General features: G+C 46.5%; 1 protein-coding gene across 1 annotated transcript; it reads left to right on the forward strand.

Annotated features, from left to right (window-relative positions):
* Nucleotides 1–16,958: 16,958 nt before the first annotated feature.
* has2 (hyaluronan synthase 2) lies at nucleotides 16,959–47,314 on the forward strand. The gene is made up of 4 exons (XM_085993684.1): nucleotides 16,959–17,564; nucleotides 36,160–36,786; nucleotides 41,617–41,718; nucleotides 44,290–47,314. The coding sequence occupies exons 2-4, from the start codon at nucleotides 36,160–36,162 to the stop codon at nucleotides 45,217–45,219; spliced, it is 1,659 nt and encodes a 552-aa protein (XP_085849810.1). The 5' UTR covers nucleotides 16,959–17,564; the 3' UTR covers nucleotides 45,220–47,314.
* The last annotated feature ends 24,775 nt before the right edge of the window (nucleotides 47,315–72,089 follow it).

Raw genomic sequence — 72,089 nt, forward strand, 5'->3', positions numbered from 1 at the left:
TGTTATGTTGGTTGAGGGATTAATATTGGGCAGGACACCAGGGATAACTCCCCTGCTCTTCTTCAAAATAGTGCCATGGGATCTTTTACGTCCACCTGAGAGAGCAGAAGGGGCCTCGGTTTAACGTCTCATCTGAAAGACGGCACCTCCGACAGTGCAGCGCTCCCTCGAGTGTCAGCCTAGCTTTAAGTGCTCAAGTGAGACTATGAACCCACAACCTTCTGACTCAGAGGCGAGCGTGTTACCCACTGAGCCACAGCTAGATCTTGTTGTGCTCAAGTCTTGCTTTTCTCCTAAGGAATGTGTGATGGCTTTACCCAGTCAGATCATTACTCTAAAGCCAGTAATGATCTGCCAGGGTAAAACCATCTCCTTCCACGTTTATCATATGAAGGTTACAGTCAATAACTGCAATTACATTAATGACCACCACTTGTCAAAATATTGGCAGCAAACTGAGCTGTTAACGTTTAAGTGTGAAATGGCTACTTAACTGGGCAGGGTTCAGACCCCTTACTGATGAGTTTTATTTTGATTATATTGTCAGGGGCAGTTGTCCAGGGATTATGCAAGCCTTGTTTGATATACCATAAAATTCGATCTCACTGACCAAGTTACTACTGCCTTCTCAAGTTTCAAAAATACCTGATAACTGCTTTGGAGAGATTGTTAATAACCCTTTCTCATGAGATCCCAATGCTGTACTGCTTGCTGTCGATGTACCTGGAGACCTAGGTGTGCAGTTAAACAGAATTACAAATAGCTTCGAACTTCTAACAGTGCAATGCACAGACTGGAGTTAGACTGTTAGTTGTGTGTTGTCACACTCCTTATTGAGGTAAGTAAGGCATGCGTACCTAAGTTGCAATCTTGAGAAAATAGACAGGAGTGTCCATTCTCTCACAGCATTAAAAATATTTCACAGTTGGCTCAAAAGGTTTCAGCAGATTCCCTGGAAAGGTTTAAACCATGACTCCAGGGCGGATTTATACAATACATGGTACAAAGCCCAAAGCCTTCCCTGACCCCCATGATAGCCGACATTTTAAATGGTTAACTCTCCTCAGGCACTGCCCCCTCCCTTTCAAAACGGCCATTGTTAGCACCCCCCCATCTCAAAACCCACCCTCTACCTGTCTGTTCTCACTAACTAGCGCACCCTCTGTAATCTATCTTTCCTCTCCAAGGTCCTTGAATGTGCTGTCGCTTCTGAAATCTGTGCCCAGCCCTCCCACAGCTCCCTGTTTGAATCTCTTTAATCCGGTTGCCACTCCTCCCAATGTGATTGTGACACGGTGTATTGCCCCGCCTTATCCTCCCCATCCTTCAACATGGTTGGTCCCATCATCTTCCTCCACTGCCCAGCTCTGTGGGACCATCCTCGCTTGGTTCCACTCAAACCAACCTGATGGTAGCCAGAGCATATCTACCAATGGTTTCCCTTCTCACTCCTGCACCATTATATCAGGAGTTCCCCAAGGATTTGCCCTTGATTCCCCTCTTCTCCCTCAGCTGTGACTCAGTGGGTAGCACTCTCGCCTCTGACTCAGAAGGGTCTGGGTTCAAGTCCCACTCCAGAGACTTAAGCACATAATTCTCGGCTGTCACTCCAGTGCAGTGCTGAGGGAGAGCTGCACTGTCGGGGGTGCTGTCTTTCGGATCAGATGTTAAACAGGGGCACTATTTTGAAGAAGAGCAGGGGAGATCTCCCCAGTGTGCTGGGTCAATATTTATCCCTCAACCAATATTACGAAAACAGATTATCTGGTCATTATCACATTGCTGTTTGTGGGAGCTTGCTGTGCGTAAATTGGCTGCTGCGTTTCCCACATTACAACAGTGACTACACTTCAAAAACTGCTTCATTAGCTGTAAAGCGCTTTAGGATGTCCTGAGGTTGTGAAAAGCACAATATAAATGCAATGACATTCTTTTTATCTTTCAGCAACTGGGTGACCCAAGAAGAAAAGATTAAATCAAACTTGTTACTTTAGATGTGCTCATCTCATAGAGGTAAGTGATTACAAGGGCAGTAATCTAGCAGAGGAGTTCTGACGACATCATAAACTGTGAGAGCTGGGAATAACCATTACATTCACCAAAATGTGACTGCAGCCTTGCCGCCGCCCTGATATCTATCAGTTACAATAGACACTCTTTTTTATCTTTTGCAGGAGTCTCGTTCTGTGTTTGTGCCAGCTTCAATTATCGGTGTGGACCGTAACCATAATGTGCTCCCTGTTCTAAATGATTTTGACGCCATTACTGCAGCTTTATTGAGAAGTAACTTGCAGTTGTTAGCAGGAAATGAGATGCTGAGCATTTATTAAAAACGGTCAGTGATTCCCATAAAAAAAATTCCTGGTTCCCATCAGGTAAGTAGAACAGATTGGCATTGGCTTTTATTGTGTAGTTAAGTGATTGCATTGAATTAATGCTAGCAAATAGATACTGGAGCCGTGTTCTGCGCAGAAAGTCTTTGGGAGCTGGCGATTAAATGCAGCTTGGTATATTTTTCTACACTTGTAACTAGGTATATGCTGTAAAGTGGCACAATAACGCAGCACTATAAAAAGAAAGAAAAACTTGCATTTATATAGCGCCTTTCATGACCTTAGGATGTCCCAAAGCACTTTACAGCTAATTTTGAAGCGTAGTCACTGCTGTAATGTAGGAAATGCAGCAGCCAATTTGCACACAGCAAGCTCCCACAAACAGCAATGTGATAATGACCAGATAATCTGTTTTAGTGATGTTAGTTGAGGGATAAATATTGGCCCCAGGACACTGGGGAGAACTGCCCTGCTCTTCTATTGAATTAGTACCATGACATCTTTTACATCCAGCTGAGAGAGCAGACGGGGCCTTGGTTTAACATCTCATCTGAAAGACGGCACCACCGACAGTGCAGCACTCCCTCAGCACTGCGCTGGAGTATCAGCCTAGATTATTGCGCTCAAGTGTCTGGAGTGGGATTTGAACCCACAACCTTCATAACCCAGAGGTGAGTGTGCTACCTCACTGAACTACGGCTGACCCCGTCATTTTATTTTAGTAAGTAACTAACTTCAGTTATAATTGCTTACATCCAGTTAGCCAAGGAGCCCTTCTTATCATTGGGTGCTGTTTATTCTAAAGTTCCATATTACATTCATGCCAAGAATATTCCACTACTGCATGAACATATTCTCCCTGCTCTCCATTCATAATCTCATTGTTCTTTCATCGAGTTCCAGGGTTTTAGTTCATCACCCCCACTCCCCTTTCACTGACTCATATATAAGGCTCAGATATGCTTCATTCTAAAGTAGAAGTGCATAATTGCTTTTTTTAACGTTTTGAATCATATTCCCTGCCCAGTGTTACCTCATTTAACTGAAACTTTCTTCTGTCCTATTCTTATGATCCGTTGGGGATCAATACTACCTTGTAATCATTTCCATGTGCAGATGTCATGTTTCATGGTGGTGTGGCATTAAATGGTGATCAGATGTGGCTCAATTGGTAGCACTCTCGCCTGAGTCAGATAGTTGTTGGTTCAGTACTCCCCTCCAGAGACTGACTCTTCCCAGTGTCAGAACTGAGGGAATTGTTGCAACAGTTGAAATAATTGACTGTTGGATAATTTCCTAATTTGGACAACTTCCTAATTTCAAAATGATAAAAGATTTTGTTAGAGTAAATAAGCAAAAAACTGCTTCTGGTCGGTGACCAGCGGACACAGATTTAAGGTAATTGGCAAAAGAACCAGAGGGGGAGATGAGGAGAATATTTTTTTACGCAGCGAGTTGTTATGATCTGGAATGCGCTGCCTGAAAGGGCGGTGGAGGCAGATTTAATAGTCACTTTCAAAAGGGAATTGAATAATTACTTGAAAAGAAAACCATTTGCAGGGCTATGGGGAAAGAGCAGTGGGAGTGGGACTAATTGGAGAGCGCTTTCAAAGAGGTGGAACAGGCACGATGGGCCGAATGGCCTCCTGCTGTGCTGTATGGTTGAATGATTCCATGGGCTGTAATAAAAATGCTTGAAAGTATTAAAAAATAAAATATTGATGTATTAGTAGTGTTATCCAAATTTTAACTGGTTTTATTTAGTTGGTAACTTGGAGATAACATAATATAGTTGTCATGTTAATGAATATTGCAGCCTTGTCATTTGAGTTGTAAACAAGCACAAGTGGGTGCTGTTACTGTTTATGTAAAGCCAGGAAACAATCACTTAACCAGAATCAATAGCACAAGAAGAAGCATTTAATATTAGACAGTATTGTGCAATGACTTCAGAAACAAACGGTCTATTTTTTTTCCAAATGGTAGAAGACCATTTATTTAAAATAAAAGAGGACAGTCCTAGGTTTGACCCTCAAGTTGTGCCGAGTTAGCTCAGCTCTGCTGGATCAGCAGTAAGGACATTACAATTAGTCTCAGTGCCCCAGGATAGAGGAACAAAATACTGACAATAGTTTTCACTTCTGATTGTTATCCTGCAACCCCTTGTGGAAATGCACGTGCTTTGGTTGAAGAAAGAACGGAAACTCCCTTTCCCTTGTCGAAGAGTATGGATAGGTGAACTTCTTGAGAGTCCTGGTAAGAAAGAAAGAAAAAAAGATTTGCATTTATATAGCGCCTTTCGTGAGTTCAGGATGTCTCAAAGCGCTTTACAGTCAATGAAGCACTTTTTGAAGTGTAGCCACTGTTGTAATGTAGGAAACGTGGCAGCCAACTTGCGCTCAGCAAGCTCCCACAAACAACAATGTGATAATGACCAGATCATCTATTTTATTGACATTGGTTGAGGGATATATATTGGGCCAGACACCAGGGAGAACTCCCCCTGCTCGTCTTCAAAATAGTGCCATGAGCTCTTTTACGTCCACCTGAGAGGGCAGACGGGGTCTCGGTCTAACATCTCATCTGAAAGACGGCACCTCCGACAGTGCAGCACTCCCTCAGCACTGGGAGCGTCAGCCTAGCTTAAGTCCCTGGAGTGGGACATTACAATTAGTCTCAGTGTCCCAGGATAGAGAAACAAAATACTGACACAACTTTCTAGGAGTGGGGTAAGATTGGGATAGGCTGTAACGCATCCAGTGTTCAAACAGGTCATTCATGAATAGTGACTGTTTGAGCAAGTTACCAGAGATTGATTGATGGAACAAGGGAGTCAATGCCTTCAGGAGAGAAGAGGGAAAAAAATTGGCAAGGAAAGAAAAACCCTGAAGAGGTGCTGATGCAGAAACTGGAGCCCAGCCATGTCCTGTTTTCCCAGCCAAGAGTTGGTTCCTTGGGGGGCGGGATCCTGAGTGACACTTCCCTCCCTAACCTGTTAAGAGGTGAGAGGAGTGAGGAGTTTCTCATGTGTTTGTTAAAGGCCATTGATAAAGGCACAAGACTACAAAGAAAACATTGAAGAGCATGTCCAAAGGAGACGGAAGGCAATAAAAGACCACATACTGTGATGACGGGACAGTTTGACTGAAGGTTTGTATGTCAGAAGTCACGTACACCCGATCCCAACTCACCCAAATCCTAGCCCACTTGCTTTTAAATTATGCTTTTTTTATTACTTTTCTTAACCATACTTTGCATATTACCGTGGAAGTTTATTTTTCAAAAACCCTTGACATAATAAAAGAAATACACTGGCATAAGTACTGTGCAACTATAGAGCTCTTACTTCCATAGGCAATTAGTCAACCATGACATTATTTGTTATTTTGATTTAATGCAGTCGCTTCCTTGGGCCACAGTAAATGTTAATGTCAATGATGCTTGGCTTAATGTTAAATTGCACTTAAAACCTAACCCTGTGGGTGCTGTGATGGGTTTTGTTATCCTAGGCAGCGGTTAACATTACTCTTGCCTTGCAGTTCTGGTGTGTTGTTTTACTCTGGTCAGCTCCCTCTCTAGTTGCCTGCTTCGAGCTCATGTACTCCACTATAAAATGAGAGAAGATTTTGGCCAGGCTTTTATCTCAACGCAATTTTGTTTGGGAGCAGCCTTTGTTGTAAAGTTATTTATAACTAATTCTCGCCAGATGCATCAGCTTCCAGCCCAAGGGACAGCACTGTATTTAGGGGGGGAAAAAATTAATAATTTGGCGAGTCTGATATAATCTGCAACCTTCAAGTCAAACAATCAGTGTCAAACATGGCTCAGTGGATAACGCTCTCGCCTTTGAGTCAGAAACTGGAGCACCTAATCGAGGCTGACACTCCCAGTGCAATACTGAGAGAGTGCTGCACTGTCGGAGATGCCGTCTCTTGGATGAGACACTAAACTGAGGCTAAAATAACAACAGAAATTGCTGGAAAAACTCAGCAGGTCAGGCAACATCCGTGGAGAGAAATTTGAGCTGACGTTTCGGGTCGAAAGCCTTCTTCAAAACTGGAAAGAAAATAAAATAGATCGAAGGCAGGGCTGCGATCGAACAAAAGAAGTAAAAGAGACAATAAAAGGTATTCGAAACCAGACGAGATGGTAATAGGCCAGTGGAGACAAAAGACAGCTGAGATTAGGTGTGAAGTGTACTGGCAGGATAGGGGGCAGCTGCCAGGTGAGAGAGAGAAACAAAAGGAAAGAGGGGGGCGGGGGAAAGGAAGACCCAAAACAAAGGGGTGGAAAAAATTATAAGTAAAAAAGTCATAGGGGCCGAGGTTATGATCTGAAATTGTTGAACTCGATATTGGGCCAGTAATTCCTGTCCCAACGCGTGAGTGCAGTCGGGGTACTCACGCGTCTGGCCGGAGGAAATGCCGGTTTTCAGCATGCACAGCGCATGCGGGGAAAACCGGCATTTCCTGTCCTCTGAACGAATGGGTTCAGAGGCAGAACGCGTGCGCAGTAAAATTCCTTTTTTTTTCTCAAAGTTGCGCGCGTGTAAAGGCCTCCGGTCTTTACGCGTGGAAAAACAAGACGTAAGTATTTCGTTTTTCAGGTAAGTGGGCTTTTAGTACAATGTAGAAATGTTTTTTCCACAGGTTTGTTATTTTTAAGGAATTTACAGGATGGTAAGTTTAGTTTTAGACCCTATTTTTAAAAAATTTATTTTTTTCAAAAAATTGATTAATTGTTTAAAACATTTTTAAAAACTTATTTATAGTTATTATAATCAGTGGGATGTTTTTTAAAATTTTATTTAAAGTTAAAGTAGTGTTTTGGCAGCCCATACTTTTCATGAGTTTGACAGCTCTTACTGTCAAACTCATGAATGAGTTTCCCCTCCCCTGATTGGCTGCACAGTGCTCACCTGATCCCAGCCGGCACATCGCACTAACTACGCCGCTGGATCAGGTAAGCACATCGCGCCGACAGCTGAACCGGGCCTGTGACAGGAAATGCGAGCAGGCCCGGGCTTCAGATGTCGGCGCGCAGGGTGAGTGCAGATCGGGGGCTTGCACGCGCGGCATGCCCTCGATCTAATTTCAGGGCCATTGAGTCCGGAAGGCTGCAAAGTGCCTAATCGGAAGATGAGGTGCTGTTCCTCGAGTTTACGTTGAGCTTCTGTGGAACAATACAAGAGGCCAAGGATGGTGAGGTCCGAGTGGGAATGGAGCGGTGAATTAAAATGACAGGCGACCAGAAGCTCGGGGTCCCCTTACTGAACGGAGGTGTTCCGCAAAGCGGTCACTAAACTGAGGCTATTGTGGGAGGAATTGAAGCCAGCTGGTGCAGCTGTAGTGGGTGTTACGATTGGTTTTAATGTGCTAAGTTAGCGAGGGGAAGATTGGCCAGTGCTCCCACCCCTGATCACTGCTGGAACATTGGCTGAGGACCGATTAAGATTGGGTATAGAAACAAAAGTGCTGGAAAACTGCTGGAGCATCTTTGGAGAGAGAAGCAGCGTTAACGGTTCACGTCAATGGCTTTTCACCTGAAACATCGATGACCTGATGAAAACCATTGACCTGAAACATTAACTCTGTTTCTCTCTCCACAGATGCTGCCTGACCTGCTGAGTATCTCCAGCACTTTCTGTTTTTATTTCAGATTTCCAGCATCTGCAGTATTTTGCTTAAGATTGGCTATGTCACCCCTGGAATTGGAAGAGCTTTCCAACACTCACTGTTGGGCAAAGTACTAAGATTCCTACATTGCAACAGTGACTACATTTCAAAAGCATTTCGTTGGCTGTGAAATGCTTTGGAATGCCCCGAGGTCGTGAAAGGCTAATTCTTTCTTTTCCTTTAAGGGGAGCAGAAGGGGAGAAGCAAGACATGGGTAAAAACTGGCAGGAGAAGCAGAAAGGCAAAAGAATGGGCAATTGGGTGAGGTGTCAGGTAGAACCATACTCCAGAATGAGTCAGCGTCTTCGAGACAGGATGGAAGTTAAAAAAAAATCTATGTAGCATAAATCATACATACCAGAAGTGTTTCATTTCCTGCTTTTTTTTCTCAGTCCTGACGAAGAGTCTTTGACCTGAAACGTTGACTCTATTTCCCTCTCCACAGACGTTGCCTGGCCTGCTGAGTTTCTCCAGCGTTTTCTGTTGTTATTTCGGATTTCCAGCATCTGCAGTATTTTGCTATCATACCAGAAGGGCTGATGGTCACTGCTTGGTTTGTGCTGGGAGTGATCATGAAAATAAGAATAGATCAGGGAGGCCATTCAGCTCATCCTTCCAGGGAAATCGATGTCCCAGCCTTCACTGCAGCCAACAACCTCATTAATGATTCTAGACTTGACTCCCCCAAAAGACCATTCCAGGTATTAACCATATATATTATTAAAAATTCATTCATGGGATGTGGGTGTCACTGGCAATGCCAGCATTTATTGCCCATCCCTAGCTGCCCTTGAGAAGGTGGTGGTGAGCCGTCTTCTTGAACCGCTGCAGTCTGAGTGGTGAAGGTACTCCCACAGTGCTGTTAGGGAGGGAGTTCCAGGATTTTGATCCAGTGACGATGAAGGATCAGCGATATACTGTACCTGGAGGGGAACTTGGAGGTGGTGGTGTTCCCATGCGCCTTCTAGGTGGAAGAGGTCGCGGGTTTGGGAGGTGCTGCCGAAGAAGCCTTGGTGAGTTGCTGCAGTGCATCTTGTAGATGGTACACACTGCAGCCACGGTACACCGGCGGTGGAGAGAGTGAATGTTTAAGGTGGTGGATGGGGTGCCAATCAAGCGGGCTGCTTTATCCTGGTTGGTGTCGAGCTTCTTGAGTGTTGTTGGAGCTGCACTCATCCAGGCAAGTGGAGAGTATTCCATCACACTCCTTACTTGTGCCTTGTAGATGATGGAAAGGCTTTGGGGAGTCATATTTTGCAGGAACAAGTGTTTCCTGACACCAGTTCTCAACTTGCCTTTTAATAATTCTTTGACGTAGGAGTAACAGTTATCTTGAAATACTGCTCTGGATGAACTTTCTTTCTATTTCACTTAATATTGTTTCTACCTCTATTCCACCTCTGGTCAGTATTGAACAGTCTGAGACTTCCTCACCTTTCTTCATATGATCAGTCTTTTGGCACGAGGGAGGGGGAAAAAAATCTTAGCTGGAGCAGCTTTGAGGTGTTAAATTGGCCTTAGCACGTCTAAGTAAGGGAGGGGAGAATATCAGCCAGAGTTACTGGTCCAGATCATGGCCCAGTCGCATCCTGCTGAAACTGTGTGTGTCCATGTGAGCATTGGAGAAAAGAGAAAGAAAGACTTGCATTGATATAACACCTTACACGACCTCCCGCGCTTTACAGCCAATTAAATACTTTTGAAGTGTCGTCACTGTTGTAAGGTAGAAAACACAGCAGTCAATTCGCGCACAGCAAGCTCCCACAAACAGCAATGTGATAATGACCAGATCATCTGCTTTAGTGATGAATATTGTCCAGGACACCAGGGAGAACTCTCCTGCTCTTCTTTGAATGGAACCATGGGATCTTTTACATCCACCTGACAGGGCCTCGGTTTAACGTCTCATCTGAAAGGCAGCACCTCCGGCAGTGCAGCACTCCCTCAGTACTGCTCTGGAGTGTCAGCCTGGATTATGTGCTCAAGTTCAGGAGTGGGGACTATGAACCCACGACCTTCTGTCCCAGAGGTAAGAGTGCTACCCACTGAGCCGCGGCTGGCATACATTGGGCGAGAATAGAATTATGCTGAGCTGTTGCGTCACTCATGGCTGAATATGCTGGGGCTCACTTTCTAAGTTCACACATTTAGTGAGGAATTGGAAGATTCTTGACCCCTGTGGAGGAACAGCTCAGAAAGAGTCACTGCCTTCAGGAGAAAAGGGAATTGGGGGAAAAAGAAGAAATACATCCTTTTGCCACTCACAGGTTCCATCGCCGTGACAGCAATACCACACCATTCTGTTCCCTTTTCCAAACAACAACAAAAAAATGCTTTGGCAAACATATTTCACAAAAGCAATTCTGCCCACTTTAAATGTGCACCAAGTGCAACTTTCCACATTTACATGCACAAAGGGTGTATTTTAAAGCTATTGAATTAAATATCGGACATGACTGTAAATTGAGCCAGAGTGCTGTATAAGTTGCAATATTAACTGGTTGGGCAGGGGATGGGGAGAGCAATCGTGCCTATATTACCTGCGAAAATCCATAGGTTCCTCACTTGCCCCCGGGTTATTGAGGGAGAAGGCGAAGTCAGAAGTAAGATTGGGTTAGTCCCACTTGACTACATAAGCCTGAGGCGGTGTCATCTCAGAGTTAGATGTACAGAGTAGGGTTGCAAAATTCTGGGAATTTTTAAAAGAGGAACTTTCCATGGGAATTTTCTGGAATTTATGGGAATTTGGGGAATTTATGGGAATTTATGGGAATTTTGAGTTTTTTTGCACACTGATGGTTTTTGTCTCTGACCCTTATATTATCTTTGTCGTCAAAATAGACATACTGTTCCATACAAATAAAAACAGGCTTTCAAAACTTTATTTAGGTTATAATTTTGAACTTTATTGAACCCCCACAAAAAAGACCCATCTAAAATTAAATAAAAAGAGCGTCAGCTTATTTAGCCTGTAATTTGTCCTTATTTTGTCCCTTTGAGTCTTCTACTCATGAGTCTTCTGAGTCTTCTACTCCTCATTGCTCCTCCAGATTCTCTGACTCTGGCTCTGACGTGTCCATTTCCTCCTCTGTGTCAGTGCCTAGCTGTGTGATGGACACTTCTGTATCTGGCTCAATAAGTTGTAGGTTCGCCCGGATAGCCACCAGTTTCTCCACTCTCTTGTTAGTCAGCCTGTTGCGCACCTTTGTATGCGTATTCCCAAAAAGTGACCAGTTTCATTCAGAGGCCGCTGATGAAGGTGGGATTTGGAGTATCACCGATGCAATAGGTGACAGGGCCTCAGATGCACAAAGTCCCTTCCACCAGGTATGTGCACTGATATGCTTGCATGATTCCCATATCCCATCCCCATTCCAAAGACCTTGCTTGGTAGAGAACTTTGCCAGACTTCCCAAAACTTTGCCCACATCCAGATTGAGATGGTGTGAGAGGGTAGAAATCACACTGTAAGCGCTGTTGATCTGTTCTCCAGAAAGTATTGGTCTCCCAACATGCTTTGGGTCCAGCATGTATGCTGCAGCATGAATCGGCTTGACACAAAATTCTTGACGCGTCTGTATGAATTGAACAATTGCCTTCTCCTCTGCTTTGAGCAGCAGGGATGTGGGTAGGGCAATGCTGATTTGTTCTTTTAAATCAGTAAAAAGCCTGAGAACATCTGACAAGACAGCGTCATCTCCTTCAATCTGAGCAATTGCAGATGCTACTGGTGAGAGTAGTTTAAGGCTGCTAACCACTCTCTCCCAAAACACATCATCCAGCAGTATTTTCTTGATGGTGGTTTCCATATCCCCAGACTGGGATATTGCCATTTCGTGCAGCGACTCCTTACCCTCCAGAAGGCTGTTGTACATTATGACAACACCACCCCATCTAGTCCTTCCCTCAGGACCCCTAACCTGGATCTTAAAAAAACTATAGCAGTCTTACAGATGCCTGCAGGCCAATCACAATTCGATATGCAAATATTACAAATAGAGGGAGCTAATCGCTCATCCACTCATCCAACCAATCAGGACACATTTGTTCACTGTCACACACAAAACTTGTAATTATTAAAACAAGCCAAGTAAGAAGATAAACATATGTTGATTAAGAAATTCCTTAATAATTAAGATTCCATCTCTGTTAGTAATTTTAAGAGAGGACCTGTGGAAAAAAAAGAAAGAAATACAAAAAAAACTATTATGCTAGCATGTGCTTTTTTGGGCAAAATTTCCAAAATTCCCAAGCTAAACTTCCCGTGGAAAATTTCCGGAAATTTACCGGAAATTTACCGGAAACTTTCCACCGCTTTGCAACCCTAGTACAGAGGATGCCCATTTCTTTGGGGTGCTGTTGATAGTACGAAATATAACTTCTATGCGGAAAATGCTAACAACAACAGAAACTTCCATTTATATAGCACCTTTAACGTAGTAAAACGTCCCAAGGCGTTTCACAGGAGCAATTATCAAACAAAACTTGACACCGAGCCACATAAGGAGATTAGGACAGATGACCAAAAGCTTGGTCAAAGAGGTAGGTTTTAAGGAGCATCTTAAAGGGGGAGAGAGAGGTGGAGAGGTGGAGAGGTTTAGGGAGGGAATTCCAGAGTTCAGGACCTCGACAGCTGAAGGCACGGCCACCAATGGTGGAGTGAAGGAAATCGGGGATGCTCAAAAGGCCAGAATTGGAGGAGGGCAGAGATGTCGGAGGGTTGTAGGGCTGGAGGAGGTTACAGAGATAGGGCTAGATTTTGTATATTGGTAATTGGAGGGGGATGATGTGTGTCTTAAGGAGATGTTCCCCCTTTAAGGCAAAGAAAGACTTGGATTTATATAGTACCTTTCATGACCACCTGACATCTCAAAGCGCTTTACGGTCAATGAAGTACTTTTGAAGTGTAATCACTGTTGTAATGTAGGAAATGCAGCAGCCAAATTGCACACAGCAAGCTCCCACAAACAGCAATGTGATAATGACCAGATCATTTTTTTTGTTATGTTGATTGAGAGATAACTATTAATCTACTGGAATTTTTTGAGGATGTAACTGGTAGAATAGAGAACCAGTGGATGTATTAGGACTTTCAGAAGGCTTTCGATAAGGTCCCACATAAGAGATTAGCGTGCAAAGTTAAAGCACATGGGATTGGGGGTAAGGTACTGACTTGGATAGAGAACTGGTTGGCAGACAGGAAGCAAAGAGTTGGAATAAACGGGTCTTTTTCTGAGTGGCAGGCAGTGACTAGTGGGGTACCGCAGGGATCGGTGCTAGGACCCCAGCTATTCACAATATATATTAATGATCTAGACGAGGGAACTAGATGTAATATCTCCAAGTTTGCAGATGACATAAAGCTGGGTGGGCATGTGTGCTGTGAGGAGCATGCAGAGAAACTCCAGTATGATTTGGACAGGTTGGGTGATTGGGCAGATGCATGGCAGATGCAGTATAATGTGGATAAATGCGAGGTTATCCACTTCGGTGGCAAAAACAGGAAGGCAGATTGTTATCTGAATGGCAATAGATTGGGAAAAGGGGAAGTGCAACGAGACCTAGGTGTCCTTGTGCACCAGTCGCTGAAGGTAAGCATGCAGGTGCAGCAGACGGTTAAGAAGGCAAATGGTATGTTGACCTTCATAGCAAGAGGATTCGAGTACAGGAGGAAGGATGTCTTGCTGCAGTTGTACAGGGCCTTGGTGAGACCACACCTTGAGTATTGTGTGCAGTTTTGCTCGCCTTATCTGAGGAAGGATGTTCTTGCCATGGAGAGAGTGCAACGAAGATTCACCAGACTGATACCTGGGATGGCAGGAATGACGTATGAGGAGAGATTGGATCGATTAGACTTATATTCGCTAGAGTTTAGAAGAATGAGAGGGGATCTCATTGAAACTTATAAAATTCTAACAGGACTAGACACAGGAAGGATGTTCCTGATGGCGGGGGCAGGGGGGGAGGTGGGTGGATCCAGAACCAGGGGCCACAGTCTAAAGATAAGGGGTAAGCCATTTAGGACTGAGATGAGGAGGAATTTCTTCACCCAGAGAGTGGTGAGCCTGGGGAATTCTCTACCACAGAAGGCAGTTGAGGCCAATTCATTAAATATATTCAAGAAGGAGTTAGATATATTTCTTAAGGCTAAAGGGGTCAAGGGATATGGGGAGAAGGCAGGGACAGGGTACTGAGTTTGGATGATCAGCCATGATCTCATTGAATGGCGGAGCAGGCTCGAGGGGCCGAATAGCCTACTCCTGCTCCTATCTTCTATGTTTCTATGACACCGGGGATAACTCCCCCGCTCTTCTTTCAAAATAGTGCCATGGGATCTATTTACATCCACCTAAGAGAGCAGACGGGACCTCGGTTTAACATCTCATCTGAAAGACGGCACCTCCGACAGTGCAGCACTCCCTCAGTACTGCACTGGGAGTGTCAGCCTGGGTTTTGTGCTCAAGTCTCTGGAGTGGGACTTGAACCCACAACCTTCTGACTCAGAGGCGAGAGTGCTGCCCACTGAGTCACAGCTGACACTAGAGAAGACCAAGTGAATGGTGGCTACTCATGATTCCTTGCAAACCTTTTAATTTTTAGAGTAGCGGCTGCCAGACTCTTTAAACAGTGCCCGGCCCTGAATTGGGAGAAACACCAAACACGGGTCCAATTATGCAAAAAAAACAATCCCTTGAAAAGGTCAGCGGACTCCGGGACCCCCCGTTAAACGTTCTACGTTTCCTTTGCATTATTAGACCCGAAACTATTATTTCTGTTTTCAAATAACTTTTTTTCCTTGAAGCAGAGCCATTCCTGGCCAAATCGGATTCAGGCTTTTGTGAGATTTTCAAGAGATTCTGTGCAGCAGGAGCTCCGGCTGCATTTCAAAAAAGCTGAACTAAACTGTATGGAAGAATCCGGCCTGTAAACGGTGTAACCAAAGACATGTCATCTGGACTTATTACAGAGACTGCACTTCCATGGACCTGTCAACAAGAAGCACGCCTTGTGCCGTAAGACTTGATTTAATTTATTTGAAAATGTCTGAACTCCGGGAAAATAATTAAATGCTTTCTAAGCATCGGTGCCGATACATTTTGGAACCTCAAACTAGTTTTTAAGTCGGGTTTTGGAAGCATTCCTGCGAAACATCGCTTCGAAAATTTCGTTTCGGACTTTAACACAACACATGCGGACAACTTTCTGCATGGACACCTCGAGTCGTGCTTTTGCCAGAATGATGTTTGCAGTGAGACGATCTTTATAAGGAATAAAAACAGAAAATGCTGGAAATACTCAGCAGGTCAGGCAGCATCTGTGGAGAGAGAAACACAGAGTTCACGTTGACCCATCGACCTGAAACGTTAACTCTTGTTTCTCTCTCCACAGATGCTGCCTGACCTGCTGAGTGTTTCCAGCATTTTGTGTTTTTATTTCAGATTTCCAGCATCCGCAGTATTTTGCTTTTGTACCTTTATAAGGAGTTGCCAGCTGAATATACAGCCAGCAAACACCCCCTTGTGAATGCTGAATGCCTCATCCTCCATCCAGAATAGCATGGAGTCACAAGCCTGTATCTCTTCACCTTAACCTCTCTTTACCTGTGAACCACTAAGAACATCTGCTATCATGACTTGGCTGATGGAGTTTACAATTATGAAGGGGTTGGATAGGGTAGCTGTAGAGAAGATGTGGGTGAGACCAGAACTAGAGGCCATAAATATAAGCTAGTCCCTAATAAATCCAATAGGGAATTCAGGAGAAACGTCTTTACCCAGAGAGTGGTGAGAATGTGGAACTCGCTGCCACAGGGAGTGGTTGAGGGGAATAGAATAGATCAATTTAAGGGGAAGCTAGATAAGCATATGAGGGAGAAGGGACTAGAAGGATATGGTGATGGGGTGAGATGAAGAGGGGTGGGAGGATGCTCCTGGGAAGCATGGACACCGGCATGGACCAGTTGGGCCGAATGGCCTGTTTCTATGCTGTAAATTCGATGTAATTCTGTGTAATGCACTTAAGGACTGACATTAAAGAGTTAATTCGATTTGACAACTTTCTGCTGGTGAACGAATTTCTTGTACATTGCTTCCTGCCCTGGTCCGCATTTTACTTCCCAAAGACCGCCGGCGGCGCCCTCTGTTGATCATTATTGAGCCAATGCTAAAGAACAGACGACAAAGACCGATGTGAATGAATCTGGACTCCGGTATTCTAAATTAAGTTCCATTGTCTTTTTATAGAGTCGTTCCTGTTAACCACACCCAGATAAGACAATGCACACTTAAAAAAGACACAAGTGAAAACGCTGTAACTATTGAAGTCACGAATATCAAGTACAGAACGCTGAAAGGGGAGAACATCTGCAGGGCTATGGGGGAAAGAGCGAGGGGGCAGTGGGACTCATTGAACAGCCTCTTTCAAAGAGGCACGATGGGCCGAATGGCCTCTTTCTGTGCTGTAACATCCTCTGTGTGTGTGCATGAGAGGGATACACTGCAGTTACATGAGCCCATGCATCCACCGAACCCCCAACACAGAATGAAAAAGCACGGAAGGAGGCCATTCGGCCCATCGTGCTTGTGTCGGCTCAGTGAAAGAGCTACATCGCCTACAAGTATGTTTAAAAACACACGTGAGTGACACATTCACACAGCTCTTGCCTAGTAGCAGTATTTATAAGGATGGAATGGCCAGTGCTGTAATGTAAATGTTCCCGTTTTCTGAAATATAGCGCAATATAGGGAAATGCCGTCCCGAAATTCAAGGTATTAAGATAACTGAGCCGGCCGATTTGAAGGAAGCTTTGATTTGCGCTCAGTCTGCGCTCAGTGGGCGGGTTTAGACATTCCCCCCTCCCCTTAAACCCCCTCGATTCATTAACCAAAAAAAAAAGTTAGCCTTGTTATAAAAGTCCGCGCTTCCTCTGGGCAGTGCTTGGGTTAGAAAAAGTCAGCACAGAAGGAAGGGAGGCGACCAAAAATAAAAGGGTTGGCGTGTGCACGGAATTGCACACGGGTCAGTGTAAGGGAACCTGGTGAGCGTGGATTTGTTTCGACCTGGGGTTGGTTTTACCCCTGTAGATGTAAGAGTTTAAATTGTGAATTTATTATTTTTTTTTAAAAAAAAGAACTTATGCGAGTGAACTATTTTTAAAAAATATTTAAGTTTTATTTATTCGTGGTAACAAAGGTGACGTCTAATGCTGAAATAAATAAATAACAGTTGGGAAAAGCTTGTGAAATAAATTTTTTAATAAACCTCTGGTATTGGAACTGAAGATTTGACTTGAAGACCGGCGCAAAAGTTAAAAAAAAATTTGTACAGGATTGTTGGAACCGGCTGGTTTATTTCTGCACAAACTCCGGTCAGTTTGAGACTTGCAGGAGTCCTGTGATCGAAGTGCTCTCGGCGCACACGATGAAGCACTGACTTTATCCCTAGACTTGAAAAGTGAGAGAGAACAGACTGCAGACCACACACACACGGGGACAACTGAGCTTAAAACACAAGAGCAGGACAACTTCACTCTCCCAGCATCACAGGATATAGCAAGGTACGTCAACTTACTTTTTTTTAATAACGCGTTAAGCTCGATGGACATGCTTTTAATTGCAAAGAAAAAACCTATCGATTTTGTATGGGTAACACATAACTCCAAATGACGAATTGGAAAGGGGATGGTGCCAAAAAATAAAGAATACGGGTCTTGTTAGCCGAAAAGCGTTGGGTGTAAATGAAGATTGAAACTTCTGGGCAGTGGATGGAGATGACTCTCTCTGCTGATTTGCAGTTGGGGCTGTTCTCTCACCACCTCCTCTCTCAACGCACATCTTGCAAATGTAGTAAGAGTCACACTACAACACGGAAAATTAAACCAGGCACATGCATGTACTTTAGAAGATTGTCCAGTTTTGCAGAGAAATGCATTCTCTTGCTGTATTCAAATTGCTGGAGCGTGCATGTATGGGAAATTTGGGGTTGAGGATCACGTTAACACAGGTACAGCAGAACCACGCGGCACCGCACGCGTTAATATATTGGAACCGAAATAATGAATGGATCTGTCCCTTCAACGCCCCCAACTTTTTAAACCTGATATTTAACATTGCTGCTGCTTTTTAATGTCGAGTAACGAATAATTTCAAAACACGATCTTTATTTTCCGCTATTTGCAAACTTAAAAATCGTTGGAGCAGACAACATTGAGACAAGCCAAGACAAGTTGAGACTTAATCCTGAGTTTTCTTTTGCGAGGGGGGGGGACACAATTTGCATTTCGCAAAATATCAAATCCGTGCTACAGTTGGCAGCGTTTGTCCTGCAGGAGATCAAAGGGACAGAAAAAAAGTCAGTGCAGGAATCGACAGCATGGGGGGGAGGTGGGGTGGTAGACCTGGTTAATTAAACTTTGCAAGTGTAGAACGGATGAGTGAATGGGCGCAATGTTAAGTTGCAGAGACTCTATTGTAGTGGAACCTCGTGGCGGCGTACAAGGGAAACGCCCCCTTTTTCTTATGTCACAATCCCAGCCCACGTCACGCCCAGCCACCCGATTGGCTGGCTGGCGGGCTGGAAAGGGAATTCCCCTCGGGATTCGGGAGCCCCGGGAGTGACGCGCGCGCGCGCTCGCGAGGGGAGGGGAGGGAGGTGGCACTTCAAACCAGATTGAAAAATATGGGGCTTATTCTCATTTACGAACCCCAAACACTTCCGCAAGGTTCAATGCATTTGAAAAGAATGCACATTTCCTTCGACATGTTGGATTTATGTACTGCAGTCAGGCAACAGTGCATTTATATACCACAATGACATTTCATTTAAATAAGATTTGCTTGTCCATGCTATGAAGAGGTAAACCAGTGTTGAACGTTGGCATAGTTTTGGTCAGTTACTGGTGTACCTTGAATGGCCTAAATTGTAACTTGCGCTCAAGACAGTCAAGCCATTTACCAATCCTGCCTTGTGAATTGACGAACATCTCGGGATCTGTCAAATGAATTTTTTTTGGCTTTAGATGCTTAAAAGGCATGACAAAGAAAGCACTGTTTCCCGAAAGCGAGAGAGGGATGTGTAGATGTGGAGTTCAATTCATTTAAACATAGATGCAATTGTGTTTATCCAAAAGGAGACGCGTTTTCTTTTTGGTCAGCGTTTTAGAATTCTGTGGGGATCTGAATCTTGCTTTTTGAGATTTTTGCAGCCTCTTGCTGAACTATTGGCAAAGCTTTAAATATCCTACTGGTTACCTGACAGGAAAAGGCGGAGCGGCCACAATATCACGTCATTAACAATCAACTGGGGCTCATATAGTGCAGACAATGTGCAGAAACCATGTTCATCCAAGAGTTCAGACAAGTATGAATAGCTTCACCGCCACGACTAACGCGATGCAGTTGGACAAAATATTGTGGGTCAATTATAATTAAAAAGTTGTACTGAGATTATGGTCAAGGGTCAAACAGAATAACAACATAGAATTACATCGAAAGTACAAGGCGACAAGAGGCTGTTGTTTATCCTCCACACCACGGGTCGCCCTAATCCCACCCTGTTCCCTTATCCCCCTTGCCTTGAACCGCGGATCTAACCCATTATTAAATGTTGACTTGGTCTCTGCTACAATCATTAATTCCCCCTCAACAGGAACTACCCATCAAGTCGCTCAGAAAAGCCACTTTTTATTTCTAAACTGCCTCCTTAGCTGGAAGTGAGATTATACGGGATCTGTAAATTTAGAGATTGTTTAGAAATAAGTTAAGACACAAGGTATAGTGTCTTGATTGTTGCATATACAGTGGCTCGGTTAGTTCAGTAAATCAATTCCAGATGTAACCCTTAACTCCCCATCTGCAGGGTGGGACTTCCAATAAGGCCGGGATTGCTGTTTCCAGATGGACACGATTACCATTGGAACTTGAATTGAACATTACTTGAAAAAAGGGTTTCTCTTAACTTTAGTCAGAAGAGTAACCAAATGCAATGATGCAGCTCAGCAGGGGTTATCTGGTTTCATTGTGAGGAGACAATCACACTCTCCTGTTCATCTATACTTCGCCTGTCACTGAAACATAGAAACATAGAAGATAGGAGCAGGAGTAGGCCATTCGGCCCCTCGAGCCTGCTCCGCCATTCGATGAGATCATGGCTGATCATCCAAATTCAGTACCCTGTCCCTGCCTTCTCTCCATATCTCTTGATCCCTTTAGCCTTAAGAAATATATCTAACTCTTTCTTGAATATATTTAATGAATTGGCCTCAACTGCCTTCTTTGGTAGCGAATTCCACAGGTTCACCACTCTCTGGGTGAAGAAATTCCTCCTCATCTCTGTCCTAAATGGCTTACCCCTTATCCTTAGACTGTGACCCCTGGTTCTGGACTCCCCGACCATCGGGAACATCCTTCCTGCATCTAGTCTGTCTAGTCCTGTTAGAATTTTATAAGTTTCAATGAAATCCCCTCTCATTCTTCTAAACTCCAGCGAGTACAAGCCCAATCGACCCAATCTCTCCTCATACGTCATTCCTGCCATCCCAGGTATCAGCCCAGTGAATCTTCGCTGCACTCCTTCCATGGCAAGAACATCCTTCCTCAGATAAGGCGACCAAAACTGCACACAATACTCAAGATGTGGTCTCACCAAGGCCCTGTACAACTGCAGCAAGACATCCTTGCTCCTGTACTCGAATCCTCTCGCTATGAAGGCCAACATACCATTTGCCTTCTTAGCCGCTTGCTGCACCTGCATGCTTACCTTCAGCGACTGGTGCACAAGGACGCCCAGGTCTCATTGCACTTCCCCTTTTCCCAATCTATTGCTGTTCAGATAATAATCTGCCTTCCTGTTTTTGACACCAAAGTGGATAACCTCGCATTTATCCACGTTATATTGCATCTGCCATGCTTCTGCCCAATCACCCAACCTGTCCAAATCATCCTGGAGTTTCTCGGCATCCTCCTCACAGCACACACGCCCACCGAAACCAAATAACTTTGTATCTAAACTCTCTCCGAAAGACACTGTTAAGGAAGTATTAACACTTCTGGCACGAAAAGGCCATGATTCCATCCAACAAGGTTACAGAGGCTGAGGACTCAGTGGTGCACCCTTAGAAAGACTTACATTTATATAGCGGCTTTCACATCCCAAAGCGCTTTGCAGTATTTTTGTAGTGGAGTCACTGTTGTAATTAACATAGAAACATAGAAGATAGGAGCAGGAGTAGGCCATTCGGCCCCTCGAGCCTGCTCCGCCATTCAATGAGATCATGGCTGATCATCCAAATTCAGTACTCTGTCCCTGCCTTCTCCCCATATCCCTTGATTCCTTTAGCCTTAAGAAATATATCTAACTCCTTCTTGAATATATTTAATAAGTTGGCCTCAATTGTGGTAGAGAATTCCACAGGTTCACCACTCTCTGGGTGAAGAAATTCCTCCTCATCTCTGTCCTAAATGGCTTACTCCTTATCCTTAGACTGTGACCCCTGGTTCTGGACTCCCCTGCCATCGGGAACATCCTTCCTGCATCTAGTCTGTCTAGTCCTGTTAGAATTTTATAAGTTAGAATGAGATCCCCTCTCATTCTTCGAAACTCTAGCGAATATAAGCCTAATCGACCCAATCTCTCCCCATACGTCATTCCTGCCATCCCAGGTATCAGTCTGGTGAATCTTCGCTGCACTCCCTCCATGGCAAGAACATCCTTCCTCAGATAAGGCGACCAAAACTGCACACAATACTCAAGGTGTGGTCTCACCAAGGCCCTGTACAACTGCAGCAAGACATCCTTGCTCCTGTACTCGAATCCTGTAGGAAACGCAGCAGCCAATTCGCACACAGCAAGGTCCCATAACCAGCAATGTGATAATGACCAGCTCATCTCTTTTACTCATGTTGGTTGAGGGATAAATATTGGCCAAGACACGGGGGAGAACTCTCCTGCTCTTCTTTGAAATAGTACCTTAGGATCTTTTATGTCCACCTGAGAGAGCACCTCCCACAGTGCCCCACTCCACTCGAGTGTCAGCTCCAGTCTCTGAGTGGAACTTGAGCCCACAACCTTCTGACTCAGAGGCAGAAGTGTTACCCACTGAACCAAGGTTGATACCTCTACCATTCATTACAACCAGTGCCCTAGTCTGCAAGACTATCCCTATCACTATATCATGTATACTGTACTATATATTCTGTATACTGTGGGATCAATGTTGGACCATGTGTTGAAACCAAATAACTATTGTAATAATGATCTTAGAATAATCATAAACCAATAAGCTGCATTACTACTCCAGTTTCAGATCTGAAACCTTGACTACCAATGCAGAACAAGCATTACTATTTCATAAACCCTCCATAAACTTGAGCTCATCCAAAACTCTGCTGCCTGTATCCTAAGTCGTGCCAAGACCCGTTCACCCATCTTCTTCTTAGGCAGTCCCTCGGAACCGAGGATGACTTGCTTCCACATTAAAAATGAGCTCGCATGTGACTGATTAGTCCAATGCGGGACCTACAGTCTCTGTCACAGGTGGGGCAGACGGTGGTTGAAGGGGCGGGTGGGTGGGGTGCTTGGGTTGACGTGCGCTCCTTGCGCTGCCTGCACTTGGCTTTCGCTTGCTACCGGCGAAGAGACTCGAGGTGTTCGGTGCCTTCCCGGTCAGGGGGAGATAGAGGAACAGATATGTAGGCAAATCTCAGAGAAGTACGAAAATAATAGGGTAATAATAGTGGGGGATTTCAACTTCCCCAATATTAATTGGGATAGTCAGAGTGTGAAAGGCTTAGAGGGTGCAGAATTCTTAAAGTGCATCCAGGAGAGCTTTTTGAGCCAACATGTAGAAAGTCCTACAAGAGAGGGGGCGGTACTGGACCTAATTCTAGGGAATGTAGCCGGGCAAGTGGTGGAAGTGTCAGTAGGAGAGCATTTTGGCGACAGTGACCATAATTCAGTGAGATTTAAGGTGGTCATGGAAAAAGACAAAGACGGCCCGGAAATAAGGGTTCTAAATTGGGGGAAGGCCGATTTTAATATGATAAGGCAGGATCTGGCCAAAGTGGACTGGGAGCAGCTACTTAGAGGAAAATCCACATCAAAGCAGTGGGAGACTTTCAGAAGGGAAATAGAGAGAGTACAACGCCAACATGTTCCTGTAAAGGTCAAGGGTGGGACCAACAAGCAAAGGGAACCTTGGATGACAAGGGATATACAAAAATGCATTAGGAAAAAAAGGGGGGCTTTTGGCAGTTACAAAAGACTAAAGACGGAGGAAGCCCTAGAGGAGTATAAAAAGTGCAGGGGCATACTTAAAAAAGAAATTAGGAGGGCGAGGAGGGGCCATGAAATAACACTGGCGAGCAAAATAAAGGAAAATCCTAAGATGTTTTATAAGTATATTAAGGGCAAGAGGATAACCAGGGAAAGGGTAGGGCCCATTAGGGACCAAAGTGGCAATCTGTGTGTAGAGCCAGATGATGTAGGCGGGGTTTTAAATGAATTTTTTGCATCTGTGTTCACTATGGAGAAAGACGATGTAGACATAGAAATTGGGCAAGGGGACTGTGACATACTTGAACATATTAGCATCGAGAGGGAGGAGGTACTAGCGGTTTTAGCAGGCCAAAAAGTGGATAAATTCCCAGGCCCAGACGAGATGTATCCCAGGCTGTTGTGTGAGGCAAAGGAGGAGATTGCAGGGGCTCTGACACAAATTTTCAGAACCTCTCTGGCCACAGGGGATGTACCAGAGGACTGGAGAACAGCTAACGTAGTACCATTATTCAAGAAGGGTAGCAGGGATAAACCAGGGAATTACAGGCCAGTGAGCCTAACATCTGTGGTAGGGAAATTATTGGAAAAAATTCTGAGGGACAAAATTAGTCTCCACTTGGAGAGGCAAGGATTAATCGGGGATAGTCAGCATGGCTTTGTCAAGGGTAAATCATGTCTGACCAATCTGATTGAATTTTTCGAGGGGGTGACTAGGTGTGTGGATGAGGGAAATGCTGTGGATGTGGTTTACATGGATTTCAGTAAAGCTTTTGACAAAGTCCCGCATAGGAGACTGGTCAAGAAGGTAAGAGCCCATGGGATCCAGGGTGCCTTGGCGCGTTGGATCCTAAACTGGCTGAGTGGCAGGAGGCAGAGGGTGATGGTCGAAGGTTGCTTTTGTGACTGGAAGCCTGTGTCCAGTGGGGTACCTCAGGGATCGGTGCTGGGACCCTTGCTGTTTGTGATCTACATAAATGATTTGGATGAGAATGTAAAAGGTATGATCAGTAAGTTTGCAGATGACACGAAAATTGGTGGGGTGGTAAATTGCGAGGAGGAAAGCCTCAGGCTACAGGACGATATAAACGGGTTGGTCAGATGGGCGGAAAAGTGGCAAATGGAATTTAACCCTGAAAAGTGCGAGGTGATGCATTTTGGACGGACAAATAAGGCAAGGGAATACACAATGAGTGGTAGGACCCTAGGAAGTACAGAGGGTCAGAGGGACCTTGGTGTACATGTACATAGATCCCTGAAAGCAGCGGAACAGGTAGATAAGGTGGTTAAAAAGGCATATGGGATACTTGCCTTCATTAGCCGAGGCATAGAATATAAGAGCAGGGAGGTTATGATGGAGCTGTACAAAACGCTGGTGAGGCCACAGCTGGAGTACTGTGTGCAGTTCTGGTTGCCTCACTATAGGAAGGATGTGATTGCTTTGGAGAGGGTGCAGAGAAGATTCACCAGGATGTTACCTGGGATGGAGCGCCTCAGCTATGAAGAAAGACTAAACAGGCTGGGGTTGTTTTCCTTGGAGCAAAGAAGGCTGAGGGGGGACCTGATTGAGGTGTACAAAATGATGAGGGGCATAGATAGGGTAGATAAAGAGGAACTTTTCCCCTTAGTAGGGGGGTCAATAACAAGGGGGCATAGATTCAAGGTAAGGGGCAGGAGGTTTAGAGGGGATTTGAGGAGGTACTTTTTCACCCAGAGGGTGGTTGGAATCTGGAACTCACTGCCTGAAAGGGTGGTAGAGGCAGGAACCCTCATAACATTCAAGAAGCATTTGGATGAGCACTTGAAATGCCATTGCATACAAGGCTATGGACCAAATGCTGGAAAATGGGATTAGACTGGACAGGGATTGATGGTCAGCGCAGACACGACGGGCCGAAGGGCCTCTTTCTGTGCTGTATAACTCTATGACTCTATGACTCTATGCTCACCTCTGTGCTCGCTGACCTACATTGGCTCCCAGTCCTGCAACGCCTCAACTTTAAAATTCTCATCCCTGTTTTCAAATCCCTCCATGGCCTCGGCCCTCCCTACCTCTGTAATCTCCACCAGCCCTACAACCCCCCGAGATCTCTGCGCTCCTCCAATTTTGGCCTCTTGCGCATCCCCTGTTTTAATCGCACCACCATTTGGTGGCTGTGCTTTCAGCTGCCAAGGCCTTAAACGGTGGAATTCCCTCCCTAAACCTTTCCATTTCTCTACCTCTTTCTTCCTTGAAGATGCTCCTTAAAACCTACCTCTGTGACCAAGCCCTGTCCTAATATCTCAGTGTCAAATTTTGCTTGATAATCGCTCCTGTGAAGCACCATGGGATGTTTTACTGTGTTAAAGGTGCTATATAAATGCAGGTTGTTGTTCTAACTTGTAAATCTGGGCATCACTGCTTGGTGATCTAGACAGCACTGGGAAAGAGTGCTACTACCCACTGGGCCAAGGCTGTCATTCTGAAGTCCAATATACTTCAAGTAGTGACCATAGTTTATAGCTGCAATTCTCAAACTTACATATCTGTTCACAGGAACTATCTTCATGAAAATGTGTCAAGCAAGCCTTTATTTTTTTGGGAGGGGTGGGGGGGAGGTGCCAAAAGCACGTGATAGATTTCTTGTGTGATTTACGTCATGAGGCTAAATGCTTTCAAAGCAAAAGAAAAAAGAGTTTGCCACAGACTTTATTTCATGGAAGCAAAAGCAAAATACTGCGGATGCTGGAAATCAGAAATAAAAGCAGAAAATGCAGGAAATACTCAGCAGGTTAGGCAGCATCTGTGGAGAGAGAAACAGAGTTAACGTTTCAGGTCGATGACCTTTCATCAGACCTTTTATTTCACGGCGGCTGTGTCCCTTTAAATGATGTAGTCACAGGAACTTTTAGTTTCAGTTTGAGCCGTGTGACATCATAGGTCCTGCCTTCGGGCTATACCTCAAATAGCGAGCGCATCACTTTAATAACCTTTATCATACACCAGCTCATTAATACCAAGGACCTTTGGATAGTGCTTGGTGTTGTATCAATCTTCACAATATTACTGAACCAAAACCACAACCGTTTGAACACAATCTGCATTTGGTACATGAAAAGTAAACCGAAAAGACGTACACCAACTTTCGTCCTGTTAGATAGTTTTTGTAACTCGCTGACTTATCTCAGGGCACATGTTCATACCAACCATGCAAATAATAGAAACAATACAAGATATACTTATGCTTTAACAATTTAATCAACTGTATTTAACTCGCAGAATAAATCAAATTCCTTGTTCTAAACAAAATTCTTAAAGAGTTCCATATGTGCTTTTCTTAAAAGAAAAATGTTTTCATCATTTCCAAAGACATTAGATTCCTTGGAGGAATGTGGTTCCCCAGGCTTGTGCCACTCTCCCATAGCTTGCTCAAGTCTCCATATTTCATGGATGGGCCTAGGCAGTAAATGCTGGCAGGCTATTGAACCATGGGGGGGAACCCAACCTGTCCTCGTGTGACATCCCCACACGTAAACTTCCAGTAGGGGGTGGGGGGTCATTTCACAGTGATCAGGAGTGGGGAAACGACCTGATACTGTCAGCTGTGGCTCAGTGGTTCACTCCTGACTCTGGGTCAGAAGGTCTGTGGGCTCAAAATCCCACTCCAGAGACTTGAGCAGAAAAAATCCAGGCTGACAAAACCAGTGCGGTGCTGAGGGGGGCGCTGCACTGTCGGAAGTGCCGTCTTTCTGATGAGTCGTTAAACCGAGACCCCGTCTGCCCTCTCAAGTGGACGTAAAAGATCCCACGGCCACTATTTGGGAGAAGAGCAGGGGAGTTAGCCCTGGTGTTCTGGCCAATATTTATCCCTCAATTAACATCACTAAAATAACAGATTATCTGGCCAGTATCACGTTGCTGTTTGTGGGACCTTGGCTGCCGTGTTTCCATTACAACAGTGACCACACTTCAATAGTACACAATTGGCTGGAAAATCGCTTTGGGATGTCCTGAGGTCATGAAAGGTGCAAGTCTTTCTTTTTTTGGATACTGCTTAGCTGGCTCTCTTGAGATCAACTAACTCAGCATCGACGGGAATTGGAAGCTCAGACCCTTCCTGATCTGTATGGACTCGGCTGTGCACAGGTTCACCATCTAAGGTCTTGTGGAGCTTGGGGTCCATTCTATTAACTGGCCTTTGGCAGTCATTTAGCAGAATCCAAAACTAGGGGCCATAAATATAAGATAGCCACTAATAAATCCAATAGGGAATTCATAGAATCATAGAATAGTTACAGAGGCCATTCAGCCTGTCAGGCCCGTGCCAGCTGTCTGCCAGGGCACTTCAGCTAGTCCCCCCCCCGCCGCACCGCCCTTTCCCCGTAGCCCTTCAAATTTTTTTTTGTTCAGGTACTTATCCAATTCCCATTTGAAAGCCACAATTGAATCTGCCTCCACCACCCTTTCAGGCAGTGAATTCCAGATACTAACCTCTCACTACATAAAAAAGATTTTCCTCATGTCGCCTTTGGTTCTTCTGCCAGTCACTTTAAATCTGTGTCCTCTGGTTCTCGACCCTTCTGCCAATGGGAACAGTTTCTCTCTCTACTCTGTCCAGATCCCTCATGATTTTGAACACCTCTATCAAATCTCCTCTCAATCTTCTCTGCTCTAAGGAGAACAACCCCAGCTTCACCAGTCTATCCATGTAACTTAAGTCCCTCATCCATGGACCCATTCTTGTAAATCTTTTCTGCACCCTCTTTAAGGCCTTCACATCCTTCCTAAAGTGCGGTGCCCAGAATTGGACACAATACTCCAGTTGAGGCCAAACCAGTGTTTTATAAAGGTTCATCATAACTTCCTTGCTTTTGTACTCTATACCTCTATTTATGAAGCCCAGGATCCCGTATACTTTTTAATTGCTTCCTCAACCTGCCCTGCCACCTTTAGCGATTTGAGCACATATACCCCCAGGTCTCTCTGTTCATGCACCCCCTTTAGAATTGTACCCTTTAGTTTATATTGCCTCTCCTTGTTCTTCCTACCAAAATGTATCACTTCACACTTTGCTGCATTAAATTTTATCTGCCATGTGTCTGCCCATTCCACCAGCCTGTCTATGTCCTCTTGAAGTCTGTCACTATCCTCCTCACTGTTCACTACACTTCCAAGTTTTGTGTCATCTGCAAATTTTGAAATTGTGCTCTGTACACCCAAGTCTAAGTCATTAATATATATCAAGGAAAGCAGTGGTCCTAGTACCGACCTCTGGGGAACACCACTGTATACCTTCCTCCAGTCCGAAAAACAACTGCTCACCACTACTCTCTGTTTCCTGTCACTTAGCTAATTTCGTATCCATGCTGTCACTGTCCCTTTTATTCCATGGGGTTCAACTTTGCTGGCAAGCCTATTATGTGGCACTTTATCAAACGCCATTTGGAAGTCCATGTACACCACATCAACCGCATTGCGATCATCAACCTTCTCTGTTACCCCATCAAAAAACTTAATCAAGTTAGTTAAACACGATTTGCTTTAACAAATCCGTGCTGGCTTTCCTTAATTAATCCACACTTGTCCAAGTGACTGTTAATTTTGTCCTGGATTATTGTTTCTAAAAGCTTCCCCACTACCGAGGTTAAACTGACTGGCCTGTAGTTGCTGGGTTTATCTTTACACCCTTTTTTGAACAAGGGTGTAACATTTGCAATTCTCCAATCCTCTGGCACCAGCCCCGTATCCAAGGAGGATTGGAAGATTATGGTCAGTACCTCTGCAATTTCCACCTTTACTTCCCTCAGCATCCTAGGATGCATCCCAGATAAGTCCTGGTGACTTATTACTTTAAGTACAGCCAGCCTTTCTAGTACCTCCTCCTTATCAATTTTTATCCCATCCAGTATCTCAACTACCTTTTCTTTCACTATGACTTTGGCAGCATCTTCTTCCTTGGTAAAGACAGGTGCAAAGTACTCATTTAGTACCTCAGCCATGCCTTCTGCCTCCATGCGTAGGTCTCCATTTTGGTCCCTAATCGGCCCCACCCCTCTTCTTACTACCCGTTTACTATTTATATGCCTATAGAAGACTTTTGGATTCCCTTTTTTGTTAGCTGCCAATCTTTTCTCATACTCTCTCTTTGCCCCTCTTATTTCCTTTTTCATTTCCCCTCTGAACTTTCTATATTCAGCCTGGTTCCCACTTGTATTCTCAACCTGACATCTGTCATATGCCCCCTTTTTCAGGAGGAACTTCTTTACCCAGAGAGTGGTTTGAATGTGGAACTCAGTAGAACATGGAATGGCTGAGGCGAATAGCATAGATGCATTTAAGAGGAAGCTAGATAAGTACACGAGGGAGAAAGGAACAGAAGGATATGCTGATAGTGTTTGATGAAGAGGGGTGGGAGGAGGCTGGTGTGGAGCATAAACACCGGCATGGACCCGTTGGGCCGAATGGCCTGTTTCTGTGCTGTACATTCTATGTAATTAGTTAGCTCTTATTGAACCAATCCAAAGAGAGGAAGGCTCGAAGGCCAGAAAGGCACTGGGAACAATTCTTCTCAAGGGCCATAAAATATAAATGGTGTAGGACAGAATGAGCTGCTCCATTAAACAAGTGAGCGGAGAAGTTCTGACCTCCACTCGCTGATGTTCTAATTTATTGGCAGGGCTTCAATCTACCGTCTGTTTCCATTTCCTTTAAGGAAGTAAAGGGCAGCCTCCGCTGCCTCCCCTGCTAACCTCACAACATCTATTAAACTCCATTATAGTTTCTGGATTCTCCTTACAAGATTTCTCAATAAAGCAAGAACCCTGAGTGCTCTTTAATCTCATCAACAACAATAACAACATGCATTTATCTAGCGCCTTTACTGCAGTAAAATATCCCAAGGCGCTTCACAGGAGCGATTATCAAACAAAAATTGACACCGAGCCACATAAGGAGAAATTAGGGCAGGTGACCAAAAGCTTAGTCAAAGAGGTAGGTTTTAAGGAGCGTCTTAAAGGAGGAGAGAGAGGCAGAGAGGTTTAGGGCGAGAATTCCAGAACTCATTAAAAAAATAAACCAGTTTGCATTTACTTAATGAGCTATGCAGTTTTTTTTGTCCCTCCCACCCCCGCCCCCCCAGCACATTATTCACTCGCATTTTTATTAAATCTCACCCGCTACCTTTCATCACTTGGGAATATAAGATTATTGATCATTATTTTTGGAAATTCAATCCTAAATGCATTAGGTAATGGAAAAACCTGCTCTTGTACAAAACGAACCCTGCGCGCCGTATGATTAATATTCTCCCACAAACCGAGAGGTCAGGGAGACAAGAGACTCACAGTTGGGAGTAACACACTCCAATGCTCACAGCCATGAAGTGATTTTTTTTCTTTTACCAACAAATGATGTAAATGGGGCGGTGATTTGGAACAGGGGCCTGGCCACCAGATGGGGGCGATGACATTTCAACGTCAGCCTTTTCCAAGGCAGCAGATGAATAAACAATCCGAACGGGGAAAGGGAGAATGAAAAATGAAATGTTTGCCTAAATGTAGCTTCTGTTGAATAATTGAGTCGAGTCCATTTTATTGGGGTGGTTGGGGGGGGGGGGGGCGGTGGTTAGGGATGAAATTATAAACCACTCTGGTGTTTTAGTTGGCCCTGTTATAAACTGCAGGAAGTCAGTTAGTCACTTCATTAAAAAAAGGTAAGCATCCTCACATAATACTTATAATATTTAATAGTTCAGGATTCTCACCATTTCAAATGAAATGATTAACAGCCCCGAACCTCCAGACATTGCTTCACCAACAAGAATCATCTGAAGGTGCCTTGGATTTGCATAACAATGTGCCAGATTATTCACCGCAAGCCTAGCCATGGGATTTTGCTCCATGCTATTTTATGATTTGGTTGCATCATATGCAATATAGGATATGTTAGACTTTAGAATCAGTGCTAAACTGTTAACCCTGAGCAGTGATGCAGAGCATCAGCTGAGGCTCAGTGGGTAGCACCCTCGCCTCTTGAGTCAGAAAGTTATAGGCTTAGGTCCCACTCCAGAGACTTGAGCACAACATCTAGCCTTTCGGAAAGGCCGTCTTTCGGACGAGACAAACCGAGGCCCTCTCTGACCTCTCGGGTGAATGTAAAAGATCCCGTGGCACTATTTCGAAGAAGGGCAGCTCTCCCTGGTGTCCTGGGCCCAATATTTATCCCATCAACCAACACCCAAAAACAGATGATCTGGTCATTTATCACATTGCTGTTTGTGGGACCTTGCTGTGCGCAAATTGGCTGCCGCGTTTCCTACATTACAGCAGTGACTATGCTTCAAAAGTGCTTCATTGGCTGTAAAACACTTTGGGTTGTCCTGAGGACGTGAAAGGCGCTATAGAAATGCATGTTCTTTCTTTCCTTTACTAAAGGTTGTTGTGTAAACCTGAAGTGGGACTGGACCCAACTGTGGAGTGAAGCGGTATGAGGGTGCCATCTTGAGATTGGTAGCTGCAGTTCAGGTTCCAGCCACATGGTACAGTACCATGTTATTAGTCCTTGGCTCCTGCCTGACTACAACATTCAGTTATCCTGCCCAACAGAGAGGTCTGCAGATGCACCCTATTAAGGGATACGGCGCCAAGGCGGGTGGATGGAACTAGGATACAGATCGGCCATGATCTTCTTGAATGGCAGAGTAGGCTCGAGGGGTTGAATGGCCGACTCATAGAAACATAGAGGATAGGAGCAGGAGTAGGCCATTCGGCCCCTCGAGCCTGCTCCGCCATTCAATGAGATCATGGCTGATCATCCAAATTCAGTACCCTGTCCCTGCCTTCTCCCCATATCCCTTGATCCCCTTAGCCTTAAGAAATATATCTAACTCCTTCTTGAATATATTTAATGAATTGGCCTCAACTGTCTTCTGTGGTAGAGAATTCCACAGGTTCACCACTCTCTGGGTGAAGAAATTCCTCCTCATCTCTGTCCTAAATGGCTTATCCCTTATCCTTAGACTGTGACCCCTGGTTCTGGACACCCCCGCCATCGGGAACAGCCTTCCTGCATCTAGCCTGTCTAGTCCTGTTAGAATTTTATAAGTTTCAATGAGATCCCCTCTCATTCTTCTAAACTCTAGCGAATATAAGCCTAATCGACCCAATCTCTCTTCATACGTCATTCCTGCCATCCCAGGTATCAGTCTGGTGAATCTTCGCTGCACTCCCTCCATGGCAAGAACATCCTTCCTCAGATAAGGCGACCAAAACTGCACACAATACTCAAGGTGTGGTCTCACCAAGGTCCTGTACAACTGCAGCAAGGCACCCTTGCTCCTGTACTCGAATCCTCTCGCTATGAAGGCCAGCATACCATTTGCCTTCTTAACCGCCTGCTGCACCTGCATGCTTACCTTCAGCGACTGGTGCACAAGGACACCCAGGTCTCTTTGCACTTCCCCTTTTCCCAATCTATTGCCGTTCAGATAATAATCTGCCTTCCTGCTTTTGCCACCAAAGTGGCTTTTATCCACATTATACTGCATCTGCCATGCCTCTGCCCAATTGCCCAACCTGTCCAAATCATACTGGAGTTTCTCTGCATCCTCCTCACAGCACACATGCCCACCCAGCTTTGTGTCGTCTGCAAACTTGGAGATATTGGGCTAAAAATTCAGTTGGGCACCATTTGGGGCGCCAAGCTCGCCTGGGCGCCGGAATTACCGCTGCGAGCGGAGCCACTTGCGCCATCCGGATATTCAGTTTCTGCGCCCCAAATGGAAGCGGGCCGCTAATCGAGGCTTCCCGCGCCCCGCTTGGGGTGCTGAAACTGAATATCTGCGCGCTAAGGGCCGCAGCGCCACACGCTGCGGCACGGCACGCTGCGGTACTGCAGGCCTTCCTCCCATTGTTAAGGGGGAGGTGCCTGCAACAGCGCGATCCCCGCTCGCGAGTGCCAGCAAATGAGCCCGGCACCAAGGAGAAGTGCCGGGCTCTCGGGAAACAGCCGGCAATGCTGCGGGGGGGGGGGTTTAGGAGGCCGGGGACGGAGGTGCTGGCAGGCGGCCGCCGAAAAAGCGGCCGGCCGCACCTCCACCTTAACTAGCGCCACTACCGCCACAGGTAGGCCCCTGTGTACCGGTCGCTCTTTGCGGCCGGCGCTGAAGAGGCGGGTGCGACCAAATATGGTCATCGGGGCGGGAGCGGGGCGCTGCGCACACCGATGACGTCATCGGTGGCGGCGCAGCGCAACAGGCTAACGCCGCTATTAGCGCCCCGCTAAATATCGCGGTGGGTGTGGCCAGTGGCGTTAAAGCCACTGAGTGCCCTCTTTGGGCGCAATCTGGTGGTGCAGGCCACTGAATTTCTAGGCCATTACATCTAGTTCCCTCGTCTAGATCATTAATATATATTGTGAATAACTGGGGTCCTAGCACCGATCCCTGCGGTACCGCACTACTCCTGTTCCAATGCCTGTTTAGAAAGAGGGAGGGAGGAAGGGAGAGCCCCACTCTCCAAACAATTAAATTAAAGGTTTGATTGGGCTGAAAAACTAGCCAGGATCCACCACTGTAAAGCAAGGTTGAAGGCATCGGATATGCACTGCTGCCCGTATCCTAACTCGCACCAAGTCCCGTTCACCCATCACCCCTATGCTCGCTAACCTACATTGGCTCCCGGTCCAGCAATGCCTCAACTTTAAAATTCTCATCCTTGTTTTCAAATCCCTCCAAGGCCTCCCTATCTCTGTAACCTCCTTCAGCTCGACAACCCTCTGAGATCTCTGCGCTCCTCCAATTCTGGCCTCCTGCGCATCCCTGATTTCCATCGCCCCATCATTGGCGGCCGTGCCTTCAGCTGCCTGGGCCCTAAGCTCTGGAATTCCCCCCCTAAGCCTCTCTGTCTCTCTCTCCTCTTTTAAGTCGCTCCTTAAAACCTACTTCTTTGACCAAGCTTTTGATCACCTGTCCTAATGGCCCAGAACTTGGTGTCGGGGGCTTGCCGCGCGTGCAAGCCCCCGATGTGCACTTACCCGGCGCGCCGACATCTGAAACCTGGCCCGCAGTGGATTTCCTGTCAGTGGCCCGGTTCTGATGTCGGCGCGCTGTGCTAACCTGACCCAGCGGTGTAGTTAGTGCGATGTGCCGGCTGGGATCAGGTGAGCACTGTTCAGCCAATCAGGGGAGGGGAAACTTCATTCATAAGTTTGAGAGTAAGAACTGTCAAACTCATGAAGTACTGCACCCCAAAACACTACTTAAACTTTAAATAAAATTTTAAAAAACATCCCAATCATTAAATTAAGTATAAATAAGTTAAAAAAAATAATTTAAACAATAATTTTTTTTGTTGAAAAAATAAATTTTTAATAAAAAGGGTCTAAAACTAAACTTACCTTATTGTAGATTCTTTAAAATAATACAATCTGAATGCATGCACTCTTGAAACTCTTGGGAGAGTGGACGAGTGTTAATAATATTGTCACACACCAATTCATTGCAACTTTACATTTACATTTACTGCTTGGCTCCACTACAACATCAACTTGCATTTATATAGTCCCTTTAATGTAGTAAAAGCATCCCAAAAAACTTCACAGGAGCGATTATCAGACATAATTTGACACTGAACCACATATGGAGGTGGGATCGGTGACCAAAAGCTTGGTCAAGGAGATAGCCACAAGATTACCTGAAAGATTGTCCTGACGCTGCTCATATCGGAATAGAAAAGGATTGAACTGTTCCCATGTAAACATATACCTCGAAATGGATTAATTTTGCACAAAAACGTATACCAGTTTAATTATAAATCTTAAAAAAAGAAAATCCCGTGCGTGTCTGTGTATGTGAGCCAACAGAAAGAACACTGTCCTTTGAAAGGTAACATAAACAGAGACAAATGGAAAAACAAACACTAGAGCATGAAGTACAGGCCAAAGCGTAATAAATATACCCGGCCAGACATGGAACAGATTCAGACTGCAGTTACTGTACTGACACTCCTTCAGCTCATTGACACAGGGAGGAAATAAAATAACACTATAGACTTCCTGTCTCGTTCATTGCTGGCGAATAGTTTGTCATCAGAATCTAGGCTACCTCACGTGTTGGTAAACCATGACATTCTCTAAATGTCTTGACTATACGGTCATTGCTGCAATCGCAGTATTTGCTAACCTAAAAGCATAGGAAGAGGAGGCTATTCAGCCCCTCGAGCCTGTTCCGCCATTAAATTAGATCATTGCTGATCTGTATCTTGACTCCATTTAACTCTTAATACTCTTGCCTAACAAAAATCTCAATTTTTAAATTTTCAATTGATCCCCAGCCTCAACAGCTTTTTGGTGGGAGAGCGTTCCAGATTTCCACTACCCTTTTTGTGCTTCCTGACATCACCCCTAGCTCTAATTTTAAGGTTACTCCCACTTGTTCTCCTCTTTCCCCACCAGAGGAAATCGTTTCTTACTATCTACCCTGTCAACTCCTTTGATTATCTTAAACACAGCTCAATTAGATCACCTCATAATCTGCTATACTCAAGGAAATACAAGCCAAGTCTATGCAACCTGTCCTCATAATTTAACCCTTTTAGCCCTGGTACTAGTTCTGGTTTGAAAATTAGCAACCCCCTTTTTCGAGTAACGGTGTCATTAAAAAAACAGGGGACCATATAGAGAGACCGCCTGCGGGAATGGATTGAAAAAAGGTTTACCCTGGCAGGTGATTGTTGAACTTAACCCAGCAAAGCTAGGTGACTTGAGCCAACTGGTCATGTGAACAAAATAAGTTAGCATGTGTGTGTTGAATTAAGTGTGAGAAAGTGCTTTATCAATGACGTTTTATATTTCTTTGGAAATAAAAACTCAATTTTTATACCCCTTCTGATTTGTGATGTTACAGATGTGTTGCAAAAATCTGACTTCCATCCTGCGGATAGTGGGGACAACCCTATTTGGTCTTGCTCTTTTGCTGGGAATCGCAGCTGCTTATATCGCCGGCTATCAGTTCATAGCCACGGACAATTACTACTTTTCCTTCGGACTGTACGGTGCCATCTTAGCCCTGCATCTGCTCATTCAGAGCCTCTTCGCCTTCCTGGAGCACCGGAAAATGAAGCGGTCCCTGGAAACCCCCATCAAACTGAACAAATCGGTGGCTCTGTGCATCGCTGCCTTCCAAGAAGACCCAGACTACCTGCGGAAGTGTTTGCTGTCGGTCAAAAGGCTGACCTATCCGGGCATGAACGTCATCATGGTGATAGATGGGAATAACGAGGATGATCTGTACATGATGGACATATTCGGCGAGGTCATGGGGAGGGACCGGTCAGCCAGCTACGTGTGGAAGAGCAACTTCCACGAGAAGGGCCCGGGTGAAAGCGACGAGTCACACGGGGAGAGCATGCAATATCTCACGGGGTTGATCCGGTCCAATAAGAGCGTGTGCGTCATGCAGAAGTGGGGAGGCAAGCGAGAAGTGATGTACACTGCATTCAAGGCACTGGGGCGCACTGTGGATTATGTGCAAGTAAGGCTCTTGAACTCTGAAACGGTTCCAAGTCCAGTAGCGAGACCCTGGAACAACCCTATACACGATGCGGCATATAGGAGTCCTATATATACTTTGTATATTGTTCCAATAAAACTTCTTATGTTCTTTAGGTAAATGTTTGAAGAAAAATTACCCTTGTAAAAATTGATTTTCCTATACTGAGCACATTAGTCTGTGCGGTCTAATGCCGTGCAGGAAAGAAATGACAGAACTGGAGGCCTTTTAAATTAGCCTAATCATGTCATCTAAACCCCAAAGTATTCCACTAGAATTCTATCCCTCTGCCTCAGAAAAACAACCTGCCAAATTCCATGCCAAATTTCCGAGGTGTGGCCGTTGCCCACTAGAGACTATATAGGCCCAGAAATTCGGGTCGGGGGCTTCCCGCGGGTGCAAGCCCCCGACCTGCACTTACCTTGCGCGCCGGCTGTTGAGCTGTAGGGCCCCGTGGAATTCCGCTCCGGGGCCTGGCCCAGCTGCCGGCGCGCTGTGCTTGCGTGTCCCAGGGGCGTAGTTAGTTCGATGCATCCCCTGGGATCACGTGGGCCATGGGCAGCCAATCGGCGCAGGCAAAAGCCCATTCATAAGTAGTGACAGGAAGACCTGTCAAAACTTATAAATACTACGGCCCCAAAATAGTAGTAAACCTTCAAATAAATTTTTAAAAATCATCACACTTTTTAAATAAACTATAAATTACATTAAATAACTATTTTAAACAATAATTTAAATTTTTGAAAAAAATAATTTTATATTCTAACGGGGCTAAAAATAAACTTACCTTGCTTTAAAGTATTTATTTAAAAATAATAAACCTGTGGAAAAAATGTTTTAATTTTAATTAATTGACCACTTACCTTTTAAAATGCAGGCCTTACGCCTGGTTTTTACATTTCTAAAATCTAAAGACTTACCCTCACGGAAAAACCTGTAAAAAAAACGTAAGTTCAAAGCGCACGCGCAGACTCCCGCGCGCACGCGTTCGACCTCTGAACCCCTTCGTTCAGAGGAACGGAAGTGCCGGTTTCCCGCGCATGCGCAGTGCATGCAAGAAACCGGCACTTCCATCGGGCCCACGCGTGAGTACCCCGTGCGTACTCACCCGTGGAGACCCGAATTTCTGGGCCATAGCGGGAGTGAGAACCGCACTTGTTTTTCACCCACACTAACCCACGGGCCCTTTGTAGACCTTGGGCTGAGCTCAGATAACTAAGTGTGGATTAGCAATCCATACTGGAACCCTTGGGTTGCTATGGATCAGTAGGAAGCACATTCACCAACAGAGCTATCAAAACTTGCAAGGTTTTATACCTGTGCTTAAAACTAGCTGACGACAATTTCTTTCTTTTTGGATTGTGCCCCTCATTGGAACTTGTAATCAATACCAAAAATGTGATCTAGTTCTCACAAGTGTAAGCTTTTATATTACATTGAGTCGACAGCACAGAAGCAGACTATTCGGCCCAACTGGCCTATGCCGGTGTTTATGCCCCACACCAGCCTCCTCTCACCCCTCTTCATCTCATCCTATCAACATAACCTTCTGTTCCTTTCTCCCTCATGTACTTAGAAACATAGAAACATAGAAGATAGGAGCAGGAGTAGGCCATTCGGCCCTTCGAGCCTGCTCCGCCATTCAACGAGATCATGGCTGATCATCCAAACCCTAGCACCCGGTCCCTACACCGACAGCCATCCCACCCAAGCCCTATCCCCGTAACCCCACGTATTTAATCCCCCCTAACACTAAGGGCCAATTTTTATCTATGCTATTCACCTCAACTACTCCTTGTGGTAGCGAGTTCACATTCTCACTATTCTCTGGATAAAGAAGATTCTCTTGAATTCCTTATTGGATTTATCAGTGATTATCTTATATTTATAGCCCCTAGTTTTGGACACCCCCCACCCCCCCCCCACAAGTGGAAACAGCTCCTCTACCTCTATCCTATTGAACTCTTTTATAATCTTAAAGACCTCTATCAAGCCATCCCTCAGTCTTTTTTCTAGAGTCCCAGCCTCTTCAGTCTTTCCTGATAGGCGGAAGCTCTCAGTCCTTTCACTATATGATAATATGGTAGCTTTAGAATTTCCTGAAAAACAACTTATAATTATTTCTTGACAAGGTTTTGGTAACCACATCACAGTTGTTGGTCATTCATGTGAGTGTCATCACCAGTTAGGACTAGTGGTTAAACCTGTGTTGACGCAAAATTGGACCTGATACTGAGCAAAACTGCCAACATAAAGTTAACATATATCATAACAAATAAAATCCTCTGGTATGATTTCAAAGTAATAAGCTGATCTTCGGAGCTTGGATGAACATTATAAACCATTCAATCTCCTCTTCCAAGATTTGTGAAAGCCCTCAATTAGATAACTGCCTTATAATCACTCCCAAGTGACCATTATCCTCACTGTGATAGCACTAAAAAGTTGTTCCAATGCTATTAGGTCAGCTCATACAACAAAGCCTTTCTGTGAAGGTAAAGTGTGCCAGTATCATGCATTGCCACTATTACAGTGTTATTATAAAAAGCCTGAGGGTTACACATTTCCAACTGCCAGAGGACCCTCACGATGTATGGATTTAATTGTCTTTGAGACATCTTGATTTACTTCATTGCCCAGAGAACCTCAATTAAGGGTACATTTCCTTTTTAAAATATACAGATCCTCAACCAATGCACATCTGGGTCTCTGAGGAGCTCCAAAGTGATCTATAAACTTTCCCTTTCAGCCTTGATATATAGGTCGTCAAATGCCCATTCCCTCATCTTAAATAAAAGTTCAGCTTGTTCCATCATAAATAAAGTAATCTCAGCCTTGCTCATCTACACGGAATCACAATAGAGACATGTGTAGTGGACAAGATGTTTGATGTAGCAACATGATTCTTCCTCACCAAGTGTGTTCCAGGTTGACGCTGTCAGAAGCTGATGTAATGCTACATGGAATGGGAATATAATATAATGTATAATTTTAGCATCAACTGAATTGTAAATGATTTTCAGACTGTAATAAAACCACAGAAGTAATTTCCAGTATCCAATATGAACAAATTGAACCCCAGTTACCTTGCACTGAATTGCTTTTCCAGACCATTTCAGTTAAATTTACCCTTAAGCTTCCCGCAATGACTGGAGAGGAGTTTGTCCGGTGAGTAGGTAAACCATAGAGACCAGGAAGGGCAAAGTCCCAGGTTTGATCCCCTGTCTGTGCTGAGTTTGTGGACCTCATCTGGGATGGCAGAAAGGGACTAGACAACTGGCCTCAATGACCCTCAGTGATAAGGAGGCTGAAATTAGCTAGGACTCCCACTACTGACCACTATTAGTGACTCTTGCTGGTAGTGGGCATGCATAGGATCAGCGATGCCCTCTGGTTGAATAGCTGCCCGACAGCCATGAATAACAGTCATTACACGAGGTACTGGATGGTAATTGGAATTTGTCGAACCATACTACAGCACGGACTCATTACAGGAGGGAATAGTTGAACATTTGCGCAGGGACAATTGGCAGAGGAAAAATAGCAAATGCATAAACGAACCCCAAGTTGTTTCCACATAAAATTCTTATTGTGTCAGTCAGACATTCATTCCACTTGCTAAATAGGGCCCAGACCTCCCAAGTAATGAGGAAAGTTTCAATGTTAACCAGCCCAATGCAAGACCATGCACAGAAAGACTGTTGCCAAGTATCCCAGCAAAGTTGCACTTCCCGCCCTTGTCATAACGAAGGAAAGATTTGGATGTTGGGATCTAAAATCAAGGTAGCTCACGAAAACCTTACTTATCATGATTACAGGTGATACAATTCAATTTTCATTAGTTACCTGGTATATTATTAACTTTTTCCAGTGTCCCTTCCTGAAGGGAGTGGTGCCATGGCTACTGTGACACCCCTCACCTAAATGTCTATTGCTCATGTATAAACTCAGAAATTGACTGTCAGCAGCCTATCTGGTATTGGATCCAGAAAGAGACGATCCTGATCTTTCCCTCATCCCTACGTCCGCATGCACTTAACTTTCCAGCAGGAATCAGGAGCAAGAACCTCGGCTGATATTTCCTCTCCTGAGATCAGTGAAACTCGGAGTGGGCTATATTGAAAAGTCGCACTGCATTGTGGCCCTGACTTAAGATATTTCATTCAGCCTTTTCTTGAACAGCATACCGTAAACTACATAAGGCACTGATCCATAAGGGCCACTCATCAAATTCATAGCAATAGATTGTGACATTTTCACTACACTTGAAAGAAGGGACATAATATTGTTTGACAATGGAGAAGTCTTACCAAAGAGCATCAAAGTAATTTTGAGAAATTAACAGAGCAAGCCAATATAAATCAAAGTAGTAGGAAAATTTTTAAAACCAACATTTGTGGCAGAACATTACTGATGTTGTGATTTCTATTTTTTCTTTTTAGTTAAAACTGTTGTTGCACATCAAAAAGGGGGGGAGGAGGAAACCCAACACTGGACTTGTACTGGGAGCATTGGGAAAAGTATCTCATTTTAGTTACCAGTGGATCCATCTATATGGACAACTCCACACCACCCCCCCCAACCCCTGCTTGCAAACCACACTAACTAGAACATGTCATTATAATCAAGTCATTTCAGATATTTCTCCAATCACTGAAGAAGAGGGCTGGGAGGAGGCTCGTGTGGAGCATAAACGCCGGCATAGACCAGTTGGGCCGAATGGCCTGTTTCTGAGCTGTAAACTGATTCTATATCCGAGTTGATGTGGTTGATGTGTTGAACTGGTTAACACACCTGCCCTTCTTTCTATAGGTGTGCGATTCGGATACAATGCTGGATCCCGCTGCAACAGTGGAGATGGTTAAAATTCTGGAGGAGGATCCAATGGTTGGAGGAGTTGGTGGCGATGTCCAGGTACAGTGCAGTGTCCTCGGCTATTTCCTGGAACTGGCCTATGTCCATTGAGAAATCTTCCGTTGGCGGTGGGAGAATTCTAGTGGTCATTAAGAGGAAGGCTATAAGTATTGGGGAAATGGAGCCCTTTTACTGAACGTTGGGTACCCAGGGGATTTTGATTTTCCAACATGGCTGCAGTTTACATCCAAATAGTTTGAAATGGGTTCAACACTGACCCCAGTGAAAGTGCACTGTTGGACCCAACTTTTTGCGGTTAGCTCATTGCCATAATTACGCATCGCTCCAGGTGCTGATTTGGATGTGTCGAGCCACAATAATTGGTGGAAGCAGAAAACTGAAAGTTTAAGGGATTCAGATGATTAAAAAGGGAAGTGTCAGAATGGGATTGGGGAGGGGAAACATCTGTACAGCTTTAGAAACGGCTCACTGAGGTATTTCAACCCATGGGCAGCCTTCGCCAAGGATGACGGGGAAAGGAGGTACAAGGCACAAGTGTGTGGGCGATTGGCTGAGCAGCTCAACACCCATCATCCCGCCACCCCTGTATTATGGCTCCTGAAGTGGTGGTGCTCCTGCGTCAGGTAGTTGTGGAGTGGGTTGCCATAATTATGCATCGCTCCAGGTTGCTGATTTGGATGTGTCGAGCCACAATAATTGGTGGAAGCAGAAAACTGAAAGTTTAAGGGATTCAGATGATTAAAAAGGGAAGTGTCAGAATGGGATTGGGGAGGGGAAACATCTGTACAGCTTTAGAAAAGGCTCACTGAGGTATTTCAACCCATGGGCAGCCTTCGCCAAGGATGACGGGGAAAGGAGGTACAAGGCACAAGTGTGTGGGCGATTGGCTGAGCAGCTCAACACCCATCATCCCGCCACCCCTGTATTATGGCTCCTGAAGTGGTGGTGCTCCTGCGTCAGGTAGTTGTGGAGTGGGTTGCCATAATTATGCATCGCTCCAGGTTGCTGATTTGGATGTGTCGAGCCACAATAATTGGTGGAAGCAGAAAACTGAAAGTTTAAGGGATTCAGATGATTAAAAAGGGAAGTGTCAGAATGGGATTGGGGAGGGGAAACATCTGTACAGCTTTAGAAAAGGCTCACTGAGGTATTTCAACCCATGGGCAGCCTTCGCCAAGGTCATTTCCGTAGGTCAGCATCAGAACATGTCTGCAAGAAGGTGAAGTCAAGTTTCAGGCCACAACTGATCGCTCCTGTCACCACATGACTCAGTTCTGTACCTGCAGGTGTGTCCTTTGCAGCAGATGACACAGCTCTTTATAAACTTAGCTAAACCTTTTACCAATCACTGGTTAGGCCTCACCTGGAGTATTGCATCCAATTCTTGGCCACCACACGTTAGGAAGGATGCCAAGGCTTTGGAGAGGGTGCAGAGGAGATTCACTAGAATGGTACCAGGGCTGAGGGACTTCAATTATGTGGAGAGACTGGAGAAGCTGTTCTGCTTAGTGCAGAGAAGGTTAAAGGGAGATTTAATAGAGGCATTCAAAATAATGAAGGGTTTTGATAAAGTAAATAGGGAGAAACAGTTTCCATTGGCAGGAGGGTTGGTAACCAGAGGTCACAGATTTAAGAAAATTGGCAAAAGAACCAGAAGGAGGACAATGAGAATTTTTTTTGCGCAGCGAGTTGTTGTGATCTGGAACGCACTGCCTGAAAGGATGGTGGAAGCTGATTCAATTGTAACTTTCAAAAGGGAATTGGATAAATACTTGAAAAGGAAATATTTGCAGGACAAGAGCAGGGGGGTGGGACTAATTGACAGCTCTTTCAGAAAGCTGGCACAGGCACAATGGGATGAATGGCCTCCTTCTGTGCACCTGGCTCTCTGTGACCTACACACTGTGAAGACACGTTTCCTGCAGACGTTGCCAACCAGGTGTGCCAGGGCCTGCAGATATGGATGGTGTCATCCTTGTGGGTGCAGCCAATCCAGGTATGCTGGCTGTTGATCACCTCACCATGCCGTCTTTCATAACAGTGCCACTGAAAAATGCATATTGTGATTGGGGGAAGCATCCAATAGTATGGTTAGTCCGACATTCACATATGTTAGTGGTGCCATTGAATCTGTGGTCCCAACAAACAAATGCACAAATTACACAGAATATACAGCACAGAAACAGGCCATTCAGCCCAACCAGTCCATGCCGGCGTTTATGCTCCACTCGAGCCTCCTCCCGTCTTTCCTCATCTAACTCCATCAACATAACCCTCTATTCCTTTCTCCCTCATGTACTTATCTAGTTTCCCCTTAAATGCATCTATACTATTCGTCTCAACCACTCCCTGTGGTAGCGAGTTCCACATTCTCACCACTCAGAAGTTTCTTCTGAATTCCCTATTTGATTTCTTGGTGACTATCTTATATTGGTGGCCTCTAGTTTTGCTCTTCCCCACAAGTGGAAACATTCTCTCTGTGTCTACTCTACCAAAACCTTTCATGATTTTAAAGACCTCTATTAGGTCACCTGCCAGCCTTTTCCTTTAATTGTATTCATTGGAATATTTTATACTTCATAATTTTTGTTTTTCTTCACCAATCGACAGATTCTCAACAAATATGACTCCTGGATTTCATTCCTGAGTAGCGTCCGGTATTGGATGGCCTTCAACATCGAAAGAGCCTGTCAGTCCTACTTTGGCTGCGTGCAATGCATTAGTGGACCTTTAGGGATGTACAGGAATGACTTACTCCACGAGTTCATGGAGGACTGGTACAACCAGGAATTCCTGGGCTCGCAGTGCAGCTTTGGGGACGACAGGCACTTGACGAACCGTGTCCTGAGTCTAGGATATGCCACAAAATACACCGCGAGATCGAAATGCCTCACTGAAACCCCAACACAATATCTGAGGTGGTTAAACCAGCAGACTCGCTGGAGCAAATCCTACTTCAGAGAGTGGCTGTACAATGCCCTGTGGTTCCACAAACATCACCTGTGGATGACGTACGAAGCGGTGATCACTGGATTCTTCCCTTTCTTCCTCATAGCCACCGTCATCCAACTTTTTTATCGAGGAAGGATTTGGAACATCCTTCTGTTTCTCCTCACCGTCCAGCTCGTGGGCCTCATCAAGTCTTCCTTTGCGAGTTGCCTGAGGGGTAACATTGTGATGATTTTCATGTCGCTTTACTCTGTGCTCTACATGTCAAGTTTACTTCCGGCGAAGATGTTTGCGATCGCTACCATAAACAAAGCAGGCTGGGGGACGTCGGGAAGAAAAACCATCGTGGTGAACTTCATTGGGCTGATCCCGGTTTCGGTGTGGTTCAGTATACTTCTGGGAGGGGTCATGTACACGATATACAACGAAACCCGGGATCCCTTTTCCGATTCTGAGCAGACAGTTCTCATTATTGGGGCAATACTCTATGCCTGCTACTGGGTCTTGCTGTTAACTCTGTACATTGTCCTCATCACCAAATGCTGTAGGCGGAGAAAAGAACAGCAGTATGACATGGTACTTGATGTATGATGTTTACATGTGCACCTATCATTATTATTGACAAGTTACAAAAAACAAGTGAAAATCTCTAGCATCTGGTGGCATCATCAGGTGATGCTGCCAAAGGATATGAATCATTGCTGCTGTTACTTCAAGAAATGCAATAGAGTTCATATGGTTGTGCCAAAGAAACTGAACTGCGTTAGATCTACCATGCAATTCACGCTGAAGGAACCAATCTGTGTGGAACAATTATGACCGTTTTGATGTCTCTGCACTTTTTTTCTCATTGGGCAAAATGCTTGATGGTGTTCCAGAATACCTCACTGGCAGTGCTTGTGGATAACGGGGTGGATCTTCAACGAACTCTTGAAACGATTCTATCGCCCACTCCTTCACACAACCTCAGCCGATGTCAAACCAAGCCATATTGACTGAGTGAAAGAAAATGGGTCCTGACTGTACTTCCTTCACAACTATTGGCTTTCGGGCCCGGAAGTCGACATTTAAAATTTTTTTCAGAACATAGGCTGATGCTGTAGTTTTTTTTTGTGTTAAGTTTACTTATATTTGCATTTTCACAAAAGCAGCAGACTGGAGTGATCCAAATTCTGCCTATCTTATGATTGTTCATTTTAAAAAAAAATAATGAAACCAAAGTTTTATCGCCATTATTAAACTTTTTCTTGAATGACTTATGTGAATACATGAATGAAAATGTGAAATGTTACAACAACTGATTTTATACCGATGACAGTTTTAATGTACAGCAATAAGAAATGTCCAGTGCCAATCAAATCGGCGTCGGGTCAAGCACTAAAGTGGAACTGGCAAACACATTTGTGCCTCAGTATGTTTTAGAATTTTGTTTTTGTTCATACAAGAGTTATATATAGGCAGGTCAGTGCCAGGTTCAATGTTGGCTTTCAAACCATTTTGACAAGTAGACCGCGTTACCCGCCACTTGACATTGGCCGCTACTAGTGCGATTGATAAGAGTTTTAATTGGACCTCGGGTAGGCTAAGGAGTGCTTTATGGGAGCCTAGCACTCCACCTTGTCAAGGGGTGGGCTGAGGAGAGGGAAAAACCAAAAGTCTTCTCCTTCACACTACTGTGAGTGTGAGCCTGCTTACGGGAGTGTTGCTGGAAAAGCCCGTGGTCTGTTTGAACCCACCCTGCCTGCTAAAGTTAAGTGAAGATGCAAAAAAAAAAATCCTGTGGGCCAACTAATCTCACTTTTGTTTTTGACACAATAAGGTTCACCTTTTCCAAAGTCTTGGAATTATGAATGAAAGTGTAAGGATTATTGAGGAATAATTGCATACCACTATTAGAAAAAAAGCACCAGATTAAAAAAAAAATGCTAAGTGATGTATGACAGGACAAGACAGTTAACCAACGTACTGCAATCAATTGGTTATTGAACAACACACCTTTACTGGGTGGATCAAAGGTTAGTACTTGACACAGAGAGGAGGTTTTCTGGCTTTCACCTCCCTCCGCCCCCCACCTCCTACTTCTGTGTGACAACTTGACATTTCTACAGTGCATTTATGGGCTTAACACGCACGTAATAACTCCAAAATATCGAATGCTGATAATAACACTTGCGAACGACTGTTTGTAAAAAAAAAGAGATGCGACTTCGAAAGAAAATACATTTTTTGAGGGTTTTTTTTTATACGTTGTGAACAAATTGTCGTAAGTGAGCAAGACATTCTAGTGAGAGGTGGAATCCATAGGTTTTTATCTGGGATTATGAGTAACTATATTGCGTCTGCTAGACGTTGATTTTTGTTTACATTTCCTGGTTAAAATTGACTTCATTTTCTGAAGTAAATAAAATAAATGGTAATTCTCTTGATGTACTCAGCAGTATTACATTTTTTTAAAAGGTAATTCTTGACATGTTATTGCAAATAATAACCAAAAATGTACATGCAAATCATTAAATCTCATAAATTTGCAAACATCTGAAAGTCTTATGTAGCCTATATCATTCCCTGTAGAATGTTAACATAGCTGCCTATATTTATTTAAGCAATGTTGCAACATATTCCAAATTACAGATTGTATTAGATAAAGTTATGAATCCTACATGAATAAATATTTTTGATAACACAGCACAGTTGTTTATTCCTTTCCATTAAGAATAAAAGAGGTAAGTGCTCCCCCAGTGGTTCCGTGCTCTGTGCAGTGTTGGAGCCGTGCAGCTGAAGAAAGCCCCAGACTGAACCGGTTCAGTAAAGAAAGAAAGATTTACATTTCTATCGCTCTTTTCATGACCTCAGGACGTCCCAAAAGTGCTTTACCGCCAATGAAATACCTTTTTTTTTGAAGTGTAGCCACTGTTGCAATGTACAAAACACAGCAGGCAAATCTGCGCACAGCAAGCTCCCACAAGCAGCAATGTGATAATGACCAGACAATCTGTTTTTTTTGTGATATTGATTGAGGGATAAATATTGGCCAGGACACCAGGGATAACTCCCCTGCTCTTCTTCGATCTTTTACATCCACCCGAGAGAGCAGACGGGGCCTTGGCTTAACGTCTTATCTGAAGACGGCACCTCCGACAGTGCAGCGCTCTCTCAGTCCTGCACTGGGAGCGTCAGCCTGGATTTTTCTGCTCCAAGTCTCTGGAATGGGACTATGAACCCACAACCTTCTGACTCCAAGGCGAGGGTGTTACTAACTGAGCCATGGCTGACATTAAGAACTGCCTGTGTGGCAGCAGGGAAACTACAACTGTCCTGCACGTAGAAATACAAAATGCTTGGAAACACTCAGCAGTTCAGGCAGCATCTGTGGAGAGCGAAACAAGAGTTAACGTTTCAGGTCGATCAGAACTGGGAGAAGTTTTTAACAGTTTTTAAACAAAGTACAGAGTCAGGGAGGGAAGGGAAAGGTCTGTGATGGGGTGGAGAGCAGGAGTGATTAAATGACAAAAGAGAGGTTAGTGCCAGGCAAAAGAGGGCTGGTAATGGGACAAGTAATGAAACAAAAGATGGGTCCAGAGGAGGTGTAAATGGTTGCAACAGAATAGCAGAGGGGGAGGGAAAATCTGGCAAAGAGTAGAAGGCTCCCGTGGCCCGGGAATGTGGCGTAGAAAGATGGGTAGACCCCAGGGGTGCATTGGCCGTGTGTCGATGGGGGTTCCCCACCCCAAGCACCAACCCACACCTCCTACTCCCAGTGGCTCTGGTGCGGCCATCTTCCATTGAGACTGGTCTCAAGTCTCCTTAGCTTAGGGAGGAGGAAAGTCACCCAGGTTCACCACTCCTGATCACTATAATAATCATTCAACTTTATTGTCATTGTACAATGCACAAGTACATGAACAACGAAATGTGATCTTGCAAGCTCCCATGAGTCCAGTACAAATAACATTAACATTAAACGTAAATAGCACCGTCCTGGGAGAAGCAAAGCCGCTGCGTCTGTGCGCGCCGCCATTCCATTTTCCACCATTCCTCCTGTCCGACAATCTTCAGCCCAACGCCCGGGCCTGCTCACCAGCCGCCCCTCCCGGGGCTCCTTCCGTGACCTTCTCACCAACCGCCCCTCCTCGGGGCTCCTTCCGTGACCCTCTGCGCCTGGTCTTCCCTGATGGTCACCCCTCCAGTGAGAGCTGGAAAGTGCCTGTGTGTGTGGATGTTGGGTGAGGAGATGATCGATGTTCTCCTTGAGTGAGCGATCTGTGGTCATCTATAGGCTCACACATGAAGAATGGCCACTTGGGTGTTGCCTGCACCCGTGGAACCACAGTGAGTCAATGCCTTTTGAAGTTGGGAGCAGGGGCTAGGGAGAGGAAATTGGGCGAAAAGAAATCCATATTAAATTAAAACAATAAATGTTGAACTCTCTGCCACCGTTATAACCTCCATCTACTGGTAGCTCCACTTTTGTCTATGAATCAAGTTCAATGTCCCCAGAAAAGGACCCCAGCATTTTACAACAAGGCTATGGAGCGGACTTTATTTTAAATGCTAGTGAGAGGTATGCGCACATCCAAATGTAATTATGGATTCTATAAAGCCCTCAACAGACAACCAGTCCCCTCCACTCCACCCTGTTTTTGGCAAGATACTGCACCTCTGCTCAGATAACATCAAGTTGTAGCAAGCCCTTCTCTACCAAGCTTTGCCAGCTCCGTTCCTCACCATTCATGCTTGTTTTTGTTACTCAGCTACCATTTCAGTTGACACAGTAGCCTGGAGCATCATCAAGGAACTCTATGATAAAAGGACGGTGTGTTAAAATAGAAGACAGAGCAAAAAAGGATTCAGAATAAAGACCGATGTCCACCAGGGATACGTTCTTGTCACCCCTGTTACTTAGACTATTAGTAGACTCTGCGGACTGAGAGAGAGGGACTGGGAACTGAGAGAGGGACGGGATGGAGAGAGAGGGAATGGGGACTGAGGGAGAGGAAATGGGGACAGAGAGGGACTGGGGATGGAGAGAGGGATTGAGGATGGAGAGAGGCGCTGGGGATGGGGAGAGAGGGAATGCGGACTGGAGACTGAGAGGGAGAGGAAATGGGGACAGAGAGAGAGATGGACTGGGGACAGAGAGAGAGAGGGACTGGAGACTGAGGGAGAGAGAGAGAGGGACTAGGGACTGGGGACAGAGTGAGCGAGGGACTGGGGACTCGAGACTGAGAGAGAGAGACTCAATTATAACTTGATGTTAATATTGGTGTCATCCATTCCAAACATTAGAAAGAAAGAAAGATTTGCATTTATACAGTGCCTTTCACAACCTCAGGATGTCCCAAAGCACTTTACAGCCAATGAAGTACTTTTGAAGTGTAGTCACTATTGTAATGTAGGAAACAGTGATCTTTGTTTCTTTCAGAATGGTCTTTAGTGTGTATTGTTGACCATTTTGGCTGATGAGTTCTGCTTTGCTTTGCATTGTATCCTGAGCATGTGACTTACACAATGGAGGCACTTTTGTTTTACAAGCTGCTTACATGTCAGTTGTTTTGTTCTATCTCCCGACAACTTTGTTCCATCGGTTTATCTGTTGAGCTGATTTTGAATATCTTGTGAAAGCATCTGATGTTGAGAGAGCGTCAAATTCCTTCTTGGTAGCCTTTGTTATTTGCCAGGTTTCAGTGCCACATAGGAAGGTGGATAAGACTATTGTACATTCTGTTCTTTGTTTTGAGGGACTTTTTTATTGTTCCTGATGTTATCCAGTTTGTTGAAAGCAGTAACTGCTTTTCCATTTATCTCATTTCCACTGACAGCATTGCTGCATATTTTATGTCCAAGATAAGTGAAGTGGTCTATGTTCTGGGCAGGTCCTTCTCTAAACTTGATGTTAACATTGGTCTCTTGCATTCCAAGCATTATGATCTTTGTTTCCTTTAGAAAGGTCTTTAGTTGCCCAATTTGGCTGATGAGTTCCGTTTTCACTTCACATTTCTCCTTCCATCTCGGCCAATATTATCATAGCATCTGTGAAATCTACATTTCTCAAGCGCTTTGTGACCTTTTACTACATTAAAGGCACTATATAAATAAAATTTGTTGTTGTTTTCCACTAAACCTGAGCTCACTGTTTCCTCCTCTTTGACATGGCACGTTGCTGAGTCTACTGAATTCTTCGCGGGCTTGACAGGGTAGATGCTGAGAGGTTGTTTCCCTTCACTGGAGAGTCTAGAACCAGGGGTCATAGTCTCAGGATAAGGGGTCGGCCACTTAGGACTGAGACGAGGAGGAATTTCTTCACTCAGAGGGTTGTAAATCTTTAATAACAACAGAAAACACTGGAAAAACTCAGCAGGCCAGGGCAGCATCCGTGGAGGGAGAAACCGAGTCAACATTTCAGGTCGAAGACCCTTCGTCAGAACTGGGAAAAAGCAGGAAAGGGGATAGATTGTGAAGCAAGTTAGGGGCTGGGAAAAGGGGGAGGGGATGAAAGAACAAAAGGGAAGGTCAGTGATAGGATAGAAAGCAGGAGAGATTAAGAGACATTGAGAGATATTGAACAGGTAAAGGAACAATATCGAGTTCAACAATTTCAGATCATAAGCTCGGCCCCTATTTCATTTTTTCTTGTAATTTTTCCACTCCTTTCCCCCCCCCCCCTTTCCTTTTGTTTCTCTCTCACACCTGGCAGCTATCTCTTGCCCTGCCAGTACACTTTACACCCAATCTCAGCCTATTACCATCTCGTCTAGCTTCTAATCTCTTTTACTTCTTTTGTTTCTTTTATTCTTTTGTCCGATCGCAGCCCTGCCTTCGATCTAGTTTCTTTTCTTTCCAGTTTTGAAGAAGCGTTCGACCCGAAACGTCAACTCAAATTTCTCTCCACGGATGTTGCCTGACCTGCTGAGTTTTTCCAGCATTTTCTGTTGTTATAAAGGAACAAAGGACGGCTCTAGATGAAGTGTGAATGTCGCTGGCAGAATGAAGGACAGCTGCCTTGTGGGAGGGAAGAAAAAAGGCCAGACGAAAGTGTGGATTAAAAAAAAAAAAAAATGATATAATATATATATATATATGTGATAGGGGCCGAGATTATGATCTGAAATTGTTGAACTCTATTACGATAGCAAAATACTGTGGATGTTGGAAATCCGAAATAACAACAGAACTCTATGTTGAGTCCAGAGGGCTGTAAAGTGCCTAATCGAAAGATGAGGTGCTGTTCCTCGAGCTTACGCTGAGCTTCCGTGGAACGTTGTAAATATTTGGAATTCTCTACCCCAGAGGGCTGTGGATGCTCCGTCGATGAGTATATTCAAGACAGAGATTGAGACAATTTTGGATACTAAGAGTGTTAAGTATGTGTATTGTATTGAACAATTAACACAAAGACTTAAACGTATAACTCAAACAGGTCTTTACTGGTTGGAGGTAGGGACTATACGTAGGTCTTTACTTCATGCCCACAGGCGGGAACTGAGGGGAGATCAGTACCCACAGTACTATTTATACCCCTATGGCCAGGAGTGGTACTGCGTATCACTACGCCCTACAAGTAGTGCAGTCCTGTCCATAGGTTCAAAGTAGCACACATATTACATACACAACATTCCTCCCTTCCTAGCTTTACAGTCATCTCCCCATTTAACATAACGTAATAATATATATACATATATAACTTCAGGTTTACATAACAGAATAACATAGATACATAGATAACTTCATGTCAAAATAGATCACAGATTCAGTCTCTGCGGAAAACAGTTCACAGATTCAATCTCTGTGGTGTAGTCGGTTCACGTTGCTGGAGTGACTCATTCAATAGTCCTTCCATGGATTTAACAGTTTGAACTTCCGAACTGAATTGGCTCCGTTCGGAGGGGCCACGTGTGTGATCTGGTAGAGGTAATAATGGTTCAGATGGGTCATCTTCTGTTTCGACTTTTCCTTTTCTGCTTCTTGGAGACTCTCTGGGCTCCACTGTCAGCTGCCAGCTGCATGCGCAGTTCCTCCTTCTCTTCCTCCTTTTTCCGTAGTAGAGCCACCTTCTCCCGATGTTCCGTAGACTTTCGGTGCTCCTCCATGATTTCTGTATGGTGGGAGTCGAAGTTACAAGTTGGGCAGGACAGGACATAGTAATATTCAGTGTCGTCCTGATCTAGGCCAGCGAGAGGGTCTTCTATTTCCTCCATACCCAGCTGGGCGTTAGCCAGCTTTTGTTCCAAGTCCAGACATCTTTCCTGAAGAGACTTCTTCATGCGTACCTCTTCATCCAGCTTTTTCTGGGCTTTCAGCAAGTCGTTTACTAATGACCTCATTTGAGATTTTACTACTTCAACTTCTTTTGGAGATTGATTGATCGGACTATTCAATCCCTCTACCGGAGCAGCTGTTTCAGCGGTCTGTTGTTCTACGTTGACGTGAGTCAGCGTACTTTTGGCATCCAAGGGCTGCTCTGTTGCAGTCATCTCAGTCTGTGTTGCCACCTCAGCTCTTCCAATAACCTTTGAGAGCTCCGAACCCCTTTCGTTTGAATATTGAAGTTCGTGTTCAAGTTTTTCCCATTTCAGAGTCCTGTCCTTTAGCATATGCAGGAGTTGGCTGACCGTTAACTCCTCTGACATCAGACGTTTTGTGTGCTCCTGCTCCATTTTCTCCATCAGCTGCTTCTGTTGTCTTTCCAGATTCTCCAACTCTATATCAAAGAACTCTTTCGTTGCATTCAACTCTTGCTCAAAACGGCGAAGCATTTGTTCTAATTGCTGTTGTAGTTTGAAATGGAGTTGAGTTCGAGCCCGGTGTCCCTCAGAAATGGGCACATCAGTAGACTTGCCAGACTCAGAATCCACAGTTAAACTATGTTGTTGTTGCTCAGTGGAATTCTGTGCTGAAACTTTGTCTTTTGCACCTGAGTTGGGCTTACCATCATCCGTTCCAGAGTCTGGGCCGACTATCTTCACCGAGTTCTCACTCGTTATTGTTTGTAGGAAATGCCAGTCCATATTCATTTTCCTAATCCACTCCCGTCCTAGTAGTGGAGAACCTCCTTCAGATATCACATATAAGTCCATTATTTGACTGTCTTCGCCCTTGTGGACCACTGCAACCTCTATTTTCCCGATGGGGTACACTCTTTGCCCCGTGTATGTTTTCAATATAATCCCCGTATCCTGTAGGGGAATATGTTGGAATAACTTTCCGTAATCTTTCTTATTTATGACCGTCAATGCCGATCCAGTGTCCAATTCCAGTTTTACTTGGACTCCTTCTATCTGAAGAGTGACCCAAATTGTCTGGAGGTCTGCACCCTTACCAGCGTTGAGTACTCTTAAGCTAGCCAGTTCATTACAGCTTAAGCTAGCCAGTTCATTACTGCTAGCGTCTGAATCGGACTCCTGGTCGGTCACCTTGTGTACCTTTGCGTATTTTCCTTGCGGTGACTTCTTGTTGCTGGTCTTCTTCCCTGACCTGCATACTCTAGCTATATGTCCAAGCCTACCACAAGTTCTACATTCTTGGTTTTTAAACCAACACTGGTTCTGATCATGCGTTGTCTTTCCACAACGATAACATTTGCCAGAACTCACACCCAATTTGTGTGCACTGAGCTCCGGTGACCGTAGCTGCATTACTGCCGTGCCTCTCGCTGCGGCTTCGTGTGCTGCTGCCATAGTGACCGCCTTCTCAAGCATCAGCTCATTCTCCTCGAGCAGTCGCTTTTGTGTATCCTGTTTAAATAAACCACACACAAATTTGTCTCGTAGTGCATCTGTCAGTCCCGTTCCAAACTGGCAATATTTCGCTAATTTACGCAATTCCAGCAAATATTCAGCATTGCTTTCATGCTGTAGCTGCCTTCTGTCGTAAAATTTAAATCGTTCCGCTAGCATCAGCGGCGTGGGGTTTAGATGATCTTTCAGGACAGTAACAATCTCATCGAACGTCTTATCCGCCGGTTCATCTGGTGATAACAGGTGTTTCAATTGCCCGTATGTCTTCGCACCCATTAAATTTAATAATGTTAGAGCTCTATCTTGGTCACGAATTTTATTGGCCTTACAATAATTTTTTACTCTTTCAACATATATGGCCCAATCTTCGAGGTCACTATCAAAGGTGCTAATATTCCCGTGTTTAGGCATTGTAGATTTGCAATTTCTCAGATTTTATTTTCTTTACTTGTTATCAAAGATGGCGGCTTCCCGCTCTTGCCGTCGTCCTCCGCCCACAAAATGGCGGTTTTCCCGCACTTGGCGGTCTTCACCCGTCCCCCGACGCCGTCTCCCTTCAGCCCCCGAGTGCGGCCCTTATCTTCGCCGCGATCGATAGCCCGCGCTGTGCACCGCGGCTCTCGCACCTTGAGCTTCTGCAGCCGCCGCGCCTTTCAGTCCGAGTGCGGCCCTTATCTTTGGTCCCGATCGCTGGCCCGCGCTGCGCCTCGCACTTGAAGCGGCTCCCGGCCTCTGGCTCACCCGCTCGCGCGGCTCTTGTTCGCTCCCTCCCGGGCTCTGGCTTACCCGCTCGCGCGTTTCACCGCGGCTCTTATCAGGGATTGCGATCGCCCTTATCTTCTCCAACTTCCCCAGCCCTGTCTTTGCAGCCAACGCTGCACGGCTTACCCCACCACCTAGGTTGAACAAGGAAACTGCAGAAAGACTTCTGTCAGTCGCTGGAAGCTGTCAGGATGGCTGCTGCACTCCAGTGCTCAGTCGCTGATGGAGGCTTCAGAGTCCTAAAGCCTGTCGCTTCTAGTGGGGTGGTGATGTTTGAAACCTCTCTTCAACTGCCGCAGGGTAAGAACCTGACTCGTCGCCAGTGTTAAGTATGTGTATTGTATTGAACAATTAACACAAAGACTTAAACGTATAACTCAAACAGGTCTTTACTGGTTGGAGGTAGGGACTATACGTAGGTCTTTACTTCATGCCCACAGGCGGGAACTGAGGGGAGATCAGTACCCACAGTACTATTTATACCCCTATGGCCAGGAGTGGTACTGCGTATCACTACGCCCTACAAGTAGTGCAGTCCTGTCCATAGGTTCAAAGTAGCACACATATTACATACACAACAAAGAGAATCAAGGGACATGGGGATAGTGCGAGGAGGTGGAGTTGAGGCAGACATTGAATGGTGGACCGGGCTCGAAGGGTCAAATGGCCTCCTCCTGCTCCTATTTCTTATGTTCTTAATTCACACCTCAGTCTTCTTTTTTCTAGAGAAAAGAGCCCTAGCCTGTTAAGTCTTTCCTGATAGTTATAAACTCTCAGATCTGGTATCATCCTTGTAAATCTTTTTGCACCTTCTCGAGTGTCTCTAAAATCTCTTTATAATAAAATGCATTAAGGGAAAAAAAAGCTTCAGAATATTAAAATAACTTTACAGTTGGATGGTTAAGGCCATGTGCTGTAGTGCAGGACCATAGGGGTAGTTTCAGGAGGCACCACTACCCGTACGTAGCCTCACTAGGTACAAGCATGGCTCAGAAATAGGTCCTAACACTGAACTCCTGATTCTCCAACCTTGGCTCACCACTAATGATGTTCCACCGTGCCAGTGGAGCCTCACAAAATTACCCCTCGTACATAGAATAGATTTGGCCACTTGGACATTTTCCAGAGGTCATAAGGCTCCAAAGTAACTGCTAGTCACTCATAATTTTTGGATACTAAGGAAATCAAGGGATAGGGGGCTAGGGTGGGAAAGTGGAGTTGAGGTGGATGATCAGCCATGATCTTATTGAATGGCGGAGCAGGCTCGAGGGGCCGTTTGGCCTACTCCTGCTCCTATTTCTTATGTTGTTATGTTCTTGAAGTACTCCACAGAATCAACTGTGGCTCAGTGTATGGCACTCTTGCCTCTGTGTCAGGAGGTTGTGAGTTCACATCCCTCTCCATAGACTTGAGCATGTAATCTAGACTCACACTCTAGTGCAACACTGAGGGAGTACTACCTTGTCTTCTGAAGAATAGCAGGGGGGCGGACGGAGGGGGTTCTCCCCGGTGTCCTGGCCAATATTTGTCCCTCAGCCAACATCACTAAAACAGACAATCTGGTCAGTAACACATTGCAGTTTGTGGGATCTTGCTGTGAGAAATTGGCTGCTACATTACAACAGTGACTACACTTCAAAAGTACTTCATTGGCTGTGAAGTGCTTTAGGACGAGGTTGTGACAGGCGCTATGTAAATGCGAGTCTTTTCTTTCTTCTCAAGAGGTCGTTGTATATTTAAATTTGCTCTCTTTGCCTGAGGTCATGAACAGCACTCTACAAATGCAAGTCAGTAAAACACAACTTTTTTTTCCCCTGTACACAGTATGAAGTATTTTTTACTTATTTTTATTTCCAAAGGACCAATTGGATTAAACCATTGGAATATTAAAATATATAATTGACAAAGTGCTAATTATGAAAATGTAATAACAGCAGAGTAAAATTAATCCTGCTGTTCTTTAAGCATATTTTTCAGACACTTGTTGGTGAGCGTGAGGTATGTTAGTATTAGAGAATGTGATTTTCTACTTTTAGCATCAGCTACTCACAGATTCGATACATCGTAAGCAATGTTCCCTCTAAATTGCCTTTGTTGTGAGCGCCCTGTTTATTTCAGTGCGCGGTCCCTTTAAATTTCTGCGCATGCGCAGTACTTCAGATGGGAAAGTTTGCGAGCGACCTGCTCGGGACCTTGCAGATTACTGCACGGCCACGCACGTGCACAGCTTAGAGGGAGCATTGATCGTATGTTTAATGCAGAGTAAATCTCTCTCTACTCCATCTCCACAACGTGCTTTATCTCAAAATTCAGATCAGCACAGTTTTCTATTTCCCAGGTATCCATGTGGTAAGGCTCCCAATTAGCACCAAAATTATAGGCATATTGTACTGCAGGGGTTGAGACTGTCCACACTCACATCACTTGGGACCCTTGTAGCTGTTAGAAAGAGACGATCATTCCATCAGTCTGGAGAGATTTGAACTCAAGTCACAGAGGTGAAAGGGCAATGTGCTAACCCACTGTGTCATCCAACACCACATTAACTCCTTGTAATGAACAGATTTGCTGTGTCAGCCTACAACACAAAAAAAACCAAAGGCGACGTAAGAAAAAACTTTTTTACGCAGCGAGTGGTTAGGATCTGGAATGCACTGCCTGAAAGGGTGGTGGAGGCAGACTCAATAGAAACATAGAAGATAGGAGCAGGAGTAGGCCATTTGGCCCTTCGAGCCTGCTCCGCCATTCAACGAGATCATGGCTGATCATCCAAACCCTAGCACCTGGTCCCTACACCGACAGCCATCCCACCCAAGCCCTATCCCCGTAACCCCACGTATTTAATCCCCCCTAACAGTAAGGGTCAATTTTTATCATGGCCAATCAACCTAACCCACACATCTTTGGACTGTGGGAGGAAACCAGAGCACCCGGAGAAAACCCACGCAAACACGGGGAGAATGTGCAAACTCCACACAGACAGTCACCTGAGGCTGGATTTGAACCCGGGTCCCTGGCGCTGTGAGGCAACAGTGCTAACCACTATGCCACTGTGCTGCCCACGGCTTTCAAAAGGGAGTTGGATAAGTATCTGAAGGAAAGAAATTTGCAGAGCTACGGGGAAAGGGCGGGTGAGTGGGACTGGCTTAAGTGCTCTTGCAGAGAGCCAGCACGGGCTCGACGGGCTGAATGGCCTTCTTCCGTGCTGTAACCATTCTATTATTCTATGAACACATCCCATAGCTACTATCCATGGGGCAAATAATATTATCATCCAGCCTGTCATGTAACAACAAAGCACCTTCTCGACTTCACATAACTCCATCACTTACACGTGCACTGACCCACACCCCCCTAACTCCTTGTCCCAGATATCCAGCATCCATGACAGAAATATAGAAAATGATTCAGTGGGTAGCATTCCCTCTGAGTCAGAGGTTGTGGGTTCAAGTCCCACTCCAGGGACCTGAGCACATAATCTAGGCTGACACTCCAGGGCAGTACTGAGGGAGTGCTGCACTGTCGGAGGTGCTGTATTTCAAATAAAATGTTAAACCGAGGCCCCGTCTGCCCTTTCAGGTGGACGTAAAAGATACCACAGCACTAAAAGCAAATGATCTGGTCATTATCTCTTTGCTGTTTGTGGGACCTTGCTGTGCGCAAATTGGCTGCCTCATTTCCTACATTACAATAGTGACTACACTTCAAAAGTACTTCATTGGCTGTAAAGCGCTTTGGGATGTTCTGAGGTCCTAAAAGGCGCTATATAAATGCAAGTTCTTTCTTCATTTGCCAAGTATTGCAGATTGAGACCATCCGTTCAGCTGCCTCTGCCACTTCCCTCCCTTCCCCTAGCCCACTGGGCCAAACTTCCTCTAAGGTTCCCCCCTGCCCTAGCCCTGAACTCACATCTTTCTCCAGTTTCTCTCCGATCTCCACTCATGACCTCTCCGTGCTCATCTTGTCAATGAGACCCACTTCCTGCTCACTTGAACCTATTCCCACCAAACTGCTGACCACCCAACTTCCTTTTCTGGCTCCCATGTTAGTTGACTTTGTTAACAGTTCTCTCTCCTCAGGTATTGTCCTCCTCTCCCTCAAATCTACCGTCATCACCCCTCTCCTCAAAAAAATAACCTTTATCCCTCCATCCTTGCAAACTACCACCCCATCTCCAACCTCCCTTTCTTCTCCAAAGTCCTTGAACGTGTTGCCGCCTCCCAAATCTGTGCCCACCTTTCCCGCAATTCCATGTTTGAATCCCTCCAATCAGGTTTTCACCTCTACCACAGTACCGAAACGGCTCTCATCAAAGTCACAAATGACATCCTTTGTGACTGTGACAAAGGTAAACTATCCCTCCTCGTCCTTCTTGACTTGTCTGCAGCCTTTGACATGGTTGACCACTCCATCCTTCTCCAACGCCTCTCCACCGTCGTCCAGCAGGGTGGGACTGCACTCGCCTGGTTCCATTCTTATCTATTTAATCGTAGCCAGAGAATCACCTGCAACGGCTTCTCTTCCCGCTCCTGCATCATTACCTCTGGTGTCCCCCAAGGATCTATCCCTGGCCTCCTCCTATTTCTCATCTACATGCTGCCCCTTGGCGACATCATCTGAAAACACAGCGTCAGTTTCCACATGTATACAAGGCCATGGACCAAGTGCTGGAAAATGGGATTAGAATAGACAGGGCTTGATGGCCGGCATGGACACGATGGGCTGAAGGGCCTCTTTCATTGCTGTATAACTCTATGACTATGTACGCTGACGACACCCAGCTCTGCCTCACTACCTCTTCTCTCAACCCATCCATGGTCTCTAAAATGTGAAACTGCTTGTCCAACATACAGTTCTGGATGAGCAGAAATTTTCTCCAATTAAATGTTGGGAAGACCAAAGCCATTGTTTTCAGTCCCCGCCACAAACTTCATTCCCTAGCCACTGACTCCATCCCTCTCCCTAAGATCTGTCTGAGGCTGAACCACACTGTTCGCAACCTTGGTGTCGTACTTGACCCTGAAATGAGCTTCCGACCACATATCCGCAGCATAACTAAGACCGCCTACTTCCACCTCTGTAACATCGTCCGTCTCCGCCCTTACCTCAGCTCATCCGCTGCTGAAACCCTCATCCATGAAGCTGAGGCCATCCAAAACTCGGCTGCCCATGCCCTGACTCGCACCAAGTCCCGTTCGCCCATCACCCCTGTGCTCGCTGACCTACATTGGCTCACGGTTAAGTAACGCCTCGATTTCAAAATTCTCATCCTTGTTTTCAAATCCCTCCATGGCCTCGCCCCTCCCTATCTCTGTAATCTCCTCCAGCCCCCACAATCCCCCGAGATATCTGCGCTCCTCTAATTCTGCCCTCTTGAGCATCCCTGATTATAGTCGCTCAACCTGTGGTGGCCATGCCTTCTGTTGCCGAGGCCCTAAGCTCTGGAATTCCCTGCCTAAACCTCTTCGCCTCACTACCTCTCTTTCCTCCTTTAAGACGCTCCTTAAAACCTATCTCTTTGACCAAGCTTTTGGTCACCTGCCCTAATTTCTCCTTATGTGGCTCGGCGTCAAATTTTTTGTCTTATAATACACCCGTGCAGCACCTTGGGACGTTTTACTACGTTAAAGGTGCTATATAAATACAAGTTGTTGTTGCTGTTGTTTAGCTGTATTAATTTATTTTACCCTTCAATAGGGCCTAAAGATCTGGCTTAAAAAAAATCAATAAGCAGACACACATTTCAAATTGTAGCAAGGTGTTGCTCTACAATATTAGTATAATTTATAAATCTGCCAACATAACCTTATGCAGGTTATCCAGTTAGGTTCACTCACGGCATACAAGTTCAATCCACAGATGAGAGTCATTTATTCTCCAATGAATTTGCACATTCAGAACAAGGCTGATTAAGTAGAGTGCAGGCGCAAGCCTCTTTTCAAACCAATTGGCCAAGGCTGCGTGTTGCATGGACTGAAGTAACTGAGAATGTTTCTAGTTCGAGCTTTGCCTTATAACCCCATTAACATTACATTTATTCAATCAACGTCGAAAGGGTCACGCAACAGTTTGACCCCCAGGCCGTCAGGAAAGCAATTTGCAATGCGAGCGTAGCTTAAGCACGAGAATGTCAGTCAAAATGTGATTCAACGGTAATTAAGGTCCTGACCTACAGGAAAGCCGTTTGTCAGATTCCGCTATGGTTAAACAAATGCTCTGTAGATGCTCAGCCTCTATCAAACCTCACTTCACAAGCCCAAAGAACTGGATGCCAGCGTGGCTGACATTTTCAGAGAAAGCTCCATTGATGCGCTCGCGCTACAAATTGTTTCCTGGCAATTCCAGGGTTCAAATACTGAAATTTGCCACTGTGAGAGCTCTAATATCAGGCAAACTCAATGAAGTTTCCGTGACCTTTTTTAATTCACTCACAGGATGTGAACGTTGCCGGCAATGCCCTCGAGAAGCTGCCTTCTTGAATACAACTGAGTGGGTAGCTCAGAGGCACATATCGGCCAGACCGGGTAAGGACGGCAGATTTCCTTCCCTAAAGGACGTTAGTGAACCAGACAGGTTTTTCCGACAATCCGGTAGTTTCATGGTCACCATTACTAGCTTTTTATTCCAGATTTATTCAATATTTTTGAATGTAAATTCCCCAGCTGCCGTGGTGGGATTTGAACTCACGTCCTTTGGATCATTAGTCCAAGCCTGCTGGAATTACTAGTCCGATAACATAACCACTATGCTCCCGTACTTTACTCATACATCCACTTTGTGTAATGGAACAGGCTTTTATAGTCCTACTATCAAGGATCATTAAAGTAATTGGATGCTACCATTAGTCACAAGAAAAGGTGAATGGTTTGGGACTTGGTCTTTTTGCTTCAGCACTCCTGCATATCGGGAAATTTTAGTTGTCAGAAAATTACGGGCGGGAGTTGTGGAATTTCCCAATACATGATCATGGCATGTTCCAGAAAGGCTGAAACAAAAAAAAATTGGGCCTTAGTACCTAGATTCTGTCTGAAGCTGCTGTGTTAACTAAGTTTAGTTTTTTAAATACATTTCATTGCCCTGTTCTCCACCAAATGGTGCAAAGACTACCAATTTTGGAAACAAGACGGTAGGCAACAATGCCATCACCTGACAGGTGCTATTGAATGGTATTGACATACTGCCCGAATGGTTCCCACATTACAACAATGCCTGCACTTCAAACATACTCCATTGGCTGTAAAGCGCTCGGGGACGTCCTGAGGTCGTGAAAGGGGCTGTATAAATGCAAGTCTTTCTTTCTGTGAAATGAATCTTACAGACCAGGTTCTATCCCAGTTAGCTGATCTCAGCTAGGTTAGGAACAGGGGTGCGACAATTGCATTCAGGCCACTTCTATTAGGCAAGGGCAAATCTGCCAGGTTTCCTGCTAGCCATTACTACTCTGATGGAAATGTAAGTATATAAACGTTAGGTGAGCCCATGAGTCAGGTTCAGTTTTTATGCCTCTCTTAGATGCTGACCCTCAAGGTAAGGTTTTCCAAATTGGGTGCTCAACAGAAAGTTTCTCTGCTTCGCCCCTAAAGGCACTGGCCTCTGGTGGGGCGCAGTCACACGGTCACCAGTTGTCCATTGACACCTCTCCAAAGTGGCCCTTCTTCATGTGAGTGGGTGTTGCAGACAATTTGACCGTGAGGGGAAAAGGTCATAACAGCTGACCTGATCCCATGTACACACATACAATCGTAAGAAGTCACACAACACCAGGTTATAGTCCAACAGTTTTATTTGAAATCACAAGCTTTCGGAGCGCTGCTCCTTCGTCAGGTGAAGTGGAGAGATGCATAAAGACGCAACTTATATAGTCAGAGAATAATGCCAGGTGATTACAGGTAATCTTTCTAACTGCCATTTATCACACCTCGGCAGAGAGATAATCACAGCAATCAAAGGTGTGAATGGTGTCCAAACAGGTCAGTCAGGAAAACATTACATCAAAGAACAATGAGGTGGGGTCACAAGGGGTCAAATGTTGCAGATGCTGGGGTCTGTATGAAAAACAATAAACAGACAAAAAAACATTTTTTTTGCTGGAAATCACAGCAGGTCCGGCCGCATCTGTGTAGAGAGAACAAGCCAACGACGACTCGAGTCTGGATGACCCTACGTCAGGTGGGGTTACATGTAGCGTGACCACACCACACATACAATCGCCATTGGGCATTCACACACCAGGGATCCTCATGGTTCAATAACACATTCAATGGTCCACAGCTCATTCTCCTCATTACACACTTGAAAGAAAGACTTGCATTTGTATAGCACCTTTCATAACCACTGGATGTCTCAAAGCCAATGGAGTAGAGTTATTGTTGTAATGTAGGAAACACGGCAGCCAATTTGCGCACAGCAGGCTCCCACAAACAGCAGATAATGACCAGATAAATCTGTTTTTGTTGTGTTGGTTGAGTGATAAATATTGGCCAGGACACCTGCTCTTCTTCGAAATAGTGCCATGGGATCTTTTACATCCACCTGAGAGAGCAGACGGGGCCTCGGTTTAACTTCTCCTCTGAAAGACAGCACCTTCGACAGTGCAGCACTCCCTCAGCACTGCACTAGAAGTGTCAGCCTAGCTTTATGTGCTCAAGTCCCTGGAGTGGGCACTTGAACCCACAACCTTCTGACTTAGAGGCGAGTGTGCTACCCACTGAGCCACAGCTAACACCCAGCTTGCCTCTATCATATACTTTTGTTTAGCTTTCAAGGCAGTAAAGACCTACAGTAAACCTATTTTGCTTAAAGACATACCCCAATGTGACCTGAAATAAAGCAATCATTTGCCAGAACAATAAGGCAGTGAACAATATGGCTTTATCTGCCATTTTCTTTCTCTGATATACCACAGGTCTAAGATTGCAAGTGCAGCCCCAGATATTCTCCTTGCTTATGATAGGTACACTGGATGGTGGTTGTGTGAATGTCCATTGTTAATTCTGTCCATTACATGGATGCCAACCATGAGAAGTAGCAAATGCAAACCAACAACTTCAGAAAAACTGTCCAAGCTCTGTAAAAGCTGCCAACTCAAGAACAGGGTTAAGTACGATGTGTGAAAACACACAACTGCATGGGCTTTGTAACTTAAGCTGTACGCAGAATCGACATTCCTTCACTTGTATCGAAGGGAGAAAACATAGGGGGGAAAATTCAGTGTCGCCCCATTTGGGGCGCCATTATCGGCCGTGCGCAAAGTTTAGCGCCTGGCGCTAATTATCGCCTCCGACAGCAAACTTGGCTTTTGTCGCCCCTGGAGGTGATTGGAGCGCTAAATCAGGCGCTTCACACCTGTCCTAAGGCGCAAAGGCCGAGGAGCTAGGCGCTACCTCAGAGCGCTGGCGAAGCAAGGAAGGACAAATCAAAATGAACCTGCAAAGTGCTGCTCAGTACTCAAAACTCCTTCACACAGCGTTGAATCTCTCCAGAAGTCTCTCTCTCTCTCAGAATGCGTGGTGCAAAAATGTCACTGACAAAAAAAGGCAGGAAGCGGTCGCCTCTAAATAGCGCTCCCCCAGTCCCTTTCTGACAGCAAAACGCTCCCCTCAACCTGTCGTTGCTAGCGGCAGGCGGTAAGGGAGGGGGCGCCACTCAATATCCAGTCCGGGGCGCTAACGGGGCGTTGCGCACTCGACTAACATCACGATCTGCCGGCGCAGGAGATCGTGGCGGTAGTGTTTAGCGCCGCCGCAAAATGTCTAGTTAATTTCGCGAGTGGCGCAAACATCGCCGCGCCCCAATTGGTGCCCTCTTAAGGCGCTAACGGGAGGCGCAAACAACTGAATTTTTCCCCCATAGAGTTGTAGGCCTAGAAATTCAGTATAGCCACTTTTGGGGCGGTAAAGTCGGGCGGCCGCGAAAGTTTGCGCCCGGCGCAAAGTCGAGGCCACTTCGCCGATATTCAGTCGCATCGCCCTAAGAGGTTGCTGCTGCGCTAAAACAGGCGATGCACGACTATCATTAGGCGCTAAGCCGGCGGCCCGGGGCGAAACCGCGGAAGTCGGGCGCAGGGCAGGTGCGGCGAGCTGCTGATTGACGGCAGACACTCTGGCGCCGGTGAGCTCTTAAAGGGGGAGGGTGCATTTGTGTTTTTGCAAGGCCGACATTAGTTTGTTATGTGGTACGGCCTCCTCCTCCTCCTCCTCCTCCTCCTCCTCCTCCTGTGTTGAGCCAAACCAGAAGATCCGTCTCTCACAAAAAGGAGTGTTGCAACACGGCTGCCGTTTCTAGTGCAGGGGAAGTGCCCTTTAATTTGCGCTCCCCGTGGCCCGCATCGGCTGAGCAACGTTACACTCAACAGTCGTTAGGGCCGCCCGGCGCACAATGGGCCGGCGCGACTGAAGATCCGGTTTGGGGCGCACAAAGGGCGTTGCACGAGGAAATGACGTCATGATCTGCGCGCGCAGCTGAGCGCGCGCAAAGACTTTGCGCCGGCGCAAAATGTCTACTGAAGTTGGGGAGAGGCGCAGATCGCGCTGCGCCCGGGCGCTAAGCGCCCAGCGCTCGACATCTACTCCTCCTAAGGCGCTAACGGCTGGCGCAACCAACTGAATTTCTAGCCCGTAGAGTCATAACGGCACAGAAGGAGGCCATTCGGCCCATCAAGTCCGTGCTGGCTCTCTGTAGAGCAATCCAGTCAGTCCCATTCCCCCCTGCTCTATCCCCGTAGCCCTGCAAGTTTATCTCCCTCAAGTGCCTATCCAGTCTCCCCTTGAAAACATTGAGGGCTAGATTTTCAGTATAGGCAGTTTTGGGGCGCTAACCTTAGCGCCCGCCCGAAGTTAGCGCCCGCCCCAAAGTAGCGCCCCGTTGCCGGGAATTCAGTGGCTTCGCCCTAAGAGGTTGGTGGAGCGCTAAAAGAGGCGTTCCACTACTCTCTTTAGGCGCTAAGCCGGCGGTCCAGAGGGATAGCGCCCAGGCGGGGCGCAGCACGGGTGCGGTCATTTTTGCACTGACAGCAGACCCCGTGGTGCCGACCAGCTCTTAAAGGGGGAAGGGACGAATTGGTCTGCTGCCACGCCCTGCACACTGCAGCCTTGCAAAGAGGCCTCAACACTACTGCTCAGCCCCAGGGAGTCATGGCAACGCCAGAGAAGGCCCGTCAGCGTGCCCTGCGCTTCTCAGAGGGTGATCTGGACATAATGGTCACAGCTCTGGAGGTGAGGCGCAAGATCTTGTTTCCAGAGAGTGGGAGGAATCCAACCCACCATGACTACACCAAAGCCTGGAAGCAGATCGCCCAGAGGGTGACGTTCACCGGCGAGGCCCCCAGGACCCACACACAATGCCGTAAGAAATACAACGATCTGACCAGGATTGTGAGGGTGAGTAGCCTTTCCAGTCTCCTCCTCATTCTTGCATGTACACCTGACATGATGGGCAAAGGGACCTGAAAGTCCTTTTGGCCAGCCCTCAGCCAGCAGCATTGGGACAGTCATGAGCATCAAATGGCCATTCGGCACTCTACACTTTGGCCAAGCTATTCCACCATGGGAGGCAGTGGACAGTACATCAGGGCTTCACTCTGTCCAAGCTATTCCACCATGGGAGGCAGTGCACACTACATCAGGGCTTCACTCTGTCCAAGCTATTCCACCATGGGAGGCAGTGCACACTACATCAGGGCTTCACTCTGTCCAAGCTATTCCACCATGGGAGGCAGTGCACACTACATCAGGGCTTCACTGCGCACTTACAGCCCGTCCTTTCTCTTGCAGGCTAAAGTAGCGTTTAATCGCCAGGCCCGTGCCAGGGGTGGCCGCGCCAAGCTGCAGAAGCTCACTCGGCTGGAGGAGCGCGTGTGTGTGCTCATGGGAGCCCGTGTGATTGTCCCCACAGCGTGCGGTGTATCCGACCCTCCACTGCCCGGCAATGGTAAGGACCTCGCCTTTTGGCCCTCTCGCGTCGCACTGGCCCATCCGAGCTACCTCCTTTGCCACTGTCCCACCAATGCGCTGAATCCCACCAGTCCTAACTCCCTCGCTGACGCCGTCTCCTCACTCTGAAGCTACTCTTGTGCATTCCTGCTTTCAGCTGGTGACGACCAGGACCCTGAGGCTGCCAGTGACAGCACCTCCAACCAGGAGGAGGAGGAGGAGCAAGCCGGACCTTCGGGGGAACAGTCACGTCCCGCAGGAGAGGAGGAAATGCTTGACACCTCCTCACTGGACGAGTGCCTGGAGGAACTGTCGCAGGGCAATGCAGCTTCTGGGACCAGTGGCGTCCAGCCACCCAGCAGCCGTGCGCGTGGCCCGCGGCCTTCCCCCCAAAGGGGGGAAGGATCAGAGGGGAGTGCTGCTGCTCGGCACACTCGCCGTCACCAACGCGGCAAGGGTCCCCTAGTTCGGCCCCCTCCTCCCCAGCGGGAGAGTCGCGACTCCAGTCCGGACACCTTCACTTCGGAGGAGGTGCGGAAGCTCGATCAGATGGCCGACGACTCGGACCGGCGCCACACGGAGCTCATGAGCGTGGTGGGGCGCATGCCTGAGGCCATCGAGTCGCTGGCGACCAGTGTGCGCGAGTTCGGGGCAGCAACTGCCGCGACTGGCCGCATGCTAACTGATGCCGTCAAGACCCTGGCGGATGTGATGCGCGCGCACACCAGGACCACAGGGCCACTCACTGCTGCCACACGCGCTGTCTCAGGCAGGCATCGCCAGGGCAGGCGCCGCGCTGGACCATCCCAGCAAGCCGGCCGTCGGCTGATTGCTGCGGATCCTGCAGTGCGGGCCCGGCCGAGTGCCACCGCGCCACAGCACCAGCCAGCGCATCCCAGACGCCAGCTGGCCCACATTGCGCCATCCGTCGCCGCCATTCCCCCTCTGGGGCGTCAAGGGCAAGCGGCTGCAGCTGATGGTGGCCAGGCTCAGGTGCGCCACTCAGGAGACGGCCCCTCGAGGCCCAAACGCCGTGTAGGCCGCCCCCCAGCGGCATCTGGCGGAAGGGCATCTGAGCCTCAGGCGCCTTCCCCCAGCCTCGCAGCAGCCACTGGGCAGAGCTTGCGAAGGAGCAGCAGGCAGGGCAGGGGAGGCAAAATGCTGGCCAAGGTCTCGCCCTCGCGGGCCACTCAGTAGAGGGTGTGGCCAGCTTTCCTTTAATATGGCGGTGGCCATCTTTATTTTGCCCATGGTTGTGCTTTTGGAGGGCTTTTTTTTTGCGTTAGGCCGACGTTGAGGCCCGGTTTCAATAAAGGTGGAGTGGCTCCTCCCCAGTTTGTGGGAGTGAGTCGTTTGTTGGGCTTTTTGTGGGGCCCGTTTATTGTTTTTGGGGATTCATGTGGGAAGGGCTTTTCATTTTTGTGTAATAAAAAATTATCTTTATTCATGCAGTCTCCATGGTTGTTCTTCTTAGTGTTTGTTGGCTTCGCCGGCTGAGGGCTTGCGGAGCGGCTGCATTCATCTTCCCTCATGGCCCCTGGCCATTCCCTGACAGGGGGCTTAGAAGTACCGTGTAATAAGGTGGCGTCGTGCGGCCCTTGGCCCTGGTCGCTCCCTCCTGGGAACGTACTCCTGCTCCTCCTCCTCCTCCTCCTCCTCCTCCTCATGCTCCTCCTGCTCCTCCTCCTGAGGTGCTGGTCCAACGTCAGGTGGCAGTGCCTGAGTCCTGCGGATAGCCAGGTTGTGTAGCATGCAGCAAACCACCACAAATTGGGAGACCCGGTCCGGCGAATACTGGAGAGCTCCTCCGGAGCGATCAAGGCAGCGGAACCGCTGCTTGAGGACCCCAATAGTTAGCTCGATGATGTTGCGGGTGGTTTGATGGCTCTCGTTGTAGGCCTCTTCAGCAGCGGTCCTGGGCGCGCGGAGTGGGGTCATGAGCCAGGTGCACAAAGGATAGCCTTTGTCCCCGAGTAGCCATCCTCTTGGGGGAGGCTGTGCCTGGAACATGTCATGCACAGTACTCTGCCGCAGGATAAAGGCATCGTGGCTGCTGCCTGGGAAGCTGGCATTGACTGCCATGATGCGCTGCTTGTGGTCACAGACCAGCTGCACATTCAGAGAATGGTAGCCCTTCCTGTTGCGATACTGCTCGCCATGCTCCAGAGGGGCCCGCAAAGCCACATGCGTACAGTCAATGGTGCCCTGCACCAAGGGGAATTCCCCGAGTCTGGAAAATCCCAATGCGCGCTGATGCTGGCTCTCCAGGGCCATGGGGAAGGAGATGAATTGGCTTCTCCTTCTGAACAGTGCTTCGGTCACCTGGCGGATGCAGCGATGCGCGCCGTACTGGGAGATGTTTGCTATGTCCCCAGCAGCGTATTGGAAGGAGCCGGTGGCATAGAAGTTCAATGCCACCGTCACCTTCACTTCCACCGACAGAGACGTCCTGCACCTGAGCTTTGGCCGCAGATCTCGGCGAAGCAGGTGGCAGATCTCTGCAATCACCCCCTTTCGGAATCGGAGCCTTTTAACACATCGCGCGGCACTCATGTTTAGGTAGGAGCGCTGCTGGCGGTATAGCCTGACTGGGTAAGGCCTACGTGGCCGACGCCTGTAGCCCCCTCTGCCTCTAGCCAGGGCTGCCCCTCTCACAATGCGTCTGCGAGCCCTATGGACATGGAGCTGCAGCTCCGCGTTGGCACCCCATGCAACCCCCATCAAATCCTGGCAAACACTCTAATTTCCAAATGGCCACTTGCAGCGCTGTTGCCTGAGTCCAAAAATACCTGGCTCTTGCTGCTTGAAACCAGTTAGCTATCCTCCTTGTTGTGTCTCCAGAAATGCGTTGCACAAGACTGTTTTCTGAAAAAAGGATGGCCTTTATACTGGAGAGGACGTTCCCTTTAATTAGCGCCCCCCGGGGCCCGCGCTGGTTGTGTTGCGTTCCTTTTTCCAAACGCTCCGGCCGCCCGCCGCACAATGGGGCGGTCCGACTGAAGTTTGCAATCGGGGCGGCCAAAGGGCGTTGCACGAGGATGTGACGTCATTTTCTGCGCGCGCATCCGGGCGGGCGCTAAACTTTGCGCCGGCGCTAACGGGCAGCTTAATTTGGGGCGGGGCGCAAACTGCGCTGCGCCCGGGCGCTACACGCATAGCGCCCGGAAATCACTTCTCTTAAGGCGCTAACTGCTGGCGCAAGCAACTGAAAATCTAGCCCTGGGTGTCTCCGCTTCCACCACTTCCGTCAGCAGCGAATTCCAGGCCATCACCACTCGCTGCGTAAAAAAGTTTTTCCTCACGTCCCCCCTGTATCTCTTGCCCAAAACCTTAAATCTGTGTCCCCGAGTCCTTGTACCATCAACTAGTGGGACAGCCTTTCCCCGTCTAGCCTATCCAAACCTGTCATAATCTTGTACACCTCTATCAAATCACCCCTCGACCTCCTTTGCTCTAATGAAAACAAATCCAGCTTCTCCAACCTGTCCTTGTAGCTAAGATCCCCCATCCCCGGAACCATTCTGGTAAATCTCCTCTGCACCCTCTCAAGGGCCTTCACATCCTTCCTAAAGTGTGGTGACCAGAACTGGACGCAATACTCCAGTTGTGACCTAACCAACGCTTTATAAAGGTTCAGCATAACTTCTCTACTTTTGTACTCAATACCTCTATTTATGAAGCCCAAGATCCCATATGCTTTGTTAACCACTCTCTCAATATGTCCTGCCACGTTCAGGGACCTATGCACATTAACTCCCAGGTCCCTCTGTCCCTGCACACTCTTTAAAACTGTGCCTTTAGGTGTATATTGCCGCTCCCTGTTCCTTGTGCATGAAAGTCTAAAGTCAGAAATGCATTTGTTGCAGGCACAAAATCAATAATCTCTAACCCGCTCCCAGCTCCCAACCAACCCAGCTTAGAGAGGGGTCCTACCTACTGCACACCAAAAGACGTTTTACGCCATCTGATCATTTTCGCCTCCTCCAAGGCTCCTTCAATTCACTCTGGGACCCTTCTCCCCACACCCCCCCCACATTCACCCTGGGACCCTTCTCCCCACACCACACCCCCATTCACCCTGGTACCCTTCTCCCCACACCCCATCCACCCGGGCACTCCTCTCCCCCCCACCACCCCCCCATTCACCCTTCTCACCACCCCCCATCCACCCTGGCACTCCTCTCCCCCCCACCCCCCCCCGCATTCACCCTGGGACCCTTCCCCCACATCACACCCCCATTCACCCTTCTCACCAACCCCATTCACCCCGGCACTCCTCTCCCCCCCCATTCACCCTGGCACTCCTCTCCCTCCCATCCACCCGGGCACTCCTCTCCCTCCCATCCACCCTGGCACTCCTCTCCCCCTCATCCACCCTGGCACTCCTCTCCCCACCCCCCATTCACCCTGGCACTCCTCTCCCCACCCCCCATTCACCCTGGCACTCCATCCCCCACCCCCCATTCACCCTGGCACTCCTCTCCCCCCCATGCACCCTGGCACTCCTCTCCCCACCCCCCATTCACCCTGGCACTCCTCACCCCCCATTCACCTTGGCACTCCTCTCCCCACCCCCCATTACCCCTGGCACTCCTCACCCCCCATTCACCTTGGCACTCCTCTCCCCACCCCCCATTCACCCTGGCACTCCTCTCCCCCCCATTCACCCTGGCACTCCTCTCCCCACCCCCCATTCACCCTGGCATTCCATCCCCCACCCCCATTCACCCTGGCACTCCTCTCCCCCCCATTCACCCTGGCACTCCTCTCCCCACCCCCCATTCACCCTGGCACTCCTCTCCCCCCCATTCACCCCGGCACTCCTCTCCCCCCCCATTCACCCTGGCACTCCTCTCCCTCCCATCCACCCGGGCACTCCTCTCCCTCCCATCCACCCTGGCACTCCTCTCCCCCTCATCCACCCTGGCACTCCTCTCCCCACCCCCCATTCACCCTGGCACTCCTCTCCCCACCCCCCATTCACCCTGGCACTCCATCCCCCACCCCCCATTCACCCTGGTACTCCTCTCCCCCC

This window comes from Somniosus microcephalus, chromosome 7 (genome assembly GCF_052327205.1).
Source record: "Somniosus microcephalus isolate GS21.2 chromosome 7, FLI_Smic_1.0, whole genome shotgun sequence".
Classification (NCBI taxonomy): domain Eukaryota; kingdom Metazoa; phylum Chordata; class Chondrichthyes; order Squaliformes; family Somniosidae; genus Somniosus; species Somniosus microcephalus.

Bases quoted from the DNA above. Each gene is read 5' to 3' on its own strand.
- has2 (XM_085993684.1), top strand. From the start codon at position 36,160: ATGTGTTGCAAAAATCTGACTTCCATCCTGCGGATAGTGGGGACAACC. The intron at 36,787-41,616 runs GTAAGGCTCTTG...TTCTTTCTATAG, and splicing joins GCACTGTGGATTATGTGCAA to GTGTGCGATTCGGATACAAT. The intron at 41,719-44,289 runs GTACAGTGCAGT...ACCAATCGACAG, and splicing joins GAGTTGGTGGCGATGTCCAG to ATTCTCAACAAATATGACTC.